This window comes from Phaenicophaeus curvirostris, chromosome 1, assembly GCF_032191515.1.
Source record: "Phaenicophaeus curvirostris isolate KB17595 chromosome 1, BPBGC_Pcur_1.0, whole genome shotgun sequence".
NCBI classification, from domain to species: Eukaryota; Metazoa; Chordata; class Aves; order Cuculiformes; family Cuculidae; genus Phaenicophaeus; species Phaenicophaeus curvirostris.
The window spans coordinates 690,993-751,940 of NC_091392.1; the positions used below are offsets into that span (position 1 = coordinate 690,993).

The 60,948-nt window shown below is 51.7% G+C and overlaps 3 protein-coding genes across 3 annotated transcripts; all 3 read right to left on the reverse strand.

The window, feature by feature from the left end:
- Positions 1–29,332: 29,332 nt before the first annotated feature.
- On the reverse strand, positions 29,333–31,832 carry LOC138716558 (acrosin-like). Its single transcript, XM_069849727.1, has 5 exons — positions 31,762–31,832; positions 31,059–31,250; positions 30,543–30,808; positions 30,074–30,219; positions 29,333–29,686 (listed from the first exon to the last, which is right to left on the reverse strand). Exons 1-5 carry the CDS (start codon positions 31,830–31,832, stop codon positions 29,333–29,335), a joined length of 1,029 nt encoding a protein of 342 aa, XP_069705828.1.
- A 10,537-nt stretch (positions 31,833–42,369) lies between these two features.
- LOC138716560 (acrosin-like) lies at positions 42,370–45,992 on the reverse strand. The gene is made up of 5 exons (XM_069849730.1): positions 45,922–45,992; positions 44,094–44,285; positions 43,578–43,843; positions 43,110–43,255; positions 42,370–42,723 (listed from the first exon to the last, which is right to left on the reverse strand). Exons 1-5 carry the CDS (start codon positions 45,990–45,992, stop codon positions 42,370–42,372), a joined length of 1,029 nt encoding a protein of 342 aa, XP_069705831.1.
- Positions 45,993–47,818: 1,826 nt separating this feature from the next.
- LOC138716567 (acrosin-like) lies at positions 47,819–60,558 on the reverse strand. Its single transcript, XM_069849738.1, has 7 exons — positions 60,488–60,558; positions 58,683–58,874; positions 58,167–58,432; positions 57,690–57,835; positions 56,964–57,303; positions 49,123–49,192; positions 47,819–48,017 (listed from the first exon to the last, which is right to left on the reverse strand). The coding sequence occupies exons 1-7, from the start codon at positions 60,556–60,558 to the stop codon at positions 47,819–47,821; spliced, it is 1,284 nt and encodes a 427-aa protein (XP_069705839.1).
- Between the last annotated feature and the right edge of the window lie 390 nt (positions 60,559–60,948).

A 60,948-nucleotide genomic window follows, 5' to 3' on the forward strand; every position in this document is an offset into this window, starting at 1 on the left:
TACCCAGTTGCGTATCCGAAAAGGGTTTATAAAGAAACAGCTAAGCTCAATAAAGTGAACACTCGCTGATCACATTGATCTCTGCGTTTTGGTTCCATGCTCCTGTCAACGAGTGGCGCCCGAACAGGGACCCTCAGATTGCTTGCCGAAGTTGCTCTGAACGACTGAAGACGCGGTAGAGGGTGGAAGGACCGGCCGAAAACTTTCCGGCACTGACCCGGTGCTGAAGATTTTTCCGGCACTGCTGAAGATTTTCCGGCACTGCTGATGATTTTCCGGCATTGCTGATGGCTTTCCGGCATTTCTGAAGATTGGAGTAAGACGCGCGTCCAAATAAAGAAGACTCCGGAGTCAAAGATCCGCTACAGGCAAGTAGCGGCGGTCGGGGGAGGAATGGGTTCCACACTTTTTAAAGATAATGAAGAGGCAGTGGTGAAAATCCTCCAACCTATCCTCTCCAAGAGGGTCCGATAGACACCGACAAGGAGCCCGATCCCCCCCCTCACTGTCCCTCAGACCAACGGGCTCAAGCCAGGGGGGAGGCACAGTAGCAGGGAGAAGTTGAAAGATTGCAAGCTTTGATCTGTGTGCGGCACGGCAGTCAGCACTGGGAACTAATTAGTGATGAAGCGATAAAGGAGATTCCAAAAACTGTAAAAAGAGAACCAAGCCGCCCGGCCAAGGGCCGCTCCCCCACCCACCCCACCCCTCCAGCTCCCGCAGAGCGGGCCTCTGCCCTGGGCTGAGGGGGGAGCCGCTCACCACCACTGCCGCCGCGAAACCCAGACAGTTTCAGCATTACAGAAGGGCCTGTTAATAGATACAAGAAGAAATGGCTCAATTAAACAACGTTGGTACCAGTTCAAGAATCAAGACAGTTATAAACACTTATAAAGATACTGGATGTTGGAAAGTTGAAACAGGCATGACCTTTCTGTGGTGTTTATAGATACATCAAAGGGTGTGCTCGACAAGCAGGTAGACAACTGAGCAGTTACAGAAGCCTTAATTTTGCAATCTGTGACAAAAAATCCTAATGATGAATGTAGAAAGATGTGGTGCAGTCTGCAAACTCCTACAACAAGAGCTGGGATCACTTACCTATCAAGCACAGCTGGTAGCTGCTGCCCTGACTGTAATCTGGGACAGAAATACGTTTTGTTAGAGACACGGCAAGGAGAGACATTTTAAAAGAGACTGCCACACGCACCGCCAGGAGAGAGGGCCTAAAATCTGCCCTCGGTGTGGAAAGCACAAACATTTTACCAGTTGGTGTAAGTCAAAATGGGATAAGAACGGGACAGTATTGTCAGAAAACCAGGAGCAAAGCATGGTTCAGAGGCACGTACCAACACAGACGCCTCTGCAGCGAGCAGCAGCTCTCACCTCAGAGCAAGCAGCAGCTCTCACCTCAGAGCAAGAACCAGAGGCAGCACCGAGATAGACGTGATCAGCACCATCGCAGAAGTGCTGCAATCGTCTGCACATCACACAATAGCATGGAACGTAAAAGGACCATTGGAGGGTGGCTTTACTAACTCGTAAACCTCCAATGGCATGAGGTTTAACAAGGCCAAATGCCGGGTCCTGCACTTGGGGCACAACAACCCTATGCAGTGCTACAGACTAGGAGAAGTCTGGCTAGAAAGCTGCCTGGAGGAGAGGGACCTGGGGGTGTTGGTTGACATGTATTTGCATGCTGTTACTAACCAATGAAATTGTAATACGATGATGTAGTCGAGTATAAGGAAAGTATATAACCTAACTTCTTTTGAATAAAGTTGACCTTGCTTTATCATTTTGATTTGACCGCTTGGTTCCTCCCGTCCCGGCAGGAAAAAAGGTGGGGGGTGAGAATCAGGAGAGACACTGCTAAATACATTGATGAATGTGCAATATGTAATGAATTTTTTGCAATTAGCAGGAGATGATCAAATTGTGCTAAAGTTGAAGCATGTACAAACCATGTCGTCAAAATCAGAGCAAATATAAGACAATGTGAAAGTGCTATTGAAAAACAGTTATTATGGGCAATGGGCAGGTCTGTATAAGCTACTAACGTGGGGACGAGGTTGTGTTTGTGTTTTAAGAGATGCAGGACCAGTTTGGGCACCTGCGAGGTGGATCAAGCCCACGTTGCTGTATGACAACTGTTAAGCCCCAGCCACGAAAACAGTCAACAAGAATGAGGAGGATGTTAACATTATGGATGCTCTTAATCCTATGGGTGGTAGTTAAAGGATGTCCCTGGCTGATCAGTTCTTGAAAGAATGGGTGGATAACAGGATGGGTATGAGAACTGTTGGTCAAAGGAGGAATTTTATTTTTAATGGTGTTAATTGCTTTGACAATTATCCTGTGTGTTACAGTGTCTACAACGTCAAGTCGATAATATGTTTCACCTGAACGCTTTAGTCATCAAAAAACAAAAAGGGGGAATTGTTGGAACATTTTACACAGAACAAGGCCTGGATGCTGTGAGATTGTTTAATACTGAACAACTCTAACACGGCCTTGAAACAGAGAGCCGAAAGATAAACAGGGGCCAGCTGGGAGGAATGTAGTGGCTACTTCTGTGGGAACAAGCACCGGCTGAAAGAAAAACAATTGAAGAGAACTGTCAACGTATTTAGCTTCAGTATAACTTGGTTTCTTAGCATGTGCAGTAGTTTAGCCAATAATAGATTAGTAATAGCCTTATGGACAGCTACCTTTAACCAATAATACACTGTAGATACCCTGGTGGGCACCCAGTTGTGTAACCGAAAAGGGTTTATAAAGAAACAGCTAAGCTCAATAAAGTGAACACTCGCTGATCACATTGATCTCTGCATTTTGGTTCCATGCTCCCGTCAACAGCCCCAACTCAGGTGTAGGATGTTGCCCTTGGCCTTGTTGAAGCTCATGAACCCCCCTCTCTCTCTCTCCCCACCTCTGCCCTCACCTCACTCCCTCTGCTACCCTCTTTCTCACTCTCTTGCCCCCTAGCTTCATGTCTCCCCTCTCTCGCTTCATTCCCCGACCCCCCCATCTGCCTTCATCCCACCCCACTTTCCCACGACCCCTGTGCTGCTTTCACCCCCCTTTGTGCCCACGGCTGCCCTCCTGGCTGCCTTCATCCCCACCGTCTCCCTTCACCATCCCCTCTCTCTGCCCTCGTCCCCCTGACACCGAAAATACTGACGAATAAACCCTCTAGGACTTGGTTTGGGTTTTTTTTTATCAGGGCAGGCGATCCCCATCAGTCGTGTTCAGTGAGAGAAATGCTGGTTACAGAATATATTTCCCATGTACATGCCTACATATCAATTTTCCTCGAAATCTTGTGCATACTCTATTACTTTCCAAGGATTCGTTTTGATGTTGTTCTGAATTTCACAACAGCGCAATCTCTTGTTAATTCGGAGCTGACTCCAGCTCTCTGTCTCTGCTTGAGATAGGGGAAAATCTGCAAATACAGCTGATTAGAGGAAAAAACACGTCTGTTCAGCACGGAACATGCTTCACTCAAGACAGAACAGTGCCTGGAAAAACACTATTTGAAAAACCATGTTATAAAACACCAAAATCATTATCCATCCTCTCACATCCTTCCCTTTTCTCTTGCTTTGTCTCATCCCTTTGCCTCATCACCCCTTTCTTTCTCTTTTGTCCCAACCCACTAGGGCTTCGAGCACTTCCTTGGGGTGCCCTACTCCCACGACCAGGTGAGGAGCTGGGGGGCATCCAGCAGGAATGGGGAGAGAGCTCGAAGGGATGAGGGAAAGGCTGGGGATGGATCTTCCTGGACTTCAGGAAAGCCTTGGACACAGTTTCTCCCAGCGTTCTGCTTCAGAAATTGTCCCCTCTGGCCTGAACAGGAGAACGAGCTCCTGGGTGGAAAACTGGTTGGCTGGAGGGCCCGGAGAGTGGTGGGAGATGGAGTTAACTCCAGCTGGAGGCCAGTGACAAGTGGTGTCCCCAGGGCTCAGTGCTGGGTCCAGCCCTGGTCAATGTCTTATCAATGACCTGGATGAGGGCATCAAGTGCATCCTTAGCAAGTTTGGAGATGACACTGAGCTGGGTGGAATCTGGATCTGCTGGAGGGTCGGGAGGCTCCAAAGGGATCTGAACAGGCTGGATCCATGGGCTGAGACCAACGGGATGAGGGTTAACGAGGCCAAAGGGCGGGTCCTGCCCTTGGGGCACAACAACCCTGGGCAGCTCCAGCCTAGGAGAAGGCTGGCTGGAAAGTGCCTGGAGGAGAAAGACCTGGGGGGGTTGGTTGAACAGGAGGCAGCAGGGGCACAGGGGGCCAAGAAGGCCAAGGGCATCTTGGCTTGGAGCAGAGCCGGCGTGGCCAGCAGGGCAAGGGAGGTTCTTGTCCCTCTGGCCTCAGCCCTGGGGAGACCGCTCCTCGAATCCTGGGGTCAGTGCTGGGCCCCTCCCCACCAGAAGGATGTTGAGGCTCTGGAGCGAGTGCAGAGAAGAGCAACGGAGCTGGGGAAGGGGCTGGAGAAGAAGCCTGAGGGCCCTGGGGGTGTTGAGCCTGGAGAAGAGGAGGCTGAGGGGAGACCTCATTGCTCTCTACAAGAGGGTGCTGGACAACGTCAAAGCTCATACAAGGTGTGGGAGCTTCCTGCTGCCATCCTGGCTTGGGTGGAGAGACACAAGGACACAGCTGATTGTGCAGCCACGTCCCCAGGAGGAGAGGGCAGGCTCTGTCTGGAAGCAGCTGAGATGCTCTCAGGGCCCCAGAGGTGTCACAAGGCTTCACCAGCACCAGAACCGGACCCCAGACCAACAGGAATTAGAGCTGCTTTGGTTTTGGAGAGTGAACCTGAAGGTGATTCCCAGATCTGCTTAGAGCAGCCTAGCTCTGTGGAGAAGACAAGCCGTCTCCTGCAGATCCTCCTGTATTCCAGCACCAGATCTGGTCGGGTGGATTGCTGTATTTCCCTGTGCAAGGACAGTCAGAAGGGTCCTGCAGCCACAGAAGAACCAAGCTGTGATTTTCGTCAGGGTACAACAGCAGAAGTTTATTCCTACTCCATGAAGAAGAGCCCTGCGAAGGGCTGGAGGTATGGGAGGAGTAGAGGGATGGAGGGATGGAAACTGTTGCTACAGGGCAGTTTTTCTACCTTTCAGTTACGCGTGTTCTTCCCCAAACTGTGTCAGATAAGCAGGATATTGTAAATAACCATAGCACTTGTCAGATCTGGAAGCTCAAGCCTGCACACCTCTTAACAAATAATTCACTCCTTCACTCATTAAAGTGGAATCCTGTAAATCACAGAGTCATGGAATGGTTTGGGTTGGAAGGGACCTCAAAGCCCAGCCAGTTCCAACCCTCCTGCCGTGGGCAGGGACACCTCCCACTGGATCAGAGTGCTCAAAGCTCCATCCAACCTGGCCTTCATTGGGGTCATTGAGGTCCCTTCCAACCCAAACCGTCCTGTGATTCTCTGAAGACCTCCAGCCCCTGGAACCACCATTCCCTTCTTCTCTCCCTCTTGTCCAACCAGGCACGGGGTCACCCTTTGGAGTGAGTCTTCCCCTTCGTGCCCTTCTCACCTTGTGCAGCGACCAGGATGGAGACCTTGCCTCGCCCAGGAGACAGAATGAGGCTGAAGCAGAGTTTGCTGTGAAAACTATTTATTGCTACACAGAGAACAGACTAGAAACAACATCCTAACAAAACACAACCAGCCACCATAGGCTTGGATGGGGAGCTTGAGGTGGGAGGGCAGGACCAAGCAGGTCTGGGACCTCAAGGCTGCCTGTGGAGCAGCAGCCAGCGGCCCAGCACAACGTGGTGGTGGCATCATTCAGCCTGCCCTGCGTCCTCTTCCCCCTGTTCTCAGGTCCTTCAACCTGTCAGGACCGGCAGGAGCTCCTTCACCTTAGTGAAGAAGTCCACCAGCTTGTTGATTGGAATCGGGCAGGCGCTGAAAGCGCTCGGCTCCGTCGCTGGGGTTATCTCCGCAGGGTTTGTCGTGGTCGGAAAGTGGCTCCAAGCGCGTTCTGATGCAGCTGCCGCTCGAGCTGAGTAGTGCGTCATCACCCCCAGGATCCACTCGCGGAAATGCTGCGTGGCGGTGTAGACCCCGGGACGATGGGCTCGGGCACAGCCTGTCCCAAAGCTGGTCACCCCCACCAGCCAGAAGTGGTCAGTAGAGGGATCTTGGCAGACCAGAGGACCCCCGCTGTCCCCCTGCAGAGAAGAAAAGAGGATTCAGAGAGTGCTGGGGGCTCCGTAAGCCCCAGGGATCTGCTCCTGCTCTCTGCCAGCAGTTGCCAGAGCTGTGTTCCCTGCCCAGAAAGGTTCTCCTAGAGTGCTGGAGCCAACAGAACGTGGTTGGGGAGGTGTTTGTGGGACTCTCAGGCAGGTTCTCTCCTGGCTGTGGGGCAGAGGGATGTTCCAGGGTTGGTCCCTGCATGCTGAGAACATGGGATGAGCTTTTTTGCAGAGTCACAGTGCTGTGGGACAACTGGACGCTGAGTCGAAGGACCTGAGAACAGGGGGAAGAGGACGCAGGGCAGGCTGAATGATGCCACCACCACGTTGTGCTGGGCCGTTGGCTGCTGCTCCACAGGCAGCCTTGAGGTCCCAGACCTGCTTGCTCCTGCCCTCCCACCTCAAGCTCTAAGCCTACGATGACTGGTTGTGTTTTGTTAGGATTTTGTTTCTAGTCTGTTCTCTGTGTAGTAATAAATAGTTTTCACAGCAAACTCTGCTTCAGCCTCATTCTGTCTCCTGGGCGAGGCAAGGTCTCCATTGTGGTCACTGCACAAGGTGAGAAGGGCACGAAGGGAAAGACTCACTCCAAAGGGTGACCCCGTGCCTGGTTGGACAAGAGGGAGAGAAGAAGGGAATGGTGGTTCCAGGGGCTGGAGGTCTTCAGAGAATCACAGGATGGTTTGGGTTGGAAGGGACCTCAATGACCCCAATGAAGGCCAGGTTGGATGGAGCTTCGAGCACTCTGACTCAGTGGGAGGTGTCCCTGCCCACGGCAGGAGGGTTGGAACTGGCTGGGCTTTGAGGTCCCTTCCGACCCAAACCATTCCATGATTCTGTGATTTACAGGATTCCAGTTTAATGAGTGAAGGAGTGAATTATTTGTTAAGAGGTGTGCAGGCTTGAGCTTCCAGATCTGACAAGTCCTATGGTTATTTACAATATCCTGCTTATCTGACACAGTTTGGGGAAGAACACGCGTAACTGAAAGGTAGAAAAACTGCCCTGCCGGGACGGGAGGAACCAAGCGGTCAAATCAATATGATTGATAAAGCAAGGTCAACTTTATTCAAAAGAAGTTAGGTTATATACTTTCCTTATACTCAACTACATCATCGTATTAAAATTTCTTTGGTTAGTAACAGCATGCAAATACATGTTCATTAGCTATATTCCTAATGCCCCCATGTTAATATTCATTAACTATTACGTGCTATTTTGCTTCTAACATCCTGCTACAGTTTCTATGTTCAAGGACACAACGCCCTGTTTTGATTCAAGTTTTCTAAACTATGTGCTGACTTATCTTAGAGTAAGGCTTAATGTTATCAAAAAGAATTGCTTGTACAGCCACCTGCTCTCAGCTCATCATTTAACTGCGAGATTGTTTATACAGCTCCTTCAAGGGCCTTGTTCACTTAACCATTTCCCAACAAATTCCCCGTCTTTTTCTTGTACAAGCAATACCTTTTGTGACAACGTTGATACTTGTTTCATTATGCATCTATACGCCAAACGAACTACAACTATGATTAACAATAAAATTCTAAGCCAACGTAAAACTTTTGTCATGTACGATACCAGCCATGGAGAGAGATTGTTAAACACTGATGTTAGCCATTTGTCAGATGTCAGAGAGATTGAAACAACACATTTCCTCAAAATCTTCACAACCATGGCCTTGTGGTAGCAATAAAAAATCTGTGTCTGCCCCGTTCTGTAACGTGGCATGTCGCACGGAGTCTACATCAAGCAGCAATTCAGACAGCGCTTTGGATGTAGCATTTGTTTGTTTGGAGAGCTAGCATCCTAGTTGATTTAGTTGGGCCAAGGTTCCGGTGGCTGCTACTCCCAGAGCTAAAATTGAGACTGCTATGATTGTTTCTGGGTTCCAAAACTTGACCGTATCTTTGCAGCTAGTAGAAAACGCATGGGTCTTTCCTTACAGCAAGGAATAAAATCCATTGATACTTCTTTAGAAGGTGTCCAATTTTTTCCACCGGCATGTCCGTGGATATGTGTCCACTATATCTCAGTAACGCAAGCTGTAAAGGTATAGAAGGTCACATGCATCATTCCCAATCGGCCACTGTCATTGGAATATGGATGCTGTCGGGCTCATTCCCACTTAATGCCAGTGTTCGTCATCGTCCCTTTCTGATTACTTCTCCGACAGCCACAAGTTGCAGTTGGGTACTTGTCTTTGGTTGACTAGGCAGGAATAAACAAAGCTAGAGCAGTAAAAGCTGAAGTAGACCAAAACTGTATTTCATCTACGCAGGAAGCATCAAATTCTTTAAGCTCCCTTTTTGTTTTTCGACTAAAGCGTTCAGTTGAAACACACGATCGACTTGACGTTGTATACACTGTAACACACAGGATAATTGTCAAAGCAATCAACAGCAATAAAACAACATTCCTCCTTTGACCAAGAGTTCTCATACCCATCTTGTTATCCACCCATTCTTTCGAGAATCCAACACCCAGGGACATCCTTTAGCTACCACCTAGAAGATTAAGAGCATCCATAATGTTAACGTCCTCCTCATTCTTGTTGACTGTTTTCGTGGCTGGGGCTCAACACTTGTCATGCAGCAACGTGGGCTTGATCCACTTCGCAGGTGCCCAAACTGGTCCTTCATCTCTTAAACTCAAACACAACCTCGTCCCCATGTAAGTAGCTTATACAGACCTGCCCATTGTCCATAATAACTGTTTTTCAATAGCACTTTCACATTGTCTTATATTTGCTCTGATTTTGACGACATGGTTTGTACATGCTTCAACTTTAGCACAATTTGATCATCTCCTGCTAATTGCAAAAAATTCACTACATATTGCACCTTCATCAATCTATTTAGCAGTGTCTCTCCTGATTCTGTGCTTGATAGGTAAGTGATCCCAGCTCTTGTTGTAGGAGTTTTCAGACTGCACCATATCTTTCTACATTCATCATTAGGATTTTTTGTCACAGATTGCAAAATTAAGGCTTCTGTAACTGCTCAGTTGTCTACCTGCTTGTCGAGCACACCCTTTGATGTATCTATAAACACCATAGAAAGGTCATGCCTGTTTCAGCTTTCCAACATCCAGTATCTTTATAAGTGTTTAGAACTGTCTTGATTCTTGAACTGGTACCAACGTTGTTTAATTGAGCCATTTCTTCTTGTATCTATTAACAGGCCCTTCTGTAACGCTGAAACTGTCTGGGTTTCGCGGCGGCAGTGGTGGTGAGCGGCTCCCCCCTCAGCCCAGGGCAGAGGCCCGCTCTGCGGGAGCTGGAGGGGTGGGGGGGGTGGGGGAGCGGCCCTTGGCCGGGCAGCTTGGTTCTCTTTTTACAGTTTTTGGAATCTCCTTTATCGCTTCATCACTAATTAGTTCCCAGCGCTGACTGCCGTGCCGCACACAGATCAAAGCTTGCAATCTTTCAACTTCTCCCTGCTACTGTGCCTCCCCGCTGGCTTGAGCCCGTTGGTCTAAGGGACAGTGACGGGGGGGATCGAGCTCCTTGTCGGTGTCTCTCAGACCCTCTTGGAGAGGATAGTTTGGAGGATTTTCACCACTGCCTCTTCATTATCTTTAAAAAGTGTGGAACCCATTCCTCCCGCGACCGCCGCTACTTGCCTGTGGCGGATCTTTGACTCCGGAGTCTTCTTTATTTGGACGCGCGTCTTACTCCAATCTTCAGCAATGCCGGAAAGCCATCAGCAATGCCGGAAAATCATCAGCAGTGCCGGAAAATCTTCAGCAGTTCCGGAAAAATCTTCAGCACCGGGTCAGTGCCGGAAAGTTTTCGGCCGGTCCTTCCACCCTCTACCGCGTCTTCAGTCATTCAGAGCAACTTCGGCAAGCAATCTGAGGGTCCCTGTTCGGGCGCCACTCATTGACGGGAGCATGGAACCAAAACGCAGAGATCAATGTGATCAGCGAGTGTTCACTTTATTGAGCTTAGCTGTTTCTTTATAAACCCTTTTTGGTTACGCAACTGGGTGCCCACGAGGGTATCTACAGTGTATTATTGGTTAAAGGTAGCTGTCCATAAGGCTGTTACTAATCTATTATTGGCTAAACTACTGCACATGCTAAGAAACCAAGTTATACTGAACTTAACTATGTTGACAGTTCTCTTCAATTGTTTTTCTTTCAGCCCGTGCTGGTTCCCACAGAAGTAGCCACTACATTCCTCCCAACTGGCCCCTGTTTATCTTTCGGCTCTCTGTTTCAAGGCCTTGTTAGAGTTGTTCAGTATTAAACAATCTCACAGCATCCAGGCCTTGTTCTTTGTAAAATGTTCCAACACGGGGCAATCTGCATTTTCAATCCAGACTGGGGAATGAGGAGATTGAGAGCAGCCCTGAGGAGAAGGACTTGGGGTGATGGGGGAGGAGAAGCTCCACAGGAGCCACAAGGTGCGCTCACAGCCCAGAATCCTCCTGGGCTGCATCCAGAGAACGTGGCCAGCAGGGAGGGAGGGGATTGTCCCCTCTGCTCTTCTCTGGGAGACCTCAGCTGGAGGGTTGGGGCCAGGGCTGGAACCCTCAGCAGGAGAAGGAGATGGAGCTGTTGGAACAGGCCCAGAGGAGGCTACAAAGATGATCCGAGAGCAGGAGCATGTCCCATGTGAGGAGAGGCTGAGAGAGTTGGGGTGGTTCAGCGTGGAGAAGAGAAGGCTCCGGGGAGACCTTATAGCAACCTCCCAGTCACCGTTGGATAGAAGCACTCTCTGATGCATTTTGTAAGCTACAGGTCTCTTTTTATCTAGTTTAGAGTTTGCAATTTCCCCCCTCAAGGCTGTTTGAAGTTTGAGCATCCAGATCCAGCTTTGAGCAACCGAGCAGCCTGATCCAGTGGGAGGCGTCCCTGCCCATGGCAGGGGGGTTGGAACTGGATGATCATTCTGTGATTCCATGGTATGAACCGAAAGGCTTTCCCAGCCTGCACCATTCCGGGATCCCCTATCCAGCATGGCTCCTGCTGAGCGCTGTTGTGTGGTGGACTGCAAACCCAGCCATTCCCTATGGAATTCCTCCTCATGTCCAGTCTAACTCTGCCCATCTCCAGTTTATCCCCATTGCCCCTCGTCCTATCCACAAAAGCCTTTGTGAACAGTCCCTCCCCAGCTTTCTTGGAGCCCCTTCAGGTACTGGAAGGTCTCTCTAAGGTCGTGGAGCCTTCTCTTCTCCAGGCTGAACAACCCCAACTCTCTCAGCCTGTCGTCGTACAGGAGGTTCTGCAGCCCTCGCATCATCCTCGGAGCCTCCTCTGAACTCGTTCCAATAGCTCCATCTGCTTCTTCTGGTCAGGATTCCAGAAGTAGACCCAAACCTGCAGCTGAGGCCTCACCAGAGAGAAATAGTGGGGCAGAATCCCCTCCCTCCCTGCTGGCCACGCTCTTTGGATGCAGCAGGAGAGCTCAGAGCCAGGTGCTGGTGCCTGATCCCGGGCTGCCCACACACACCACCCCAGCAGAGCATTTTGTAGGGGATTTTGGGGTGTCCAACCCCACCTCCTGCCTCCCCTCCCACTTGGAACACCCCATGTCCCCCCCCAGCCCCGAGTTCCCCAGACCCAGCCCCCAGAAGCAGCCGCTCTGTGACATCAGCTTGGGGCCACGGGCTCTCCGGGCGGCGTGGGCGCTACAGGCAACGTGTGGGCTGGTGCTCTGCTGGACACCAGCTCTCGGATCTTCATCTCCCTCGTCTCGCTGGCACCATGAAGATGCTCCTCGCCTTCCTCCTGCTGGCCCTGTGCCAGCGGGCGCAGGCATCGTGGGAGACCTGCGAGTGAGTGGCACAGGGTGTTGGGCACAACAACCCCAGGGAACGCTCCGGGCGTGGGGAAAAGCGGAGGAAAAGGACCTGGGGTGCTGGTCGGCAGCAGCAGAACAGGAACCAGCAGGGGCCCAGGTGGCCAAAAAGGCCAATAGCCTCCTGGCTTGGACCAGCCGTGGTGTGGCCAGGGGGAGCAGGGAAGGGATTGTCCTCTTGGCTCAGCGCTGGGGAGGCTGCACCTCAAATCCTGGGTTCAGGTTTGGGCTCCTCGCTCTAAGAAAGACCTTGAGGGGCTGGAGTTTGTCCGGAGAAGGGAATGGAGCTGGGGAAGGGGCTGGAGAACAGGGGTTCTGGGAGCGGCTGAGGGACCTGGGGCTGTTTAGTCTGGAGAAGAGGAGGCTTAAGAGGAGACCTCATCGCTCTCTGCAGCTCCCAGAAAGGAGGTTGTGCTGAGGCGAGTTGTTGTGTTCTCCCCAGGGACAAGCACCAGAACAAGAGGGAAGGGACTCAGGTTGTGCCAGAGGAGCTTTAGATGGATACTAGGAAAAAATTCTTTACTGAAAGAGCGATGAAGCCCTGGCAGAGGGTGTGGTGGAGTCTCCATCCCTGGAGGTGTTAGGAAAACGTGTTGGGGTGACACATTGGGACGTGGCTTAGTAGGCACAGCTGGTGTTGTGTGGATGGTTGAACTGGATGATCTTCGAGTTCTTTCCCAACCTCAACGATTCTGTGCCCTTCCCAGAGAGCCTGTGCTGCCACCCTTGGGGTTTCCCTGCTGGCTCGGGGCAGGCAGAGCTCGGAACCACACACACCACCCCAGCAGAGCGTTTTGTAGGGGATTTTGGGGTGTCCAACCCCACCTCCTGCCTCCCCTCCCGCTTGGAACACCCCATGTCCCCCCCCAGCCCCGAGTTCCCCGGACCCAGCCCCCAGAAGCAGCCGCTCTGTGACATCACCTTGGGGCCACGGGCTCTGCGGGCGGCGTGGGCGCTACGGGCAACGTGTGGGTTGGTGCTCTGCTGGACACCAGCTCTCGGACCTTCATCTACCTCGTGTCGCTCACACCATGAAGGTTCTCTTAGTCCTCGTCCTCCTGGCCCTGTTCTGGCCAGCACAGGGCTCCTGGGACACCTGCGAGTGAGTGGAACAGGCTGGGAGGGAGCTTGGGCAACGCTGCTGGGCTTCACTGGAGGATGCTCGCTTCCCAACAGCTTCACCAACCCCATGTGGTTCCTTCTCCAACCCCATGTGGTTCCTGACATTCTTCTCCATTTCCCAGGCTGCTAAGGGCTCCCTAAGAGCTAAAGCAGAGACAGAGGTGGACACCTGTGTGCCCCACAGGGTTCCTTGGCTCCGTGCTCCACACAGCAATGCCAGGTCGGGAGGGAAGGTACCTGCCTTTCAGCCCCAAGTCTCAAGCAGGACAGTAACGAGTTTCTGGTTTCCACAGGACCTGTGGACTCCGTCCCTTGGCTTACGGCACCGGGCGAGTGGTTGGAGGCAAAAATGCACAGCTGGGTTCCTGGCCTTGGATCGTGAGTGTCCAGCAGGTGTTCGAGATGCACTTCGTCCCCGTGTGCGGAGGGACCATCATCCACCCCCAGTGGGTGCTGACAGCCGCCCACTGCTTCGTCAATACCCAGTAAGGAGGAGCAGGGGACAGGGAGATCCCTCAAACCGTGGCAGACGCCCTTTTTCTGCATCCAGAAAAAGGCTGGGCTTGTGTCACTGCATTCCTGATGCCTCCATCTCCATGATTCTTCTCCTTCGGGCGCGTTGGGGCAGTCGAACCCTCCCTAGATGCTCTCCTCTCCCACTTGGGAAGCAGGAGGCAGGGAAGCTGCAGCGCGTGGCTCCTCTCCCTCTCACTTCTCTCTCCATCCACCTTCCAGGCACGTCCCAGCGTGGCGCGTGGTGGCCGGAACCACCTCGTTGACTCGCCCGGGTCCCGAGGAACAAGTGCGCTATGTCAGGCGGATCATCATCCATGAAGACTATTATAACATCACTCAGAGGAACGACATCGCCCTGATGGAGCTCTACGAGCCCTTCCACTGCGGCCTCTACGTGCAGCTCGCCTGCGTCCCCGACTTCTCCCTGCAGCTCTGTCAGCTGAGAAGCTGCTACGTCAGTGGCTGGGGGGTCACCACGGCCAGATGTGAGTTCCCCAGACGTATTTGTATCCTGGGAGGTGGTGGAGTCCCCTCCCCTGGAGGAGTTTAAGGGGCGGGTGGACGAGGTGCTGAGGGACATGGGTTAGTGATTGATGGGAATGGTTGGACTCGATGATCCGATGGGTCTTTTCCAACCTGGTGATTCTATGATCTGCGTCCGGGGAGGTGGGAATGAGCTGCCAACCAGAGCAGGGTGGAAGGGGAACACCACAGCGATGCCGCTGCCGATGCAAAGCCAAGCCCTGGGGAAGAGAGGAGGAGAACTTGTGGCGTGTGCTGGGGGTTCATTCCTGTCTTGTCCCCACAGCTTCTGGAGCACTGCCGGTGCTGCAGGAGGCCCGCGTCCACCTCATCGACACCCAAGTCTGTAACAGCAGCGGGTGGTACAGGGGCGCCGTCCACCCCCACAACCTGTGTGCGGGCTACGCGCAGGGCGGCATCGACACCTGCCAGGTAGGAGGGTGATCCCAGCCCCTAGCAAGTCCCCCTCCCACCGCGGGGTCCCCATCGCTCCGGGGGTCACCTCCTCGTCTCCAGCTGCTGCTCCATGCTCAGCGTCCAGTTGTCCCACAGCACTGTGACTCTGCAAAAAAGCTCATCCCATGTTCTCAGCATGCAGGGACCAACCCTGGAACATCCCTCTGCCCCACAGCCAGGAGACAACCTGCCTGAGAGTCCCACAAACACCTCCCCAACCACGTTCTGTTGGCTCCAGCACTCTAGGAGAACCTTTCTGGGCAGGGAACACAGCTCTGGCAGCTGCTGGCAGAGAGCAGGAGCAGATCCCTTGGGCTTACGGAGCCCCCAGCACCCTCTGAATCCTCTTTTCTTCTCCGCAGGGGGACAGCGGGGGTCCTCTGGTCTGCCAAGATCCCTCTACTGACCACTTCTGGCTGGTGGGGGTGACCAGCTTTGGGACAGGCTGTGCCCGAGCCCATCGTCCCGGGGTCTACACCGCCACGCAGCATTTCCGCGAGTGGATCCTGGGGGTGATGACGCGCTACTCAGCTCGAGCGGCAGCTGCATCAGAACGCACTTGGAGCCACTTTCCGACCACGACAAACCCTGTGGAGATAACCCCAGTGACGGAGCCGAGCGCTTTCAGCACCTGCCTGTATCAGCTCAACAAGCTGGTGGACTTTTTCACTAAGGTGAAGGAGCTCCTGCAGGTCCTGACAGGTGGAAGTACCTGAGAACAGGGGGAAGAGGACGCAGGGCAGGCTGAATGATGCCACCACCACGTTGTGCTGGGCCGCTGGCTGCTGCTCCACAGGCAGCCTTGAGGTCCCAGACCTGCTTGGTTCTGCCCTCCCACCTCAAGCTCCTCATCCAAGCCTACGGTGGCTGGTTGTGTTTTGTTAGGATGTTGTTTCTAGTCTGTTCTCTGGGTAGGAATAAATAGTTTTCACAGCAAACTCTGCTTCAGCCTCATTCTGTCTCCTGGGCGAGGCAAGGTCTCCATCCTGGTCGCTGCACAAGGTGACAAGGGCATGAAGGGAAAGTCTCACTCCAAAGGGTGACCCCATGCCTGGTTGGACAAGAGGGAGAGAAGAAGGGAATGGTGGTTCCAGGGGCTGGAGGTCTTCAGAGAATCACAGGACGGTTTGGGTTGGAAGGGACCTCAATGACCCCAATGAAGGCCAGGTTGGATGGAGCTTTGAGCACTCTGACTCAGTGGGATGTGTCCCTGCCCACGGCAGGAGGGTTGGAACTGGCTGGGCTTTGAGGTCCCTTCCAACCCAAACCATTCCATGACTCTGTGATTTACAGGATTCCACTTTAATGAGTGAAGGAGTGAATTATTTGTTAAGAGGTGTGCAGGCTTGAGCTTCCAGATCTGACAAGTCCTATGGTTATTTACAATATCCTGCTTATCTGACACAGTTTGGGGAAGAACACGCGTAACTGAAAGGTAGAAAAACTTCCCCATAGCAACAGTTTCCATCCCTCCATCCCTGTACTCCTCCTGCTAGGAAAGTTACACTTAAAGTAGGATAAAACACTGATCATCGACTAATCAAGAACTAAGACAGAATATAAGAATTCTGTTGATTCTTAACGTATCCTAGCAACAGACCCCAAGGTACTTGCTCAAAAGACCTCATGTGACAATAGGATCCAAGTGTGCTTAGGAAAAGTACATACTAGCTACCCTACCCAAGTAGAACATACACCTGCAACAGCCAAAAGACCATCATAAATCTTGTGAAAGACAGAAGAATAGGTTTCAGGAGGCAAGAAAGATATACCTGAGCGGTCAAGTGGAGATAAGTGCGGGCCCAGCCAAGAAAAATCGACGAGTTTGCCAAAAGAACAAGAAGTAATAAAGACAATGCGAGGAAGACTATTTACTTCATCTGAGGAAGACTACTTACTTCATCAGGACGACCCCCAGAGGGGGCTACGCAGGCGCAATAGAGACTGATGTCGCAATAAGGCGATGAAGTAACCTACCTATGCATATGTATTAGATAATGAAGTAACCTGTTGAATATACAATAGATTGCGAAACTTTTAGAAAATAAAAAGCGGACGCGATGTGACGGTCTTTGGAACCAGATCTGGGTGCGTACCCCTGGTTCCTGGGGCCTCGAAATAAAGCACCACATATAACCTCCTAGTGTGGTTATGTGTTTGTCGTTCTGCTAACAGTTTTTGGCGACCCAGATGGGACCTCGCGGGCATTGCTGAGGTGGCTCGCGCATCGATCCTGCTCCAGCCGGCACCGAGTGATTCTCGGGGAGCCATCGACCGCGACCGACCTCCGCTGCTCCCGACGGACCAGGGATATTGGTAAGACACGGTGCTTTATCTGGAATGGTACCATTTGGGGTCTGGTAAAGCCTGCCTGTCAGACGCGGCGAAAGCCGCGCTTGGTTGGGCTCAGGAGCTCTGACGGGAAGCCTAGGCGCCGTCCATAAGACAGTGGCGAAAGCTCTGCAGGTTCGGCATCAGTGGTCTGGTCTGGTAATTCCGGAATTCTGGTATTTCTGGTATTTTGTAGTTTTGTTCTGCTCTCAGTAATTTATACTTTCCTGTCTAGTTAATCCATTTTAAGCTGTTTGTGGTAAAAAGAAAAAAAAAAAAAGAGAAAAAGGAAGAAAAAACTAACAAAAAAAAAAAACCCAAAAAACTCAACCACAATGTCAATACCTAAGTCATCTCCATTAGAATGTATTTTGAGTCACTGGAAGGAGGGAGGATTTGGGCAGGATATGCAAAAAGGAAAGTTGATTGAATATTGTAATGTCTGGTGGACACAATATGAATTAGAAGACCAGGTTCATTGGCCAGAAAACGGGACTCTAGATTATAATACAATTTTTCAGTTAATGTTGTTTTGTAGACGAGAGGGAGAATAGGATGAAGTATCATATGTAGAACTGTTTTTTATTTTAAGGCGGAATGATGAATGGAAAAGAGCATGCGGACTAATGGTTGTCAGTGTAAAATCAAATGGGCAATGTGATGGTTGTGTGGCTGAAAAAAAAAGTGCATAAAATGTTTAGCAGTAGAAAATGCTTCACGACATCAGCAAGATGATGATTTTGATTTATTGATAACCCCCTCAGCCCCAGACCCCAGGGAGGGGGGATCGGGTAATGAGGGGAAGGACAGAAAGGGGGGGGATAGAAAATGCGAATATGAGGAGGAACAGGTTTATCCAGGTACTCCGATCTCTCATCGAACGCGGCAAAGAGAAATCCAGGGGAGGGAGGCTGAACGTCAGCCATCTAAGGCATTACTAGCACCACTGCGTCAGGGGGTCAGAGCGGAGGGTCCGGTATATGTTAAAGTGCCTTTTACGCCAGGAGATTTGATGCTTTAGAAACAGTCTGCTGGAGTTTATCGAGAAAACCCAGACAAGGTAGCAAGGGTAGTAAAAATGATTCTAAAGACTCAGAATCCTGATTGGGATGATATTCAGGTGTTATTGGACACTTTGATGGATTCTACAGAAAAGGAGATGGTTCTGGGAAATTATGGAAACCAAAGCTGACTAGATTTAGAAAGCAGTGAACCCCTAGTGAAAATAAAATTAGGAGGGGAAGAGGTGCAATTTTTGGTGGATACTGGCGCAACATATTCAGTTTTAAATGATTTGTATGGAAAAATAGGAAACAAAACTACTACAATAGTGGGGGCCACAGGGAAAGAGGAAATACGGCCATTCATGCGACCCTTAGAGTTACGATTTGGGGGAAAGGAATTAACACATGAATTCTTATATGTACCCAACTGCCCGGTTCCTCTTCTGGGACGGGACTTGTTATCTAAACTAAATGCAAAAAATCAGCTTTGAAAATGGAGAATTGATTATGCAAGTCCCAGAATCGAACGTAGGAAAGATTTCAGTAGTAAAGGAAAATCCCAAACCTCAGATACCCAAGAAGGTAAAAGAGGCAGTAATCCCTACAGTTTGGGAAACAAGTATACCAGGAAAATCAAAAACTGCTCAACCGGTAATGGTGGAGTTAAAAGAGGGAGCAAGGCCAGTACGAATAAAACAGTATCCCATAAAATGGAAGCCCGATACGGAATAGTAGAAATCATTGAAAAATTTTTAAAATTTGGAATATTAGAGGAATGTGAGTCAGAATATAATACTCCGATCTTTCCAGTAAAGAAACCAAATGGGGAGTATAGGTTAGTACAAGATCTGAGGGCCATCAACAATATTACGAAAGATATACATCCAGTCGTAGCTAACCCATACACATTGTTGACATCTGTGAAGGAAAAATATAAATAGTTTACAGTAATTGATTTAAAAGATGCCTTCTTCTGCATTCCCCTTGACAAAGATAGTAGGAAACTTTTTGCTTTTGAGTGGGAAAACCCATATAATGGACGAAAAACGCAACTCACGTGGACGAGGCTCCCACAAGGATTCAAGAATAGCCCAACTCTTTTTGGAAACCAACTGGCGAAAAAATTGGAGATCTGGACTACGCAAGAAAAAATTCAGGTACCAAGAACACAGTATCTTTTGTTACAATATGTAGATGACATATTCCTTGCAACAGAACAAGAATCATTATGCATACAAGTGACTATTGAGATTTTAAACCAACTGGGCCTAAATGGATACAAGGTTTCAAGAGAAAAAGCTCAAATTGCATGCACAACTGTATTGTATCTTGGATGTGAGATAACACAGGGACAACGAAGGTTAGGAACGGATCGTGTTAGAGCAATTTGTGCGATTCCAGAACCCCGGAACTTGCATGAACTGAGGACATTCTTGGGAATGGCAGGGTGGTGTAGGCTGTGGATAATGGACTATGGACTTATAGCAAAACCTCTGTATGAGGCACAAAAATTGCCTAATCTCACTTGGGAGGGACCTCAAAAGGAGGCCTTTAAGAAACTAAAAGAGGCCTTGACTAAGGCACCAGCATTGGACTTACCGGATTTAACAAAGACTTTCCAGTTGTTCGTTCACGAAAGACAACGATTAGCACTGGGTGTCTTAACACAGAAATTAGGAAGCTGGAAACGACCAGTGGGATACTTCTCTAAACAGTTGGACCCCGTTAGTGCAGGTTGGCCATCCTGCCTGAGAGCCGTAGCAGCAACTGTAATTCTGATACAAGAAGCCAGAAAATTGACTCTAGGAAAAAACATTGAAGTTTATATACCTCACATGGTGTTAACAGTCTTAGAACAAAAAGGGGGGCATTGGCTTTCCCCTAGCCGAATGATGAAGTTCCAAGCCATACTCACTGAACAGGATGATGTAAGTTTGAAAACAACTAACCTGTTAAACCCAGAAGCCTTTTTAGGTGCAGCAACAGAAGATGGTCCTTTGGAACATGATTGCATAGAAGTCATAGAACACACATATGCAACGAGAGCGGACTTGAAAGATACTCCAATCGAACAGCCTGATCAAGAGCTCTTCACAGACGGGAGTAGCTTCGTGGAGAATGGGACACGGTATGCAGGTTATGCCGTGACCACACAGAGCACGGTAATAGAAGCACAGGCCCTACCGGTGGGGACCTCAGCACAACGGGCAGAAATAATAGCCCTCACAAAGGCATTAGAATTAAGCAAAGATAAACGAGTAAACATATGGACAGATTCAAAATATGCCTTTGGAGTAGTTCATGTACACGGAACTTTATAGAAAGAACGAGGATTATTATCCTCGCAGGGAACCAATATAAAATACCAAAAAGAAATTTTAAACTTGATATCTGCTGTGCAATTACCAGAGCAGGTAGCGATCATGCATTGCAAGGCACATCAAGGAAGAGACTCTAAGGTGGCCGAAAGAAACACATTAGCAGATCGAACGGCTCGGCGGATAGCACGACAAGTACAGACGATGATGGCCTTGATACCTACCAAGGTAAGCCCTTTACAAGATTACCTGACACAGAAACCGAAATACTCGGAAGAGGACAAGAAATTGGCCAATTTAATGAAGGCAAACCTAAATTCTGAAGGATGGTACGTAACTACAACTGGACAAATAATTGTACCTCCTGTCATTATGCGGGCAATTCTACAGGCAGAACATCAAAAGTGCCATTGGGGAGCAGAAGCATTAGTGACTTATCTGAAACGAAACATAATTTCGGCACAGATGTTAACAATGGCAAAATCTGTAAATTCAAAATGTGAACTTTGCTTGAGGAATAATCCTGTGGTTAGGAGGAGAGTAGAAATGGGACATATCAGAGTAGGCATGGAACCAGGAGATTATTGGCAAATAGACTTTGTAGAATTACCTAAAGCTCAAGGGTACAAATATTTGTTAGTCGGGGTCGACACTTTTTCTGGATGGCCAGAAGCCTTTCCCTGTCGCACCAATCAAGCCAAAGAAACAGTGAAATGGTTGTTGAGGGAAATTATCCCTAGGTTTGGGGTTCCCTTAGGTCTATCGTCTGATAGGGGATCACACTTTGTAGCCACAATTGTACAAGAAGTAAGTAAGGCATTGGGAATTCCCTGGAGTCTCCATACCCCATGGAGACCACAATCTAGTGGACAAGTAGAAAAGATGAATCAGACGATAAAAAGACAGGTCAGTAAAATATGCCAAGAAGCTAAAATTCAATGGCCCCAGGCATTACCAATAACCCTTCTAAGAATAAAGATAAAGCCTAGGAGTGGGATGGGACTGAGTCCTTATGAAATCCTCTTTGGGAAACCATATGAGTCGCCACAACCAAACCCAAACATGCATATTAAAGGACACCAAGATGTGTACAACTATATGTTATCTCTTGGTAGAACTTTGACACAGCTACGAAGGGCCTTGATCTGGAACCGTCCTGTGTCATTAGAGAATTCAGTACACGAAATTAAACCGGGAGACCAGGTCTACGTCCGCGATTGGAGTGAAGAGCCACTGAAAGAACGGTGGAATGGACCGTACCTGGTGCTGTTAACAACTTTCACTGCGGTAAAAGTAAAAGGAATAGACTCTTGGATCCACTACACACGAGTGAAGAAGGCACCCAAGGACTGGAGAGTCGAAGTAGTCAGACCAACGAGACTAAAGCTGAAAAGCAAGTAAAATGTCGTACTTCGAGTACGGGACTTTGATTATAGTTTGGTCCTTGATACCTATAATAGGTGTCACATCTCTAGAAATTTCATGTAAGAGAGAAACAAGCAAGTATACCATTGGACAAAATGCCATTCTGTCTTGCAGGTTTCAAAGTCATGTCCCAATGAAAAGGAAATTAATTCAGATTTTTTGGGAAAAGGTGTCTAGAACTTGTGGAGCACCTGAAACAATCTATGATAGCAAAGATTTGGGGTTAGATGGTTACAAACAAGAACTATGAGGGACATGGAAACTTAAAGGGAAAGTATCGAACAAGTTTTATCCGCGAAATCCCATACGAAGTGAAACAAAACTGGAGCTGACGAATTTAACTTTGACTGACCAAGGAAAATATAGGTGTTTTGTGGGAGCAGGAAGTAATGTAGACTATGGAGAAAGAACACTGATAATAAATCCCCTTCAAGACCATGGAATAAAAGCAGGGCATACACATTATCCGGCTCCTCTGGGTAGTGAGGCACTTATTTACTGCCTCCTAGAGGACCCCCAGCCTGAGGAATTTGGATGGATAAAAGAAGAAAAAGCAGTTCTAAGTGATAAAAGACACTCAATAGAATTGAGACTGGGAGGAATGTTAGTCCAGATTATTAAACGGATAAAAAGATCCGACTTGGGAACTTACAGATGCCAATATCAAAATGCTACTACCTTTGGATATAGCGAAATCAATATTACTGAAGCCAGAGTGAAACCAGCCATAGAACTGACCCAGGCACCCCAGGAGATTTATGTTCAAAAGAAAGATGCTGAAGAAAATTTGATGATTGGGTTAATCAAAGATTTTGCTAGAATGCAAAATACAAGTAAGATTACAGCATGCTTGCCTTTACCAAAAACGGCTGGAGAACCGATAAGCTGGGAAATATTGACTTGCCCACTCCCAGAGGTAAAAAAAAAAATAAAACCGAATGTAAACAAATAATAACACCCATACAGAAAAAACAGAAAATAAGTATAAAAAGGGAGTGGAGAACTGCAGGAAGTCAAAACGATTGTGAAAAATTACCAAATTATAAGTTCACACGTATCGGACGATTTAAAGATGTAGGATAGTGTTCATATGATGAAATAAAAGAAATAGTGAGAGAAAGAAATACAATAAAATGGATGTGCCAGAAAAGAAATGATACAGAACAAAATTGGGACACAGTTTGGTCAACAAGTATTTTACAAAAATTCCAATACGGAGGAAAAACATCTTAATATTTTAAATGGACAGGAAAACAAAGTAGTGACAAATTACCAGTAAATGGCCGGATCAGTAGAGATCCTATTGATAGCGTTTCATAGTAGAATTGTTCTAAAATTTTAGATTGTGACCTAGACCCTGAAGAGATCACCATACCTCCAGTTAAAATGGCTCTAATAATAGGGTGTGCCTGTCGGGGATTTAAAGTCGGGGGAAAGGTAATACAAGTACCAGTTAATGGAATAGACTGTAAATATTCAACAGTACGCAGTATGGGTAATTTTGTTTGAGCATCTAATGATAGAACTTGGACTACACATTTATCAATGGAGGGTCCAGTTAAAGAAATAACTCTGGGGTTGCCTACCCTGTGCCCAATTTAGAAGCGATCCCCCTTCAGAGGTAAATTGGAAACTTTACAAATTCGTGCTAAAAGAGACATAGAAAATGATATTAAAGACATAGATGACACTTGGCAAAAGCCTGAGACAGGAGTTAAAGTGAGATGGGCATTAGAATCCATTTTTGCCCAAATAGCGACGTATCGTAATAGAAAATGATTTACAAACTAATTGGACAAACTGAAAGATTGGCAAAAATAACAAAGAAGGGATTTCGAGATTTAAACTTGCAACTACAGGCGACAACGAAAATGACTTTGCAGAACAGAATGGCATTAGACATGCTCTTGTTAAAAGAACATGGTGTCTGTGCATATCTCAAAGATTGAACTGATCACTGCTGTGTGCATATACCTAATGTCACAGCCGATGTGGAATACGATATCTCACAATTAGGAAAAATAGAAGAAGAAGCTGAAAAAGAGAAAGAAGAAATTGGTCAAAATTGGGTTGGGGCATTATTTGATAGATTAAGCATCCATCTTACTGGCTGGATACACTCTCTCATTCAAACGTTATTCACACTTTTGCTTATATTCCTTACAATCTATCTGGTGTATTTGTGTATCCGGAGAGAAATTACTCGCAAACAAAACTGGACACACAAAATTATTGGAGCAGTGACACGAGAATATCCACAGCACCCAATACCCCCATCAACTTCCCAAGAAACAGTTACATGAAATGAAAATACTTGCTAAGGTGAAGTATTTTCAAAGGGGGGAAATGCTAGGAAAGTTACACTTAAAGTAGGATAAAACACTGATCATCGACTAATCAAGAACTAAGACAGAATATAAGAATTGCATGATTCTGTTGATTCTTAACGTATCCTAGCAACAGACCCCAAGGTACTTGCTCAAAAGACCTCGTGTGACAATAGGATCCAAGTGTGCTTAGGAAAAGTACATACTAGCTACCCTACCCAAGTAGAACATACACCTGCAACAGCCAAAAGACCATCATAAATCTTGTGAAAGACAGAAGAATAGGTTTCAGGAGGCAAGAAAGATATACCTGAGCGGTCAAGTGGAGATAAGTGCGGGCCCAGCCAAGAAAAATCGACGAGTTTGCCAAAAGAACAAGAAGTAATAAAGACAATGCGAGGAAGACTATTTACTTCATCTGAGGAAGACTACTTACTTCATCAGGACGACCCCCAGAGGGGGCTACGCAGGCGCAATAGAGACTGATGTCGCAATAAGGCGATGAAGTAACCTACCTATGCATATGTATTAGATAATGAAGTAACCTGTTGAATATACAATAGATTGCGAAACTTTTAGAAAATAAAAAGCGGACGCGATGTGACGGTCTTTGGAACCAGATCTGGGTGCGTACCCCTGGTTCCCGGGGCCTCGAAATAAAGCACCACATATAACCTCCTAGTGTGGTTATGTGTTTGTCATTCTGCTAACACTCCCATCCCTCCAGCCCTTCGCTGGGCTCTTCTTCATGGAGTAGGAATAATCTTCTGCTGTTGTACCCTGACGAAAATCACATCTTGGTTCTTCTGTGGCTGCAGGACCCTTCTGACTGTCCTTGCACAGGGAAATACAGCAATCCATCCGACCAGATCTGGTGCTGGAATAGAGGAGGATCTGCAGGAGACGGCATGTCTTCTCCACAGAGCTTGGCTGCTCTGAGCACATCCGGGAATCACCTTCAGGTTCACTCTCCAAAACCAAAGCAGCTCCAATTCCTGTTGGTCTGGGGTCCAGTTCTGGTGCTGGTGAAGCCTTGTGACACCTCTGGGGCCCTGAGAGCATCTCAGCTGCTTCCAGACAGAGCCTGCCCTCTCCTCCTGGGGACGTGGCTGCACAATCAGCTGTGTCCTTGTGTCTCTCCACCCAAGCCAGGATGGCAGCAAGAAGCTCCCACACCTTGTATGAGCTTTGACGTTGTCCAGCACCCTCTTGTAGAGAGCAATGAGGTCTCCCTCAGCCTCCTCTTCTCCAGCCTAAACACCCCCAGGGCCCTCAGGCTTCTTCTCCAGCCCCTTCCCCAGCTTCGTTGCTCTTCTCTGCACTCGCTCCAGAGCCTCAACATCCTTCTGGTGGGGAGGGGCCCAGAACTGACCCCAGGATTCGAGGAGCGCTCGCCCCAGGGCCGAGGCCAGAGGGAGAAGAACCTCCCTGGCCCTGCTGGCCACGCCGGGTCTGATCCAAGCCAAGATGCCCTTGGCCTTCTTGGCCCCCTGGGCCCCTGCTGGCTCCTGTTCAACCAACCCCCCCAGGTCCTTCTCCTCCAGGCACTTTCCAGCCAGACTTCTCCTAGGCTGGAGCTGCCCAGGGTTGTTGTGCCCCAAGGGCAGGACCCGCCCTTTGGCCTCGTTAACCCTCACCCTGTTGGTCTCAGCCCATGGATCCAGCCTGTTCAGATCCCCTTGGAGCATCCTGATCCTCCAGCAGATCCAGATTCCACCCAGCTTAGTGTCATCTCCAGACTTGCTAAGGATGCACTCGATGCCCTCATCCAGGTCATTGATAAGGACATTGAACAGGGCTGGACCCAGCCCTGAGCCCTGGGGACACTACTTGTCACTGGCCTCCAGCTGGAGTTAACTCCATCTCCCACCACTCTCTGGGCCCTCCAGCCAACCAGTTTTCCACCCAGGAGCTCATTCTCCTCTCCAGGCCAGAGGGGACAGTTTCTCAAGCAGAACGCTGGGAGAAACTGTGTCAAATGCTTTCCTGAAGTCCTCTGCCAGCGGCAGCCCGCCCCGCGAGTCCGGGTAGAAGACGCCGGGGCAGATCCCGGAGCATGTCTGGAAGCAGCCGGTCAGGGGGGACAAAGAGAAAGAAAGGGGTGATGAGGCAAAGGGATGAGATGAAGCAAGAGAAAAGGGAAGGAGGTGAGAGGATGGATAAGGATTTTGGTGGTTTACAACATGTTTTTTCAAATAGTGTTTTTCCAGGCACTGTTCTGTCTTGAGTGAAGCATGTTCCGTGCTGAACAGACGTGGTTTTTCCTCTAATTAGCTCTATTTGCAGTTTTTCCCCTATCTCAAGCGGAGACAGAGAGCTGGAGTCAGCTCCGAATTAACAAGAGATTGCGCTGTTGTGAAATTCAGAACAACATTGAAACGAATCCTTGGAAAGTAATAGAATATGCACAAGATTTTGAGGAAAATTGATATGTAGGCATGTAAGTGGGAAATATATTCTGTAACCAGCATTTCTCTCACTGAACGCGACTGATGGGGATCGCCTGCCCTGATTAAAAAAACCCAAAACAGCTCCTAGAGGGTTTATTCGTCAGTATTTTCGGTGTCAGGGGGACGAGGGCAGAGAGAGGGGATGGTGAAGGGAGAGGGTGGGGATGAAGGCAGCCAGGAGGGCAGCCGTGGGCACAAAGGGGGGTGAAAGCAGCACAGGGGTCGTGGGAAAGTGGGGTGGGATGAAGGCAGATGGGGGGGTCGGGGAATGAAGCGAGAGAGGGGAGACATGAAGCTGGGGGGGCACGAGAGGGGAAAGAGGGTAGCAGAGGGAGTGAGGTGAGGGCAGAGGGGGAGAGAGAGAGAGAGGGGCGAGATGCAATGGGTGGGAGGCAAGAGGAGAAGGGGGATGACGGCAGAAGGGGTGGAATGAGGATGAGGGGAGGAAACGAGGGCAGAGAGGGGGGACCAGGGCGAAGCTGGAGGGGGAGGAGGGCAGAGAGAGAGGGGGGGACAAGGGCAGAGAGGGGGGGGGGGAACGAGGCCAGAGAGACGGGGGGGATGAGGGCAAAGAGAGAGGGTGGGGACGAGGGCAGAGAAGGAGTGGGGGATGAGGACACGGTCAGGGAAGAGGGAGGAGAGCGGGGCCCGGCTCCTCGCGCCCCAGGGCCGCACCGGGAGGGGCTACAGACGGGGGAGCTGCTGTAGAAGTCGGTGAAGCGCAGCCCGCGGGCCGCCAGCCGGTCCAGGCGCGGCGTGGCGGAGGACGGGTGCCCGTAGCACCCCAGGTCCCCGAAGCCCAGATCGTCCGCCAGCAGCAGCACGAAGCTGGGCCGGGCGGAGGCCGCTCCCCGGAGCAGCCCCAGAACCAACGGGAGGAACCAGCCCCGAGGGCCCATGGCGCCGCCTGCCGCGAGACCCACCGCCCGGGGCCGGAAGCGGAGACACAGACTTCCGGTGCGGTTACCGGAAGCGCCACGGGGCAAGACGGGAATTGTAGTTCGCCGCGTGATTCGGCAGCCATAGAAAAGGCTATATATTGAGTCTGCCGCGGGGCATGCCGGGAGTTGTAGTCCGACATGTCTGGGTGGGAGGCTCCAAAGGGACCTGAACAGGCTGGATCCATGGGCTGAGACCAACGGGATGAGGGTTAACGAGGCCAAAGGGCGGGTCCTGCCCTTGGGGCACAACAACCCTGGGCAGCTCCAGCCTAGGAGAAGGCTGGCTGGAAAGTGCCTGGAGGAGAAGGACCTGGGGGGGTTGGTTGAACAGGAGCCAGCAGGGGCCCAGGGGGCCAAGAAGGCCAAGGGCATCTTGGCTTGGATCAGACCCGACGTGGCCAGCAGGGCCAGGGAGGTTCTTCTCCCTCTGGCCTCGGCCCTGGGGAGACCGCTCCTCGAATCCTGGGGTCAGGTCTGGGCCCCTCCCCACAAGAAGGATGTTGAGGCTCTGGAGCGAGTGCAGAGAAGAGCAACGGAGCTGGGGAAGGGGCTGGAGAACAACCCTGAGGGCCCTGGGGGTATTGACCCTGGAGAGAGGAGGCTGAGGGGAGACCTCATTGCTCTCTACAAGAGGGTGCTGGACAACATCATAGCTCATACAAGGTGTGGGAGCTTCCTGCTGCCATCCTGGCTTGGGTGGAGAGACACAAGGACACAGCTGATTGTGCAGCCACGTCCCCAGGAGGAGAGGGCAGGCTCTGTCTGGAAGCAGCTGAGATGCTCTCAGGGCCCCAGAGGTGTCACAAGGCTTCGCCAGCACCAGAACTGGACCCCAGACCAACAGGAATTAGAGCTGCTTTGGTTTTGGAGAGTGAACCTGAAGGTGATTCCCGGATGTGCTCAGAGCAGCCAAGCTCTGTGGAGAAGACAAGCCGTCTCCTGCAGATCCTCCTCTATTCCAGCACCAGATCTGGTCGGATGGATTGCTGTATTTCCCTGTGCAAGGACAGTCAGAAGGGTCCTGCAGCCACAGAAGAACCAAGCTGTGATTTTCGTCAGGGTACAACAGCAGAAGTTTATTCCTACTCCATGAAGGAGAGCCCAGTGAAGGGCTGGAGGGATGGGAGGAGTAGAGGGATGGAGGGATGGAAACTGTTGCTAAAGGGCAGTTTTTCTACCTTTCAGTTACGCGTGTTCTTCCCCAAACTGTGTCAGATAAGCAGGATATTGTAAATAACCATAGGACTTGTCAGATCTGGAAGCTCAAGCCTGCACACCTCTTAACAAATAATTCACTCCTTCACTAATTAAAGTGGAATCCTGTAAATCACAGAGTCATGGAATGGTTTGGGTTGGAAGGGACCTCAAAGCCCAGCCAGTTCCAACCCTCCTGCCGTGGGCAGGGACACCTCCCACTGGATCAGAGTGCTCTAAGCTCCATCCAACCTGGCCTTCATTGGGGTCATTGAGGTCCCTTCCAACCCAAACCGTCCTGTGATTCTCTGAAGACCTCCAGCCCCTGGAACCACCATTCCCTTCTTCTCTCCCTCTTGTCCAACCAGGCACGGGGTCACCCTTTGGAGTGAGTCTTTCCCTTCATGCCCTTCTCACCTTGTGCAGCGACCAGGATGGAGACCTTGCCTCGCCCAGGAGACAGAATGAGGCTGAAGCAAAGTTTGCTGTGAAAACTATTTATTACTACACAGAGAACAGACAAGAAACAACATCCTAACAAAACACAACCAGCCACCGTAGGCTTGGATGGGGAGCTTGAGGTGGGAGGGCAGGACCAAGCAGGTCTGGGACCTGAAGGCTGCCTGTGGAGCAGCAGCCAACGGCCCAGCACAACGTGGTGGTGGCATCATTCAGCCTGCCCTGCATCCTCTTCCCCCTGTTCTCAGGTCCTTCGACCTGTCAGGACCTGCAGGAGCTCCATCACCTTAGTGAAGAAGTCCACCAGCTTGTTGACTGGAATCGGGCAGGCGCTGAAAGCGCTCGGCTCCGTCGCTGGGGTTATCTCCGCAGGGTTTGTCGTGGTCGGAAAGTGGCTCCAAGTGCGTTCTGATGCAGGTGCCGCTGGAGCCGAGTAGCGCTTCATCACCCCCAGGATCCAGTCGCGGAAATGCTGCGTGGCGGTGTAGACCCCGGGACGATGGGCTCGGGCACAGCCTGTCCCAAAGCTGGTCACCCCCACCAGCCAGAAGTGGTCAGTAGAGGGATCTTGGCAGACCAGAGGACCCCCGCTGTCCCCCTGCGGAGAAGAAAAGAGGATTCAGAGAGTGCTGGGGGCTCCGTAAGCCCGAGGGATCTGCTCCTGCTCTCTGCCAGCAGTTGCCAGAGCTGTGTTCCCTTCCCAGAAAGGTTCTCCTAGAGTGCTGGAGCCAACAGAACGTGGTTGGGGAGGTGTTTGTGGGACTCTCAGGCAGGTTCTCTCCTGGCTGTGGGGCAGAGGGATGTGCCAGGGTTGGTCCCTGCATGCTGAGAACATGGGATGAGCTTTTTTTGCAGAGTCACAGTGCTGTGGGACAACTGGACGCTGAGCATGGAGCAGCAGCTGGAGATGAGGAGGAGACCCCCGGAGCGATGGGGACCCTGCGGTGGGAGGGGGACTTGCTAGGGGCTGGGATCACCCTCCTACCTGGCAGGTGTCGATGCCACCCTGCGCATAGCCCGCACACAGGTTGTGGGGGTGGACGGCGCCCCTGTACCACCCGCTGCTGTTACAGACTTGGGTGTCGATGAGGTGGACGCGGGCCTCCTGCAGCACCGGCAGTGCTCCAGAAGCTGTGGGGACAAGACAGGAATGAACCCCCAGCAGATGCCACCAGTTCTCCTCCTCTCTTCCCCAGGGCTTGGCTTTGCATCGGCAGCGGCATCGCTGTGGTGTTCCCCTTCCACCCTGCTCTGGTTGGCAGCTCATTCCCACCTCCCCGGACGCAGATCATAGAATCACCAGGTTGGAAAAGACCCATCGGATCATCGAGTCCAACCATTCCCATCAATCACTAACCCATGTCCCTCAGCACCTCGTCCACCCGTCCCTTAAACTCCTCCAGGGGAGGGAACTCCACCACCTCCCAGGATACAAATACGTCTGGGGAACTCACATCTGGCCGTGGTGACCCCCCAGCCGCTGACGTAGCAGCTCCTCAGCTGCCAGAGCTGCAGGGAGAAGTCGGGGACGCAGGCGAGCTGCACGTAGAGGCTGCACTGGAAGGGCTCGTAGAGCTCCATCAGGGCGATGTCGTTCCTCTGAGTGATGTTGTAATAGTCTTCGTGGATGATGATCCGCCTGACATAGCGCACTTGTTCCTCGGGACCCGGGCGAGTCAACGAGGTGGTTCCGGCCACCACGCGCCACGCTGGGACGTGCCTGGAAGGTGGATGGAGAGAGAAGTGAGAGGGAGAGGAGCCACGCGCTGCAGCTTCCCTGCCTCCTGCTTCCCAAGTGGGAGAGGAGAGCATCTAGGGAGGGCGCGACTGCCCCAACGCGCCCGGAGGAGAAGAATCATGGAGATGGAGGCATCGGGAATGCAGTGACACAAGCCCAGCCTTTTTCTGGATGCAGAAAAAGGGCGTCTGCCAGGGTTTGAGGGATCTCCCTGTCCCCTGCTCCTCCTTACTGGGTATTGACGAAGCAGTGGGCGGCTGTCAGCACCCACTGGGGGTGGATGATGGTCCCTCCGCACACGGGGGCCAAGTGCGTCTTGAACACTTGCTGGACGCTCACAATCCATGGCCAGGAACCCAGCTGTGCATTTTTGCCTCCAACCACTCGCCCGGTGCCGTAAGCCAAGGGACGGAGTCCACAGGTCCTGTGGAAACCAGAAACTCGTTACTGTCCTGCTTGAGACTTGGGGCTGAAGGGCAGGCACCTTCCCTCCCCAGCCGGCATCGCTGTGTGGAGCACGGAGCCAAGGAACCCTGTGGGGCACCCAGGTGTCCACCTCTGTCTCTGCTTTAGCTCTTAGGGCGCCCTTAGCAGCCTGGGAAATGGAGAAGAATGTCAGGAACCACATGGGGTTGGAGAAGGAACCACATGGGGTTGTAGAAGGAACCACATGAAGCTGGAGAAGGAACGATATGGGACTGGAGAAGGAACCACACGGAGCTGGAGAAGGAACCATATGTGATTGGAGAAGGAACTACATGGAGTTGGAGAAAGAACAACATGGAGCTGGAGAGGGAACCACATGGAGGTGGAGAAGGAACAACATGGGGTTGGAGAAGGAACCACATGGGGTTGGTGAAGCTGTTGGGAAGCGAGCATCCTCCAGTGAAGCCCAGCAGCGTTGCCCAAGCTCCCTCCCAGCCTGTCCCACTCACTCGCAGGTGTCCCAGGAGCCCTGTGCTGGCCAGAACAGGGCCAGGAGGACGAGGACTAAGAGAACCTTCATGGTGTGAGCGACACGAGGTAGATGAAGGTCCGAGAGCTGGTGTCCAGCAGAGCACCAGCCGACACGCTGCCCGCAGAACCCGTGGCCCCAAGCTGATGTCACAGAGCGGCTGCTTCTGGGGGCTGGGTCTGGGGAACTCGGGGCTGGGGGGGCACATGGGGTGTTCCAAGCGGGAGGGGAGGCAGGAGGTGGGGTTGGACACCCCAAAATCCCCTACAAAACGCTCTGCTGGGGTGGTGTGTGTGGTTCCGAGCTCTGCCTGCCCAGAGCCAGCAGGGAAACCCCAAGGGTGGCAGCACAGGCTCTCTGGGAAGGGCACAGAATCGTTGAAGTTGGGAAAGAACTCGAAGATCATCCAGTTCAACCATCCACACAACACCAGCTGTGCCTACTAAGCCACGTCCCAATGTGTCACCCCAACACGTTCTCCTAACACCTCCAGGGATGGAGACTCCACCGCACCCTCTGCCAGGGCTTCATCGCTCTTTCAGTAAAGAATATTTTCCTAGTATCCATCTAAGGCTCCTCTGGCACAACGTGAGTCCCTTCCCTCTTGTTCTGGTGCTTGTCCCTGGGGAGAACACAACAACTCGCCTCTCCACAACCTCCTTTCTGGGAGCTGCAGAGAGCGATGAGGTCTCCTCTTAAGCCTCCTTTTCTCCAGACTAAACAGCCCCAGGTCCCTCAGCCGCTCCCAGAAACCCTGTTCTCCAGCCCCTTCCCCAGCTCCGTTCCCTTCTCTGGACAAACTCCAGCCCCTCAAGGTCTTTCTTAGAGCGAGGAGCCCAAACCTGAACCCAGGATTTGAGGTGCAGCCTCCCCAGCGCTGAGCCAAGAGGACAATCCCTTCCCTGCTGCCCCTGGCCACACCACGGCTGGTCCAAGCCAGGAGGTTATTGGCCTTTTTGGCCACCTGGACCCCTGCTGGTTCCTCTTCTGCTGCTGCTGACCAGCACCCCAGGTCCTTTTCCTCCGCTTTTCCCCATGCCCGGAGCGTTCCCTGGGGTTGTTGTGCCCAACACCCTGTGCCACTCACTCGCAGGTCTCCCACGATGCCTGCGCCGGCTGGCACAGGGCCAGCAGGAGGAAGGCGAGGAGCATCTTCATGGTGCCAGCGACACGAGGGAGATGAAGGTCCGAGAGCTGGTGTCCAGCAGAGCACCAGCCCACACGTTGCCCGTAGCGCCCACGCCGCCCGCAGAGCCCGTGGCCCCAAGCTGATGTCACAGAGCGGCTGCTTCTGGGGGCTGGGTGCGGGGAACTCGGGGCTGGGGGGGGACATGGGGTGTTCCAAGTGGGAGGGAAGGCAGGAGGTGGGGTTGGACACCCCAAAATCCCCTACAAAATGCTCTGCTGGGGTGGTGTGTGTGGGCAGCCTGGGATCAGGCACCAGCACCTGGCTCTGAGCTCTCCTGATGCATCTAAAGAGCATGGCCAGCAGGGAGGGAGGGGATTCTGCCCCTCTATTTCTCTCTGGCGAGGCCTCAGCTGGAGGGTTGGGTCCACTTCTGGAATCCTGTCCAGAAGAAGCAGATGGAGCTGTTGGAATGAGTCCAGAGGAGGCTCCAAGGATGATGCGAGGGCTGCAGAACGTCCTGTATGACGACAGGCTGAGAGAGTTGGGGTTGTTCAGCCTGGAGAAGAGAAGGCTTCAAGGAGATCTTAGAGAGACCTTCCAGTACCTGAAGGGGCTCCAAGAAAGCTGGGAAGGGACTGTTCACAGAGGCTTTTGTGGATAGGACGAGGGGCAATGGGGATAAACTGGAGAGGGGCAGAGTTAGACTGGACATGAGGAGGAATTCCATAGGGAATGGCTGGGTTTGCAGTCCATCACGCAACAGCCTCAGCAGGGGCCGTGCTGGATAGGGGATCCCGGAATGGTGCAGGCTGGGAAAGCCTTTCGGTTCATACCATGGAATCACAGAATGATCATCCAGTTCCAACCCCCCTGCCATGGGCAGGGACGCCTCCCATTGGATCAGGCTGCTCGGTTGCTCAAAGCTGGATCTGGATGCTCAAACTTCAAACAGCCTTGAGGGGGGAAATTGCAAACTCTAAACTAGATAAAAGAGACCTGTAGGTTACAAAATGCATCGGAGAGTGCTTCTATCCAACGGTGACTGGGAGGTTGCTATAAGGTCTCCCCGGAGCCTTCTCTTCTCCACGCTGAACAACCCCAATTCTCTCAGCCTGTCCTCACATGGGAGATGCTCCTGCTCTCGGATCATCTTTGTAGCCTCCTCTGGCCCCGTTCCAACAGCTCCATCTCCTTCTCCTGCTGAGGGTTCCAGCCCTGGCCCCAACCCTCCAGCTGAGGTCTCCCCGAGAGGAGCATTGGGGACAATCCCCTCCCTCCCTGCTGGCCACATTCTCTGGATGCAGCCCAGGAGGATTCTGGGCTGTGAGCGCACGTTGTGGCTCCTGTGGAGCTTCTCGTCCCCCATCACCCCAAGTCCTTCTCCTCAGGGCTACTCCCAATCTCCTCATTCCCCAGTCTGGATTGAAAATGCAGATTGCCCCGTGTTGGAACATTTTACACAGAACAAGGCCTGGATGCTGTGAGATTGTTTAATACTGAACAACTCTAACAAAGCCTTGAAGCAGAGAGCCGAAAGATAAACAGGGGCCAGCTGGGAGGAATGTAGTGGCTACTTCTGTGGGAACCAGCACGGGCTGAAAGAAAAACAATTGAAGAGAACTGTCAACATAGTTAAGTTCAGTAGAACTTGGTTTCTTAGCATGTGCAGTAGTTTAGCCAATAATAGATTAGTAATAGCCTTATGGACAGCTACCTTTAACCAATAATACACTGTAGATACCCTCGTGGGCACCCAGTTGTGTAACCGAAAAGGGTTTATAAAGAAACAGCTAAGCTCAATAAAGTGAACACTCGCTGATCACATTGATCTCTGCGTTTTGGTTCCATGCTCCCGTCAACGAGTGGCACCCGAACAGGGACCCTCAGATTGCTTGCCGAAGTTGCTCTGAACGACTGAAGACGCGGTAGAGGGTGGAAGGACCGGCCGAAAACTTTCCGGCACTGACCCGGTGCTGAAGATTTTTCCGGCACTGCTGAAGATTTTCCGGCACTGCTGATGATTTTCCGGCATTGCTGATGGCTTTCCGGCATTGCTGAAGATTGGAGTAAGACGCGCGTCCAAATAAAGAAGAGTCCGGAGTCAAAGATCCGCCACAGGCAAGTAGCGGCGGTCGGGGGAGGAATGGGTTCCACACATTTTAAAGATAATGAAGAGGCAGTGGTGAAAATCCTCCAACCTATCCTCTCCAAGAGGGTCCGATAGACACCGACAAGGAGCCCGATCCCCCCCCTCACTGTCCCTCAGACCAACGGGTGCAAGCCAGGGGTGAGGCACAGTAGCAGGGAGAAGTTGAAAGATTGCAAGCTTTGATCTGTGTGCGGCACGGCAGTCAGCGCTAGGAACTAATTAGTGATGAAGCGATATAGGAGATTCCAAAAACTGTAAAAAGAGAACCAAGCCGCTTGGCCAAGGGCCGCTCCCCCACCCCCCCCACCCCTCCAGCTCCCGCAGAGCGGGCCTCTGCCCTGGGCTGAGGGGGGAGCCGCTCACCACCACTGCCGCCGCGAAACCCAGACAGTTTCAGCGTTACAGAAGGGCCTGTTAATAGATACAAGAAGAAATGGTTCAATTAAACAACGTTGGTAGCAGTTCAAGAATCAAGACAGTTCTAAACACTTATAAAGATACTGGATGTTGGAAAGCTGAAACAGGCATGACCTTTCTATGGTGTTTATAGATACATCAAAGGCTGTGCTCGACAAGCAGGTAGACAACTGAGCAGTTACAGAAGCCTTAATTTTGCAATCTGTGACAAAAAATCCTAATGATGAATGTAGAAAGATATGGTGCAGTCTGAAAACTCCTACAACAACAGCTGGGATCACTTACCTATCAAGCACAGAATCAGGAGAGACACTGCTAAATAGATTGATGAAGGTGCAATATGTAATGAATTTTTTGCAATTAGCAGGAGATGATCAGATTGTGCTAAAGTTGAAGCATGTACAAACCATGTCGTCAAAATCAGAGCAAATATAAGACAATGTGAAAGTGCTATTGAAAAACAGTTATTATGGGCAAAGGCCTGTCAGTCTGACCTCAGTGCCAGGGAAACTCCTGGAGCAGGTGATCTTGAGTGCTATCATGAAGCACATGCAAGAGACCGGGTGATCAGGCCCAGTCAACATGGGTTCACAAAAGGCAGGTCTTGCCAGACTAACCTGATCGCCTTCTATGACAAAGTGACCCGGCTACTGGATGAGGGAAAGGCTGTGGATGGATCTTCCTGGACTTCAGCAAAGCCTTTGACACAGTTTCTCACAGCGTTCTGCTTGAGAAACTGTCAGCCTCTGGGCTGGACAGGCGCACACTCTCCTGGGTGGAAAACTGGTTGGATGGCCGGGCCCAGAGAGTGGTGGGAAATGGTGTGAAATCCAGCTGGAGGTCAGTGACAAGTGGGGTTCCCCAGGGCTCAGTGCTGGGTCCAGCCCTGTTCAATGTCTTCATCAATGATCTGGATGAAGGCATCGAGTGCACCCTTAGCAAGTTTGCGGACGACACTAAGCTGGGTGGAAGTGTCGATCTGCTGGAGGGTCGGGAGGCTCCAAAGGGATCTGAACAGGCTGGACCGCTGGGCAGAGTCCAATGTCATGAGGTTTAACAAGGCCAAATGGCGGGTCCTGCACTTGGGGCACAACAACCCTATGCAGTGCTACAGACTGGGAGAAGTCTGTCTAGAAAGCTGCCTGGAGGAGAGGGACCTGGGGGTGTTGGTTGACAGCCGACTGAATATGAGCCAGCAGTGTGCCCAGGTGGCCAAGGCGGCCAATGGCATCTTGGCTTGTATCAGAAATGGCGTGACCAGCAGGTCCAGGGAGGTTATCCTCCCTCTGTACTCGGCACTGGTGAGACCGCTCCTCGAATACTGTGTTCAGTTCTGGGCCCCTCACCACAAGAAGGATGTTGAGGCTCTGGAGAGAGTCCAGAGAAGAGCAACAAAGCTGGTGAAAGGGCTGGAGAACAGGCCTTATGAGGAGCGGCTGAGAGAGCTGGGGTTGTTTAGCCTGGAGAAGAGGAGGCTGAGGGGAGACCTCATTGCTCTCTACAACTACCTGAAAGGACGTTGTAGAGAGGAGGGTGCTGGCCTCTTCTCCCAAGTGACGGGGGACAGGACAAGAGGGAATGGCCTCAAGCTCCGCCAGGGGAGGTATAGGCTAGACGTTAGGAAAAAATTCTTTACAGAAAGGGTCATTGGGCACTGGAACAGGCTGCCCAGGGAGGTGGTTGAGTCCCCTTCCCTGGAGGTGTTTAAGGCACGGGTGGACGAGGTGCTGAGGGATATGGTTTAGTGTTTGGTAGGAACGGTTGGACTCGGTGATCCGGTGGGTCTCTTCCAACCTGGTTATTCTGTGATTCTGTGATTCTATGGGCAGGTCTGTATAAGCTACTAACATGGGGACGAGGTTATGTTTGTGTTTTAACAGATAAAGGACCAGTTTGGGCACCTGCGAGGTGGATCAAGCCCACGTTGCTGCGTGACAACTGTTAAGCCCCAACCACAAAACAGTCAACAAGAATGAGGAGGACGTTAACATTATGGATGCTCTTAATCTTCTAGGTGGTAGCTAAAGGATGTCCCTGGGTGATCGATTCTCAAAAGAATGGGTGGATAACAAGATGGGTATGAGAACTCTTGGTCAAAGGAGGAATGTTGTTTTATTGGTGTTGATTGCTTTGACAATTATCCTGTGTGTTACAGTGTATACAACGTCAAGTCGATCGTGTGTTTCAACTGAACGCTTTAGTCGAAAAACAAAAAGGGAGCTTAAAGAATTTGATGCTTCCTGCGTAGATGAAATACAGTTTTGGTCTCCTTCAGCTTTTAGTGCTCTAGCTTTGTTTATTCCTGCCTAGTCAACCAAAGACAAGTACCCAACTGCAACTTGTGGCTGTCGGAGAAGTAATCAGAAAGGGACGATGACGAACACTGGCATTAAGTGGGAATGAGCCCGACAGCATCCATATTCCAATGACAGTGGCCGATTGGGAATGATGCATGTGACCTTCTATACTTTTACAGCTTGCGTTACTGAGATATAGTGGACACATATCCACGGACATGCCGGTGGAAAAAATTGGACACCTTCTAAAGAAGTATCAATGGATTTTATTCCTTGCTGTAAGGAAAGACCCATGCATTTTCTACTAGCTGCAAAGATACGGTCAAGTTTTGGAACCCAGAAACAATCATAGCAGTCTCAATTTTAGCTCCGGGAGTAGCAGCCACCGGAACCTTGGCCCAACTAAATCAACTAGGATGCTAGCTCTCCAAACAAACAAATGCTACATCCAAAGCGCTGTCTGAATTGCTGCTTGATGTAGACTCCGTGCGACATGCCACGTTACAGAACCGGGCAGACACAGATTTTTTATTGTTAGCACAAGGCCATGGTTGTGAAGATTTTGAGAAAATGTGTTGTTTCAATCTCTCTGACATCTGACAAATGGCTAACATCAGTGTTTAACAATCTCTCTCCATGGCTGGTATCGTACATGACAAAAGTTTTACGTTGGCTTAGAATTTTATTGTTAATCATAGTTGTAGTTCGTTTGGCGTATAGATGCATAATGAAACAAGTATCAACGTTGTCACAAAAGGTATTGCTTGTACAAGAAAAAGACGGGGAATTTGTTGGGAAATGGTTAAGTGAACAAGGCCCTTGAAGGAGCTGTATAAACAATCTCGCAGTTAAATGATGAGCTGAGAGCAGGTGGCTGTACCAGCAATTCTTTTTGATAACATTAAGCCTTACTCTAAGATAAGTCAGCACATAGTTTAGAAAACTTGAATCAAAACAGGGCGTTGTGTCCTTGAACACAGAAACTGTAGCAGGATGTTAGAAGCAAAATAGCACGTAATAGTTAATGAATATTACCATGGGGGCAATAGGAATATAGCCAATGAACATGTATTTGCATGCTGTTACTAACCAAAGAAATTGTAATACGATGATGTAGTCGAGTATAAGGAAAGTATATAACCTAACTTCTTTTGAATAAAGTTGACCTTGCTTTATCAATCATATTGATTTGACCGCTTGGTTCCTCCCGTCCCGGCAGGAAAAAAGGGGGGGTGGGGTGAGAATCAGGAGAGACACTGCTAAATAGATTGATGAAGGTGCAATACGTAATGAATTTTTTGCAATTAGCAGGAGATGATCAAATTGTGCTAAAGTTGAAGCATGTACAAACCATGTCGTCAAAATCAGAGCAAATATAAGACAATGTGAAAGTGCTATTGGAAAACAGTTATTATGGGCAATGGGCAGGTCTGTATAAGCTACTAACATGGGGACGAGGTTGTGTTTGTGTTTTAAGAGATGAAGGACCAGTTTGGGCACCTGCGAGGTGGATCAAGCCCACGTTGCTGTATGACAACTGTTAAGCCCCAGCCACGAAAACAGTCAACAAGAATGAGGAGGACGTTAACATTATGGATGCTCTTAATCCTATGGGTGGTAGTTAAAGGATGTCCCTGGCTGATCAGTTCTTGAAAGAATGGGTGGATAACAGGATGGGTATGAGAACTGTTGGTCAAAGGAGGAATTTTATTTTTAATGGTGTTAATTGCTTTGATAATTATCCTGTGTGTTACAGTGTCTACAACGTCAAGTCGATAATATGTTTCACCTGAACGCTTTAGTCATCAAAAAACAAAAAGGGGGAATTGTTGGAACATTTTACACAGAACAAGGCCTGGATGCTGTGAGATTGTTTAATACTGAACAACTCTAACAAGGCCTTGAAACAGAGAGCCGAAAGATAAACAGGGGCCAGTTGGGAGGAATGTAGTGGCTACTTCTGTGGGAACAAGCACCGGCTGAAAGAAAAACAATTGAAGAGAACCGTCAACGTATTTACGTTCAGTATAACTTGGTTTCTTAGCATGTGCAGTAGTTTAGCCAATAATATGTTAGTAATAGCCTTATGGACAGCTACCTTTAACCAATAATACACTGTAGATACCCTCGTGGGCACCCAGTTGCGTAACCAAAAAGGGTTTATAAAGAAACAGCTAAGCTCAATAAAGTGAACACTCGCTGATCACATTGATCTCTGCGTTTTGATTCCATGCTCCCGTCAAAAGCCCCAACTCAGGCGTAGGATGTTGCCCTTGGCCTTGTTGAAGCTCATGAACCCCCCATCTCTCTCTGCCCTCGTCCCTCCCCTCTCTCTCTGGCCTCCTCCCACTCCAGCTTCGCCCTGGTCCCCCCTCTCTGCCCTCCTTTCCTCCCCTCATCGTCATTCCACCCCTTCTGCCGTCATCCCCCTTCTCCTCTTGCCTCCCACCCGTTGCATCTCGCCCCTCTCTCTCTCTCTCCCCCTCTGCCCTCACCTCACTCCCTCTGCTACCCTCTTTCCCCTCTCGTGCCCCCCCAGCTTCATGTCTCCCCTCTCTCGCTTCATTCCCCGACCCCCCCATCTGCCTTCATCCCACCCCACTTTCCCACGACCCCTGTGCTGCTTTCACCCCCCTTTGTGCCCACGGCTGCCCTCCTGGCTGCCTTCATCCCCACCCTCTCCCTTCACCATCCCCTCTCTCTGCCCTCGTCCCCCTGACACCGAAAATACTGACGAATAAACCCTCTAGGACCTGTTTTGGTTTTTTTTTATCAGGGCAGGCGATCCCCATCAGTCGCGTTCAGTGAGAGAAATGCTGGTTACAGAATATATTTCCCACTTACATGCCTACATATCAATTTTCCTCGAAATCTTGTGCATATTCTATTACTTTCCAAGGATTCGTTTCAATGTTGTTCTGAATTTCACAACAGCGCAATCTCTTGTTAATTCGGAGCTGACTCCAGCTCTCTGTCTCCGCTTGAGATAGGGGAAAAACTGCAAATAGAGCTGATTAGAGGAAAAACCACGTCTGTTCAGCACGGAACATGCTTCACTCAAGACAGAACAGTGCCTGGAAAAACACTATTTGATAAAACATGTTGTAAACCACCAAAATCCTTATCCATCCTCTCACCTCCTTCCCCTTTCTCTTGCTTCATCTCATCCCTTTGCCTCATCACCCCTTTCTTTCTCTTTGTCCCCCCTGACCGGCCGCTTCCAGACGCGCTCCGGGATCTACCCCGGCATCTTCTACCCGGACTCGCGGGGCGGGCTGCCGCTGGCAGGGGACTTCAGGAAAGCATTTGACACAGTTTCTCCCAGCGTTCTGCTTGAGAAACTGTCCCCTCTGGCCTGGAGAGGAGAACGAGCTCCTGGGTGGAGAACTGGTTGGCTGGAGGGCCCAGAGAGTGGTGGGAGATGGAGTTAACTCCAGCTGGAGGCCAGTGACAAGTAGTGTCCCCAGGGCTCCGTGCTGGGTCCAGCCCTGTTCAATGTCTTTATAAATGACCTGGATGAAGGCATCGAGCGCACCCTTAGCAAGTCTGGAGATGACACTAAGCTGGGTGGAATCTGGATCTGCTGGAGGATCAGGAGGCTCCAAAGGGATCTGAACAGGCTGAATCCATGGGCTGAGACCAACGGGATGAGGGTTAACGAGGCCAAATGGCCGGTCCTGTCCTTGGGGCACAACAACCTTGGGCAGCTCCAGCCTAGGAGAAGGCTGGCTGGAAAGTGCCTGGAGGAGAAGGACCTGGGGGGGTTGGTTGAACAGGAGCCAGCAGGGGCCCAGGGGGCCAAGAAGGCCAAGGGCATCTTGGCTTGGATCAGAGCCGGCGTGGCCAGCAGGGCCAGGGAGGTTCTTCTCCCTCTGGCCTCGGCCCTGGGGAGACCGCTCCTCGAATCCTGGGGTCAGTGCTGGGTCCCTCCCCACCAGAAAGCTGTTGAGGCTCTAGAGCGAGTGCAGAGAAGAGCAACGAAGCTGGGGAAGGGGCTGGAGAACAATTAAAGTGGAATCCTGTAAATCACAGAATCATGGAATAGTTTGGGTTAGAAGGGACCTCAAAGCCCAGCCAGTTCCAACCCTCCTGCCGTGGGCAGGGACACCTCCCACTGGATCAGAGTGCTCAAAGCTCCATCCAACCTGGCCTTCATTGGGGTCATTGAGGTCCCTTCCATCCCAAACTGTCCTGTGATTCTCTGAAGACCTCCACCCCCTGGAACCACCATTCCCTTCTTCTCTCCCTCTTGTCCAAGCAGGCACGGGGTCACCCTTTGGAGTGAGTCTTTCCCTTCATGCCCTTCTCACCTTGTGCAGCGACCACGATGGAGACCTTGCCTCGCCCAGGAGACAGAATGAGGCTGAAGCAGAGTTTACTGTGAAAACTATTTATTGCTATACAGAGAACAGACTAGAAACAACATCCTAACAAAACACAACCAGCCATCGTAGGCTTGGATGGGGAGCTTGAGGTGGGAGGGCAGGACCAAGCAGGTCTGGGACCTCAAGGCTGCTTGTGGAGCAGCAGCCAACGGCCCAGCACAACGTGATGGTGGCATCATTCAGCCTGCCCTGCATCCTCTTCCCCCTGTTCTCAGGTCCTTCGACCTGTCAGGACCTGCAGGAGCTCCATCACCTTAGTGAAGAAGTCCACCAGCTTGTTGATTGGAATCGGGCAGGCGCTGAAAGCGCTCGGCTCCGTCGCTGGGGTTATCTCCACAGGGTTTGTCGTGGTCGGAAAGTGGCTCCAAGTGCGTTCCGATGCAGCTGCCGCTGGAGCCGAGTAGCGCTTCATCACCCCCAGGATCCACTCGCGGAAATGCTGCGTGGCGGTGTAGACCCCGGGACGATGGGCTCGGGCACAGCCTGTCCCAAAGCTGGTCACCCCCACCAGCCAGAAGTGGTCAGTAGAGGGATCTTGGCAGACCAGAGGACCCCCGCTGTCCCCCTGCAGAGAAGAAAAGAGGATTCAGAGGGTGCTGGGGGCTCCATAAGCCCCAGGGATCTGCTCCTGCTCTCTGCCAGCAGTTGCCAGAGCTGTGTTCCCTGCCCAGAAAGGTTCTCCTAGAGTGCTGGAGCCAACGGAACGTGGTTGGGGAGGTGTTTGTGGGACTCTCAGGCAGGTTCTCTCCTGGCTGTGGGGCAGAGGGATGTTCCAGGGTTGGTCCCTGCATGCTGAGAACATGGGATGAGCTTTTTTGCAGAGTCACAGTGCTGTGGGACAACTGGACGCTGAGCATGGAGCAGCAGCTGGAGATGAGGAGGTGACCCCCGGAGCGATGGGGACCCCGCGGTGGGAGGGGGACTTGCTAGGGGCTGGGATCACCCTCCTACCTGGCAGGTGTCGATGCCGCCCTGCGCGTAGCCCGCACACAGGTTGTGGGGGTGGACGGCGCCCCTGTACCACCCGCTGCTGTTACAGACTTGGGTGTCGATGAGGTGGACGCGGGCCTCCTGCAGCACCGGCAGTGCTCCAGAAGCTGTGGGGACAAGACAGGAATGAACCCCCAGCACATGCCACCAGTTCTCCTCCTCTCTTCCCCAGGGCTTGGCTTTGCATCGGCAGCGGCATCGCTGTGGTGTTCCCCTTCCACCCTGCTCTGGTTGGCAGCTCATTCCCACCTCCCCAGACGCAGATCATAGAATCACCAGGTTGCAAAAGACCCAGTGGATCATCGAGTCCAACCATTCCCATCAACACTAAACCATGTCCCTCAACATATCGTCCACCCGCCCCTTAAACTCCTCCAGGGGAGGGGACTCCACCACCTCCCAGGATACAAATACGTCTGGGGAACTCACATCTGGCCGTGGTGACACCCCAGCCGCTGACGTAGCAGCTTCTCAGCTGCCAGAGCTGCAGGGAGAAGTCGGGGACGCAGGCGAGCTGCACGTAGGGGCTGCACTGGAAGGGCTCGTAGAGCTCCATCAGGGCGATGTCGTTCCTCTGAGTGATGTTGTAATAGTCTTCGTGGATGATGATCCGCCTGACATAGCGCACTTGTTCCTCGGGACCCGGGCGAGTCAACGAGGTGGTTCCGGCCACCACGCGCCATGCTGGGACGTGCCTGGAAGGTGGATGGAGAGAGAAGTGAGAGGGAGAGGAGCCATGCGCTGCAGCTTCCCTGCCTCGTGCTTCCCAAGTGGGAGAGGAGAGCATCTAGGGAGGGTGCAACTGCCCCAAGACGCCCGGAGGAGAAGAATCATGGAGATGGAGGCATCGGGAATGCAGTGACACAAGCCCAGCCTTTTTCTGGATGCAGAAAAAGGGCGTCTGCCAGGGTTTGAGGAATCTCCCTGTCCCCTGCTCCTCCTTACTGGGTATTGATGAAGCAGTGGGCGGCTGTCAGCACCCACTGGGGGTGGATGATGGTCCCTCCGCACACGGGAGCCAAGTGTGTCTTGAACACTTGCTGGACACTCACGATCCAAGGCCAGGAACCCAGCTGTGCATTTTTGCCTCCAACCACTCGCCCGGTGCCGTAAGCCAAGGGACGGAGTCCACAGGTCCTGTGGAAACCAGAAACTCGTTACTGTCCTGCTTGAGACTTGGGGCTGAAGGGCAGGCACCTTCCCTCCCCAGCCGGCATCGCTGTGTGGAGCACGGAGCCAAGGAACCCTGTGGGGCACCCAGGTGTCCACCTCTGTCTCTGCTTTAGCTCTTAGGGAGCCCTTAGCAGCCTGGGAAATGGAGAAGAATGTCAGGAACCACATGGGGTTGGAGAAGGAACCACATGGAGTTAGAGAAGGAACCACATGAAGCTGGAGAAGGAACGATATGGGACTGGAGAAGGAACCACATGGAGTTGGAGAAGGAACCATATGGGATTGGAGAAGGAACTACATGGAGTTGGAGAAAGAACAACATGGAGCTGGAGAGGGAACCACATGGAGGTGGAGAAGGAACAACATGGGGTTGGAGAAGGAACCACATGGGGTTGGTGAAGCTGTTGGGAAGCGAGCATCCTCCAGTGAAGCCCAGCAGCATTGACCAATCTCCCTCCCAGCCTGTTCCACTCACTCGCAGGTGTCCCAGGAGCCCTGTGCTGGCCAGAACAAGGCCAGGAGGATGAGGATTAATGGAACCTTCATGGTGCCAGCAACACGAGGGAGATGAAGATCTGAGAGCTGGTGTCCAGCAGAGCACCAGCCGACACGCTGCCTGTAGCGCCAACGCCGCCCGCAGAGCCCGTGGCCCCAAGCTGATGTCACAGAGCGGCTGCTTCTGTGGGCTGGGTCCGGGGAACTCGGGGCTGGGGGGGGACATGGGGTGTTCCAAGTGGGAGGGGAGGCAGGAGGTGGGGTTGGACACCCCAAAATCCCCTACAAAACGCTCTGCTGGGGTGGTGTGTGTGGTTCCGAGCTCTGCCTGCCCAGAGCCAGCAGGGAAACCCCAAGGGTGGCAGCACAGGCTCTCTGGGAAGGGCACAGAATCGTTGAGGTTGGGAAAGAACTCGAAGATCATCCAGTTCAACCATCCACACAACACCAGCTGTGCCTACTAAGCCACGTCCCAATGTGTCACCCCAACACGTTTTCCTAACGCCTCCAGGGATGGAGAATCCACCGCACCCTCTGCCAGGGCTTCATCGCTCTTTCAGTAAAGAATTTTTTCCTAGTATCCATCTAAGGCTCCTCTGGCACAACCTGAGTCCCTTCCCTCTTGTTCTGTTGCTTGTCCCTGGGGAGAACACAACAACTCGCCTCTCCACAACCTCCTTTCTGGGAGCTGCAGAGAGCGATGAGGTCTCCTCTTAAGCCTCCTCTTCTCCAGACTAAACAGCCCCAGGTCCCTCAGCCGCTCCCAGAAACCCTGTTCTCCAGCCCCTTCCCCAGCTCCGTTTCCTTCTCCAGACAAACTCCAGCCCCTCAAGGTCTTTCTTAGAGCGAGGAGCCCAAACCTGAACCCAGGATTTGAGGTGCAGCCTCCCCAGCGCTGAGCCAAGAGGACAATCCCTTCCCTGCTCCCCCTGGCCGCACCACGGCTGGTCCAAGCCAGGAGGCTATTGGCCTTTTTGGCCACCTGGGCCCCTGCTGGTTCCTGTTCTGCTGCTGCCGACCAGCACCCCAGGTCCTTTTCCTCCGCTTTTCCCCACGCCCGGAGCGTTCCCTGGGGTTGTTGTGCCCAACACCCTGTGCCACTCACTCGCAGGTCTCCCACGATGCCTGCGCCGGCTGGCACAGGGCCAGCAGGAGGAAGGCGAGGAGCATCTTCATGGTGCCAGCGAGACGAGGGAGATGAAGATCCGAGAGCTGGTGTCCAGCAGAGCACCAGCACACACGCTGCCCGTAGCGCCCACGCCGCCCGCAGAGCCCATGGCCCCAAGCTGATGTCACAGAGCGGCTGCTTCTGGGCGCTGGGTCTGGGGAACTCGGGGCTGGGGGGGGACATGGGGTGTTCCAAGTGGGAGGGGAGGCAGGAGGTGGGGTTGGACACCCCAAAATCCCCTACAAAATGCTCTGAGGGGTGGTGTGTGTGGGTAGCCTGGGATCAGGCACCAGCACCTGGCTCTGAGCTCTCCTGCTGCATCCAAAGAGCATGGCCAGCAGGGAGGGAGGGGATTCTGCCCCTCTATTTCTCTCTGGTGAGGCCTCAGCTGGAGGGTTGGGTCCACTTCTGGAATCCTGTCCAGAAGAAGCAGATGGAGCTGTTGGAATGAGTCCAGAGGAGGCTCCAAGGATGATGCAAGGGCTGGAGAACCTCCTGTACGATGACAGGCTGAGAGAGTTGGGGTTGTTCAGCCTGGAGAAGAGAAGGCTTCAAGGAGACCTTAGAGAGACCTTCCAGTACCTGAAGGGGCTCCAAGAAAGCTGGGAAGGGACTGTTCACAGAGGCTTTTGTGGATAGGACGAGGGGCAATGGGGATAAACTGGAGAGGGGCAGAGTTAGACTGGACATGAGGAGGAATTCCATAGGGAATGGCTGGATTTGCAGTCCACCACACAACAGCCTCAGCAGGGGCCGTGCTGGATAGGGGATCCCGGAATGGTGCAGGCTGGGAAAGCCTTTTGGTTCATACCATGGAATCACAGAATGATCATCCAGTTCCAACCCCCCTGCCATGGGCAGGGACGCCTCCCACTGGATCAGGCTGCTCGGTTGCTCAAAGCTGGATCTGGTTGCTCAAACTTCAAACAGCCTTGAGGGGGGAAATTGCAAACTCTAAACTAGATAAAAAGAGACCTGTAGGTTACAAAATGCATCGGAGAGTGCTTCTATCCAACAGTGACTGGGAGGTTGCTATAAGGTCTCCCCGGAACCTTCTCTTCTCCACGCTGAACCACCCCAACTCTCTCAGCCTGTCCTCACATGGGAGGTGCTCCTGCTCTCGGATCATCTTTGTAGCCTCCTCTGGCCCCGTTCCAACATCTCCATCTCCTTCTCCTGCTGAGGGTTCCAGCCCTGGCCCCAACCCTCCAGCTGAGGTCTCCCAGAGAAGAGCAGAGGGGACCATCCCCTCCCTCCCTGCTGGCCACGTTCTCTGGATGCAGCCCAGAAGGTTTCTGGGCTGGGAGCGCACCTTGTGGCTCATGTGGAGCTTCTCCTCCCCCATCACCCCAAGTCCTTCTCCTCAGGGCTGCTCCCAATCTCCTCATTCCCCAGTCTGGATTGAAAATGCAGATTGCCCCGTGTTGGAACATTTTACACAGAACAAGGCCTGGATGCTGTGAGATTGTTTAATACTGAACAACTCTAACAAGGCCTTGAAACAGAGAGCCGAAAGATAAACAGGGGCCAGTTGGGAGGAATGTAGTGGCTACTTCTGTGGGAACCAGCACGGGCTGAAAGAAAAACAATTGAAGAGAACTGTCAACATAGTTAAGTTCAGTAGAACTTGGTTTCTTAGCATGTGCAGTAGTTTAGCCAATAATAGATTAGTAATAGCCTTATGGACAGCTACCTTTAACCAATAATACACTGTAGATACCCTCGTGGGCACCCAGTTGCGTAACCAAAAAGGGTTTATAAAGAAACAGCTAAGCTCAGTAAAGTGAACACTCGCTGATCACATTGATCTCTGCGTTTTGGTTCCATGCTCCCGTCAACGAGTGGCGCCCGAACAGGGACCCTCAGATTGCTTGCCGAAGTTGCTCTGAACGACTGAAGATGCGGTAGAGGGTGGAAGGACCGGCCGAAAACTTTCCGGCACTGACCCGGTGCTGAAGATTTTTCCAGCACTGCTGAAGATTTTCCGGCACTGCTGATGACTTTCCGGCATTGCTGATGGCTTTCCGGCATTGCTGAAGATTGGAGTAAGACGCGCGTCCAAATAAAGAAGACTCCGGAGTCAAAGATCCGCTACAGGCAAGTAGCGGCGGTCGCGGGAGGAATGGGTTCCACTCTTTTTAAAGATAATGAAGAGGCAGTGGTGAAAATCCTCCAAACTATCCTCTCCAAGAGGGTCCGATAGACACTGACAAGGAGCCCGATCCCCCCCCTCACTGTCCCTCAGACCAACGGGCTCAAGCCAGGGGGGAGGCACAGTAGCAGGGAGAAGCTGAAAGATTGCAAGCTTTGATCTGTGTGCGGCACGGCAGTCAGCGCTGAGAACTAATTAGTGATGAAGCGATAAAGGAGATTCCAAAAACTGTAAAAAGAGAACCAAGCCGCCCGGCCAAGGGCCGCTCCCCCACCCCCCCACCCCTCCAGCTCCCGCAGAGCGGGCCTCTGCCCTGGGCTGAGGGGGGAGCCGCTCACCACCACTGCCGCCGCGAAACCCAGACAGTTTCAGCGTTACAGAAGGGCCTGTTAATAGATACAAGAAGAAATGGCTCAATTAAACAACGTTGGTACCAGTTCAAGAATCAAGACAGTTGTAAACACTTATAAAGATACTGGATGTTGGAAAGCTGAAACAGGCATGACCTTTCTATGGTGTTTAGAGATACATCAAAGGGTGTGCTCGACAAGCAGGTAGACAACTGAGCAGTTACAGAAGCCTTAATTTTGCAATCTGTGACAAAAAATCCTAATGATGAATGTAGAAAGATGTGGTGCAGTCTGCAAACTCCTACAACAAGAGCTGGGATCACTTACCTATCAAGCACAGCTGGTAGCTGCTGCCCTGACTGTAATCTGGGACAGAAATACGTTTTGTTAGAGACACGGCAAGGAGAGACATTTTAAAAGAGACTGCCACACGCACCGCCAGGAGAGAGGGCCTAAAATCTGCCCTCGGTGTGGAAAGCGCAAACATTTTACCAGTTGGTGTAAATCAAAATGGGATAAGAACGGGACAGTATTGTCAGAAAACCAGGAGCAAAGCATGGTTCAGAGGCACGTACCAACACAGACGCCTCCGCAACGAGCAGCAGCTCTCACCTCAGAGCAAGCAGCAGCTCTCACCTCAGAGCAAGAACCAGAGGCAGCACCGAGATAGACGTGATCAGCACCATCGCAGTAGTGCTGCAGTCGTCTGCACATCACACAATAGCATGGAACATAAAAGGACCATTGGAGGGTGGCTTTACTAACTCGTAAACCTCCAATGGCATGAGGTTTAACAAGGCCAAATGGCGGGTCCTGCACTTGGGGCACAACAACCCTGAGCAGCTACAGACTAGGAGAAGTCTGTCTAGAAAGCTGCCTGGAGGAGAGGGACCTGGGGGTGTTGGTTGACAGTGACTGAACATGAGCCAGCAGTGGCCCAGGTGGCCAAGAAGGCCAATGGCATCTTGGCTTGGATCAGAAACGGTGTGACCAGCAGGTCCAGGGAGGTTCTTCTCCCTCTGTACTCGGCACTGGTGAGACCGCTCCTCGAATACTGTGTTCAGTTCTGGGCCCCTCACCACAAGAAGGATGTTGAGGCTCTGGAGAGAGTCCAGAGAAGAGCAACAAAGCTGGTGAAGGGGCTGGAGAACAGGCCTTATGAGGAGCAGCTGAGAGAGCTGGGGTTGTTTAGCCTGGAGAAGAGGAGGCTGAGGGGAGACCTCATTGCTCTCTACAACTCCCTGAGAGGAGGTTGTAGAGAGGAGGGTGCTGGCCTCTTCTCCCAAGTGACAGGGGACAGGACAAGAGGGAATGGCCTCAAGCTCCACCAGGGGAGGTTTAGGCTAGACATTAGGAAAAAATTCTTTACAGAAAGGGTCATTGGACACTGGAACAGGCTGCCCAGGGAGGTGGTTGAGTCCCCTTCCCTGGAGGTGTTTAAGGCACGGGTGGATGAGGTGCTGAGGGATATGGTTTAGTGTTTGATGGGAACGGTTGGACTCGATGATCCGGAGGGTCTCTTCCAACCTGGTTATTCTGTGATTCTGTGATTCTGTAATTCGAATGATTATCAATAATTTGGTTGGGAATAGGCATATGGGGAGACAGAGGCTGTTGTTCAACTGACCAGTCCGCAATTCTATCAATACAGAAACTAAAAAACAAAAAACCAAAACAAAAAAAAAAACCAAAAAAGTCTACCATAAGTGAAATATTTGTTAGACAATCGATATAAGCCTTATTAGATAATGCATCTACGTATTTTAAGTGTTGCATGTTCCTGGTGCCGTGTGTAGTTTAAATATCCGTAGCATGGAAAAATTGTGGATCCACTAGTGATAACCAACATTGTATGAATGTGTTCAGCTAGCTGAGAAATGAGTGGTCACGTGTGTGTGTGTTTGAAGTACTTCATACGTTTGTAAGACTTAGAAATTAGTTTTGATTAATCTTAGAAATACATCTCTGGAACCTTTCAATCTCAAATGTCCACTAAGCCGGCAAACAGGTAGATTTACCTGGGGATCTTTGGAATGAAAGGCTTCAGAAGGAAAAGTTTTAAAATACCTAGCAAAACATGCAGCTGTATGTGTGTGAGTGCCCCCGCCACCCCCCACCCTCCCGCCCTTCTCCTTCTTTTCTAAGTTTTCTTTTCTTTCAGCTTTGAAGAAGACCAGAGGAGTTCATGGTGTTATCTCTTTAGGCGAATGCCAATTTGTGAGAACACTCTGCATTCCAATGTCCCTCATCAGCAACTGCTGGGTCCTAGTGCAGACAACCTTTAGGGATAATTGAGGCAATGATAGAGGAAAATTCAAAAGCTTCATTACGAATTACTGAGTGGATATTTTCCCACACTAACCCCAAAAAACATAGTCACTAAATTTGAAATGATTACAATGATAATCACCGAGGGGGAAAAAAAAAAAAAGGAGGGGGGAGAATCAGGAGAGACACTGCTAAATAGATTGATGAAGGTGCAATATGTAATGAATTTTTTGCAATTAGCAGGAGGTGATCAAATTGTGCTAAAGTTGAAGCATGTACAAACCATGTCGTCAAAATCAGAGCAAATATAAGACAATGTGGAAGTGCTATTGAAAAACAGTTATTATGGGCAATGGGCAGGTCTGTATAAGCTACTAACATGGGGACGAGGTTATGCTTGTGTTTTAACAGATAAAGGACCAGTTTGGGCACCTGCGAGGTGGATCAAGCCCACGTTGCTGCGTGACAAGTGTTGAGCCCCAGCCACGAAAACAGTCAACAAGAATGAGGAGGACGTTAACATTATGGATGCTCTTAATCTTCTAGGTGGTAGCTAAAGGATGTCCCTGGGTGTTGGATTCTCAAAAGAATGGGTGGATAACAAGATGGGTATGAGAACTCTTGGTCAAAGGAGGAACGTTGTTTTATTGGTGTTGATTGCTTTGACAATTATCCTGTGTGTTACAGTGTATACAACGTCAAGTCGATCGTGTGTTTCAACTGAACGCTTTAGTCGAAAAACAAAAAGGGAGCTTAAAGAATTTGATGCTTCCTGCGTAGATGAAATACAGTTTTGGTCTCCTTCAGCTTTTACTGCTCTAGCTTTGTTTATTCCTGCCTAGTCAACCAAAGACAAGTACCCAACTGCAACTTGTGGCTGTCGGAGAAGTAATCAGAAAGGGACGATGACGAACACTGGCATTAAGTGGGAATGAGCCCGACAGCATCCATATTCCAATGACAGTGGCCGATTGGGAATGATGCATGTGACCTTCTATACCTTTACAGCTTGCGTTACTGAGATATAGTGGACACATATCCACGGACATGCCGGTGGAAAAAATTGGACACCTTCTAAAGAATTATCAATGGATTTTATTCCTTGCTGTAAGGAAAGACCCGTGCGTTTTCTACTAGCTGCAAAGATACGGTCAAGTTTTGGAACCCAGAAACAATCATAGCAGTCTCAATTTTAGCTCCGGGAGTAGCAGCCACCGGAACCTTGGCCCAACTAAATCAACTAGGATGCTAGCTCTCCAAACAAACAAATGCTACATCCAAAGCTCTGTCTGAATTGCTGCTTGATGTAGACTCCGTGCGACATGCCACATTACAGAACCGGGCAGACACAGATTTTTTATTGTTACCACAAGGCCATGGTTGTGAAGATTTTGAGAAAATGTGTTGTTTCAATCTCTCTGACATCTGACAAATGGCTAACATCAGTGTTTAACAATCTCTCTCCATGGCTGGTATCGTACATGACAAAAGTTTTACGTTGGCTTAGAATTTTATTGTTAATCATAGTTGTAGTTCGTTTGGCATATAGATGCATAATGAAACAAGTATCAACGTTGTCACAAAAGGTATTGCTTGTACAAGAAAAAGACGGGGAATTTGTTGGGAAATGGTTAAGTGAACAAGGCCCTTGAAGGAGCTGTATAAACAATCTCGCAGTTAAATGATGAGCTGAGAGCAGGTGGCTGTACCAGCAATTCTTTTTGATAACATTAAGCCTTACTCTAAGATAAGTCAGCACATAGTTTAGAAAACTTGAATCAAAACAGGGCGTTGTGTCCTTGAACACAGAAACTGTAGAAGGATGTTAGAAGCAAAATAGCACGTAATAGTTAATGAATATTACCATGGGGGCAATAGGAATATAGCTAATGAACATGTATTTGCATGCTGTTACTAACCAAAGAAATTGTAATACGATGATGTATTCGAGTATAAGGAATGTATATAACCTAACTTCTTTTGAATAAAGTTGACCTTGCTTTATCAATCATATTGTTTTGACCGCTTGGTTCCTCCCGTCCCGGCAGGAAAAAAGGCGGGGGGGTGAGAATCAGGAGAGACACTGCTAAATAGATTGATGAATGTGCAATATGTAATGAATTTTTTGCAATCAGCAGGAGATGATCAAATTGTGCTAAAGTTGAAGCATGTAAAAACCATGTCGTCAAAATCAGAGCAAATATAAGACAATGTGAAAGTGCTATTGGAAAACAGTTATTATGAGCAATGGGCAGGTCTGTATAAGCTACTAACATGGGGACGAGGTTGTGTTTGTGTTTTAAGAGATGAAGGACCAGTTTGGGCACCTGCGAGGTGGATCAAGCCCACGTTGCTGTATGACAACTGTTAAGCCCCAGCCACGAAAACAGTCAACAAGAATGAGGAGGACGTTAACATTATGGATGCTCTTAATCCTATGGGTGGTAGTTAAAGGATGTCCCTGGCTGATCAGTTCTTGAAAGAATGGGTGGATAACAGGATGGGTATGAGAACTCTTGGTCAAAGGAGGAATTTTATTTTTAATGGTGTTAATTGCTTTGACAATTATCCTGTGTGTTACAGTGTCTACAACGTCAAGTCGATCATGTGTTTCACCTGAACGCTTTAGTCATCAAAAAACAAAAAGGGGGAATTGTTGGACCATTTTACACAGAACAAGGCCTGGATGCTGTGAGATTGTTTAATACTGAACAACTCTAACAAGGCCTTGAAACAGAGAGCCGAAAGATAAACAGGGGCCAGCTGGGAGGAATGTAGTGGCTACTTCTGTGGGAACCAGCACCGGCTGAAAGAAAAACAATTGAAGAGAACTGTCAACGTATTTAAGTTCAGTATAACTTGGTTTCTTAGCATGTGCAGTAGTTTAGCCAATAATATGTTAGTAATACCCTTATGGACAGCTACCTTTAACCAATAATACACTCTAGATACCCTCGTGGGCACCCAGTTGCGTAACCGAAAAGGGTTTATAAAGAAACAGCTAAGCTCAATAAAGTGAACACTTGCTGATCACGTTGATCTCTGCGTTTTGGTTCCATGCTCCCGTCAACAGCCCCAACTCAGGCGTAGGATGTTGCCCTTGGCCTTGTTGAAGCTCATGAACCCCCCATCTCTCTCTGGCCTCATCCCTCCCCTCTCTCTCTGGCCTCCTCCTGCTCCAGCTTCGCCCTGGTCCCCCCTCTCTGCCCTCCTTTCCTCCCCTCATCCTCAATCCACCCCTTCTGCCGTCATCCCCCTTCTCCTCTTGCCTCCCACCCGTTGCATCTCGCCCCTCTCTCTCTCTCTCCCCCTCTGCCCTCACCTCCCTCCCTCTGCTACCCTCTTTCCCCTCTCTTGCCCCCCCAGCTTCATGTCTCCCCTCTCTCGCTTCTTTCCCCGACCCCCCCATCTGCCTTCATCCCACCCCACTTTCCCACAACCCCTGTGCTGCTTTCACCCCCCTTTGTGCCCACGGCTGCCCTCCTGGCTGCCTTCATCCCCACCCTCTCCCTTCACCATCCCCTCTCTCTGCCCTCGTCCCCCTGACACCGAAAATACTGACGAATAAACCCTCTAGGACCTGTTTTGGGTTTTTTTAATCAGGGCAGGCGATCCCCATCAGTCGCGTTCAGTGAGAGAAATGCTGGTTACAGAATATATTTCCCCCTTACATGCCTACATATCAATTTTCCTCGAAATCTTGTGCATATTCTATTACTTTCCAAGGATTCGTTTCAATGTTGTTCTGAATTTCACAACAGCGCAATCTCTTGTTAATTCGGAGCTGACTCCAGCTCTCTGTCTCCGCTTGAGATAGGGGAAAATCTGCAAATAGAGCTGATTAGAGGAAAAACCACGTCTGTTCAGCACGGAACATGCTTCACTCAAGACAGAAGAGTGCCTGGAAAAACACTATTTGAAAAAACATGTTGTAAACCACCACAATCCTTATCCATCCTCTCACCTCCTTCCCTTTTCTCTTGCTTCATCTCATCCCTTTGCCTCATCACCCCTTTCTTTCTCTTTGTCCCCCCTGACCGGCTGCTTCCAGACGCGCTCCGGGATCTACCCCGGTGTCTTCTACCCGGACTCGCGGGGCGGGCTGCCGCTGGCAGAGGACTTCAGGAAAGCATTTGACACAGTTTCTCCCAGCATTCTGCTTGAGAAACTGTCCCCTCTGGCCTGGAGAGGAGAATGAGCTCCTGGGTGGAAAACTGGTTGGCTGGAGGGCCCAGAGAGTGGTGGGAGATGGAGTTAACTCCAGCTGGAGGCCAATGACAAGTGGTGTCCCCAGGGCTCCGTGCTGGGTCCAGCCCTGGTCAATGTCTTTATCAATGACCTGGATGAGGGCATCGAGCGCACCCTGAGCAAGTCTGGAGATGACACTAAGCTGGGTGGAATCTGGATCTGCTGGAGGATCAGGCGGCTCCAAAGGGATCTGAACAGGCTGGATCCATGGGCTGAGACAAACGGGATGAGGGTTAACGAGGCCAAAGGGCGGGTCCTGCCCTTGGGGCACAACAACCCTGGGCAGCTCCAGACTAGGAGAAGCCTGGCTGGAAAAGGCCTGGAGGAGAAGGACCTGGGGGGGTTGGTTGAACAGGAGGCAGCAGGGGCCCAGGGGGCCAAGAAGGCCAAGGGCATCTTGTCTTGGAGCAGACCCGGCGTGGCCAGGAGGGCCAGGGAGGTTCTTCTCCCTCTGGCCTCGGCCCTGGGGAGACCGCTCCTCGAATCCTGGGGTCAGTTCTGGGCCCCTCCCCACCAGAAGGATGTTGAGGCTCTGGAGCGAGTGCAGAGAAGAGCAACGAAGCTGGGGAAGGGGCTGGAGAAGAAGCCTGAGGGCCCTGGGGGTGTTTAGGCTGGAGAAGAGGAGGCTGAGGGGAGACCTCATTGCTCTCTACAAGAGGGTGCTGGACAACGTCAAAGCTCATACAAGGTGCGGGAGCTTCCTGCTGCCATCCTGGCTTGGGTGGAGAGACACAAGGACACAGCTGATTGTGCAGCCACGTCCCCAGGAGGAGAGGGCAGGCTCTGTCTGGAAGCAGCTGAGATGCTCTCAGGGCCCCAGAGGTGTCACAAGGCTTCACCAGCACCAGAACTGGACCCCAGACCAACAGGAATTAGAGCTGCTTTGGTTTTGGAGAGCGAACCTGAAGGTGATTCCCGGATCTGCTCAGAGCAGCCAAGCTCTGTGGAGAAGACAAGCCGTCTCCTGCAGATCCTCCTCTATTCCAGCACCAGATCTGGTCGGGTGGATTGCTGTATTTCCCTGTGCAAGGACAGTCAGAAGGGTCCTGCAGCCACAGAAGAACCAAGCTGTGATTTTCGTCAGGGTACAACAGCAGAAGTTTATTCCTACTCCATGAAGGAGAGCCCTGCGAAGGGCTGGAGGGATGGGAGGAGTAGAGGGATGGAGGGATGGGAGGAGTAGAGGGATGGAGGGATGGAAACTGTTGCTACGGGGCAGTTTTTCTACCTTTCAGTTACGCGTGTTCTTCCCCAAACTGTGTCAGATAAGCAGAATATTGTAAATAACCATAGGACTTGTCAGATCTGGAAGCTCAAGCCTGCACACCTCTTAACAAATAATTCATTCCTTCACTCATTAAACTGGAATCCTGTAAATCACAGAATCATGGAATGGTTTGGGTGGGAAGGGACCTCAAAGCCCAGCCAGTTCCAACCCTCCTGCCGTGGGCAGGGACACCTCCCACTGGATCAGAGTGCTCAAAGCTCCATCCAACCTGGCCTTCATTGGGGTCATTGAGGTCCCTTCCAACCCAAACCGTCCTGTGATTCTCTGAAGACCTCCAGCCCCTGGAACCACCATTCCTTTCTTCTCTCCCTCTTGTCCAACCAGGCACGGGGTCACCCTTTGGAGTGAGTCTTTCCCTTCGTGCCCTTCTCACCTTGTGCAGCGACCAGGATGGAGACCTTGCCTCGCCCAGGAGACAGAATGAGGCTGAAGCAGAGTTTGCTGTGAAAACTATTTATTCCTACCCAGAGAACAGACTAGAAACAACATCCTAGCCAAACACAACCAGCCATCGTAGGCTTGGATGGGGAGCTTGAGGTGGGAGGGCAGGACCAAGCAGGTCTGGGACCTCAAGGCTGCCTGTGGAGCAGCAGCCAGCGTCCCAGCACAACGTGGTGGTGGCATCATTCAGCCTGCCCTGCGTCCTCTTCCCCCTGTTCTCAGGCCCTTTGACCTGTCAGGACCTGCAGGAGCTCCTTCACCTGAGTGAAAAAGTCCACCATCTTGTTGAGCTGATACAGGCAGGCGCTGAAAGCGCTCGGCTCCGTCGCTGGGGTTATCTCCGCAGGGTTTGTCGTGGTCGGCAGGTGGCTCCAAGCACGTTCTGATGCAGCTGCTGCTCGAGCCGAGTAGCGCGTCATCACCCCCAGGATCCACTCGCGGAAATGCTGCGTGGCGGTGTAGACCCCGGGACGATGGGCTCGGGCACAGCCTGTCCCAAAGCTGGTCACCCCCACCAGCCAGAAGTGGTCAGTAGAGGGATCTTGGCAGACCAGAGGACCCCCGCTGTCCCCCTGCGGAGAAGAAAAGAGGATTCAGAGGGTGCTGGGGGCTCCGTAAGCCCCAGGGATCTGCTCCTGCTCTCTGCTAGCAGTTGCCAGAGCTGTGTTCCCTGCCCAGAAAGGTTCTCCTAGAGTGCTGGAGCCAACGGAACGTGGTTGGGGAGGTGTTTGTGGGACTCTCAGGCAGGTTCTCTCCTGGCTGTGGGGCAGAGGGATGTTCCAGGGTTGGTCCCTGCATGCTGAGAACATGGGATGACCTTTTTTGCAGAGTCACAGTGCTGTGGGACAACTGGACTCTGAGCATGGAGCAGCAGCTGGAGAAGAGGAGGTGACCTCCGGAGTGATGGGGACCCCACGGTGGGAGGGGGACTTGCTAGGGACTGGGATCACCCTCCTACCTGGCAGGTGTCGATGCCGCCCTGCGCGTAGCCCGCACACAGGTTGTGGGGGTGGACGGCGCCCCTGTACCACCCGCTGCTGTTACAGACTTGGGTGTCGATGAGGTGGACGCGGGCCTCCTGCAGCACCGGCAGTGCTCCAGAAGCTGTGGGGACAAGACAGGAATGAACCCCCAGCAGATGCCACCAGTTCTCCTCCTCTCTTCCCCAGGGCTTGGCTTTGCATCGGCAGCGGCATCGCTGTGGTGTTCCCCTTCCACCCTGCTCTGGTTGGCAGCTCATTCCCACCTCCCCGGACGCAGATCATAGAATCATAGAATCACCAGGTTGGAAAAGACCCATCGGATCATCGAGTCCAACCATTCCCATCAATCACTAACCCATGTCCCTCAGCACCTCGTCCACCCGCCCCTTAAACTCCTCCAGGGAAGGGGACTCCACCACCTCCCAGGATACAAATACGTCTGGGGAACGCACATCTGGCCGTGGTGACCCCCCAGCCGCTGACGTAGCAGCTTCTCAGCTGCCAGAGCTGCAGGGAGAAGTCGGGGACGCAGGCGAGCTGCACGTAGAGGCCGCAGTGGAAGGGCTCGTAGAGCTCCATCAGGGCGATGTCGTTCCTCTGAGTGATGTTGTAATAGTCTTCGTGGATGATGATCCGCCTGACATAGCGCACTTGTTCCTCGGGACCCGGGCGAGTCAACGAGGTGGTTCCGGCCACCACGCGCCACGCTGGGACGTGCCTGGAAGGTGGATGGAGAGAGAAGTGAGAGGGAGAGGAGCCACGCGCTGCAGCTTCCCTCCCTCCTGCTTCCCAAGTAGGAGTGGAGAGCATCTAGGGAGGGCGCGACTGCCCCAAGACGCCCGGAGGAGAAGAATCATGGAGATGGAGGCATTGGGAATGCAGTGACACAAGCCCAACCTTTTTCTGGATGCAGAAAAAGGGCGTCTGCCAGGGTTTGAGGGATCTCCCTGTCCCCTGCTCCTCCTTACTGGGTATTGACGAAGCAGTGGGCAGCTGTCAGCACCCACTGGGGGTGGATGATGGTCCCTCCGCACACGGGGGCCAAGTGCGTCTTGAACACCTGCTGGACGCTCACAATCCATGGCCAGGAACCCAGCTGTGCATTTTTGCCTCCAACCACTCGCCCGGTGCCATAAGCCAAGGGACGGAGTCCACAGGTCCTGTGGAAACCAGAAACTCGTTACTGTCCTGCTTGAGACTTGGGGCTGAAGGGCAGGCACCTTCCCTCCCGACCTGGCATCGCTGTGTGGAGCACGGAGCCAAGGAACCCTGTGGGGCACCCAGGTGTCCACCTCTGTCTGTGCTTTAGCTCTTAGGAGCTCTTAGCAGCCTGGGAAATGCAGAAGAATGTCAGGAACCACATGGGGTTGGAGAAGGAACCACATGAAGCTGGAGAAGGAACGATATGGGACTGGAGAAGGAACCACATGGGGTTGGTGAAGGAACCATATGGGATTGGAGAAGGAACTACATGGAGTTGGAGAAAGAACAACATGGAGCTGGACAGGGAACCACATGGAGGTGGAGAAGGAACAACATGGGGTTGGAGAAGGAACCACATGGGGTTGGTGAAGCTGTTGGGAAGCGAGCATCCTCCAGTGAAGCCCAGCAGCGTTGCCCAAGCTCCCTCCCAGCTTGTTCCACTCACTCGCAGGTGTCCCAGGAGCCCTGTGCTGGCCAGAACAAGGCCAGGAGGATGAGGACTAAGGGAACCTTCATGGTGCCAGCGACACGAGGGAGATGAAGATCCGAGAGCTGGTGTCCAGCAGAGCACCAGCCGACACGCTGCCCGTAGCGCCCACGCCGCCCGCAGAGCCCGTGGCCCCAAGCTGATGTCACAGAGCGGCTGCTGCTGGGGGCTGGGTCTGGGGAACTCGGGGCTGGGGGGGGACATGGGGTGTTCCAAGCGGGAGGGGAGGCAGGAGGTGGGGTTGGACACCCCAAAATCCCCTACAAAACGCTCTGCTGGGGTGGTGTGTGTGGTTCCGAGCTCTGCCTGCCCAGAGCCAGCAGGGAAACCCCAAGGGTGGCAGCACAGGCTCTGTGGGAAGGGCACAGAATCGTTGAGGTTGGGAAAGAACTCGAAGATCATCCAGTTCAACCATCCACACAACACCAGCTGTGCCTACTAAGCCACGTCCCAGTGTGTCACCACAACACGTTTTCCTAACACCTCCAGGGATGGAGACTCCACCGCACCCTCTGCCAGGGCTTCATTGCTCTTTCAGGAAAGAATTTTTTCCTAGTATCCATCTAAGGCTCCTCTGGCACAACCTGAGTCCTTTCCCTCTTGTTCTGTTGCTTGTCCCTGGGGAGAACACAACAACTGGCCTCAGCACAACCTCCTTTCTGGGAGCTGCAGAGAGCGATGAGGTCTCCTCTTAAGCCTCCTCTTCCCCAGACTAAACAGCCTCAGGTCCCTCAGCCGCTCCCAGAACCCCTGTTCTCCAGCCCCTTCCCCAGCTCCATTCCCTTCTCTGGATAAACTCCACACCCTCAAGGTCTTTCTTAGAGCGAGGAGCCCAAACCTGAAGGCAGGATTTGAGGTGCAGCCTCCCCAGCGCTGAGCCAAGAGGACAATCCCTTCCCTGCTCCCCCTAGCCACACCACGGCTGGTCCAAGCCAGGAGGCTATTGGCCTTTTTGGCCACCTGGGCCCCTGCTGGTTCCTCTTCTGCTGCTGCCGACCAGCACCCCAGGTCCTTTTCCTCCGCTTTTCCCCACGCCCGGAGCGTTCCCTGGGGTTGTTGTGCCCAACACCCTGTGCCACTCACTCGCAGGTCTCCCACGATGCCTGCGCCGGCTGGCACAGGGCCAGCAGGAGGAAGGCGAGGAGCATCTTCATGGTGCCAGCGAGACGAGGGAGATGAAGATCCGAGAGCTGGTGTCCAGCAGAGCACCAGCCCACACGCTGCCCGTAGTGCCCACGCCGCCCGCAGAGCCCGTGGCCCCAAGCTGATGTCAAAGAGCGGCTGCTTCTGGGGGCTGGGTGCGGGGAACTCGGGGCTGGGGGGGGACATGGGGTGTTCCAAGTGGGAGGGGAGGCAGGAGGTGGGGTTGGACACCCCAAAATCCCCTACAAAATGCTCTGCTGGGGTGGTGTGTGTGGGCAGCCCGGGATCAGGCACCAGCACCTGGCTCTGAGCTCTCCTGCTGCATCCAAAGAGCGTCGCCAGCAGGGAGGGAGGGGATTCTGCCCCTCTATTTCTCTCTGGTGAGGCCTCATCTGGAGGGT

Bases quoted from the DNA above. Each gene is read 5' to 3' on its own strand.
- LOC138716567 (XM_069849738.1), bottom strand. From the start codon at position 60,558: ATGAAGATGCTCCTCGCCTTCCTCCTGCTGGCCCTGTGCCAGCCGGCG. The intron at 58,433-58,682 runs GTAAGGAGGAGC...TCCACCTTCCAG, and splicing joins CACTGCTTCGTCAATACCCA to GCACGTCCCAGCGTGGCGCG. The intron at 48,018-49,122 runs GTGAGAGCTGCT...TCCAATCTTCAG, and splicing joins CCTCTGGTTCTTGCTCTGAG to CAATGCCGGAAAGCCATCAG.
- LOC138716558 (XM_069849727.1), bottom strand. From the start codon at position 31,832: ATGAAGGTTCTCTTAGTCCTCGTCCTCCTGGCCCTGTTCTGGCCAGCA. The intron at 31,251-31,761 runs GTGAGTGGGACA...TGGTTTCCACAG, and splicing joins GGCTCCTGGGACACCTGCGA to GACCTGTGGACTCCGTCCCT. The intron at 30,809-31,058 runs GTAAGGAGGAGC...TCCACCTTCCAG, and splicing joins CACTGCTTCGTCAATACCCA to GCACGTCCCAGCGTGGCGCG.
- LOC138716560 (XM_069849730.1), bottom strand. From the start codon at position 45,992: ATGAAGATGCTCCTCGCCTTCCTCCTGCTGGCCCTGTGCCAGCCGGCG. The intron at 43,256-43,577 runs GTGAGTTCCCCA...TTGTCCCCACAG, and splicing joins GGGTGTCACCACGGCCAGAT to CTTCTGGAGCACTGCCGGTG. The intron at 42,724-43,109 runs GTAGGAGGGTGA...TCTTCTCTGCAG, and splicing joins GCGGCATCGACACCTGCCAG to GGGGACAGCGGGGGTCCTCT.